The sequence below is a fragment of the Rhinolophus sinicus genome, linkage group LG12 (genome assembly GCF_036562045.2).
Source record: "Rhinolophus sinicus isolate RSC01 linkage group LG12, ASM3656204v1, whole genome shotgun sequence".
Classification (NCBI taxonomy): domain Eukaryota; kingdom Metazoa; phylum Chordata; class Mammalia; order Chiroptera; family Rhinolophidae; genus Rhinolophus; species Rhinolophus sinicus.
The window spans coordinates 54402721-54473661 of NC_133761.1; the positions used below are offsets into that span (position 1 = coordinate 54402721).

A 70941-nucleotide genomic window follows, 5' to 3' on the forward strand; every position below is an offset into this window, starting at 1 on the left:
AACGTTGGCTCCTCCTGGGCCTCCAGCCTGAGAACCACCTTGCAAATGTTGGACTTGTCAGCCTCCATAATTACATGAGCCAATTCCTTAAAATATATCTTTCTTTGTACACACACATCCTGTTGGTTCTGTTTCTCTGGAGAACCTGATTAATAAATGGTCGGAGTTGTGACTGTGCGAAGGGTTAAAGTTAAGGTTAGGGTTAGGGCAGGGGTTACAGTTAGGCCTGAAATGAGGGTTAAGATTAGAGGAAGGGCAAACATTCGGGTTAGAATCGAGGTTTGAGTTGGGGTTGATTTGGGAGTTGAGGTAGGTGTTAGGGATAGCATGAAGGCTAAGGTTAGGGCTCGGGTTAGAGTCGGGGTGAGAATTAGGGCTGGGTGGAAGTTAGGGTTAGAGTTAGGGTTAGGGTTAGGGTTAGGGTTAGGATAATGCTCAAGTGGATTTAAGGTTAAGATTAGTATTAGTATAAAATTAGGGCTGGTGTTAGGGTTAGTGTTAGGGACGGGACACTTGGATGGGGTGTTAACTTGGTCCGGGTTTGAGGCTCTATGGGGAAAAACAATTTCTAAAGGTGAGTTGGAAAAGTATATTGGCCGCTGAAAGCTGCCTTCCTGACAACGTAAACAGCCGACTAACACACATTGTGTATCTGTACTATATACTGTATTCTTACAGTAAGTAAACTAAATGAACAAACATTATTTAGAAAATCATAAGGGAGAGAGAATACATGTACAGTATTTCTTGAAAACCATCCGCATATAAGTGGACCCATGTAGTCCAAACCCGTATTGTTCACGGGTCAACTGTAGTTCCAGTTATGAAGCATTTCAAAAACAAGACCAAACAGTGGATGGTGTAGGATTCATATTTGGCAAAACTGTAGAGAAAACAAGAGAATGATAAACATGAAATCCACGAGCATGGCTACCTCTGGGGCAGAAAGGACAAGATGCGGTCATGGAGGGAGGCACAGCCTTCAACGGTGTCAGGAATTATTGTTTCTTCAGCAAGGCGCTGGATCCTGGGTGTTTAACAACTCTGACATCAGACTGGCCTTACAATTGCTGTCAGCAGGCGGAAGTGATAAGGTAGTTGTCATTGCCTGAAAAACACCTCCACCAATTTTTTTCACTTATGTGTCCCTTTTGATGTATGCACAAGATGCCACAGGACATGAATCTAAGTCTGAAAGACTTCTCTCAAGTATAAAAGGAAAAATTCTAAGTGAAAAAGAGAGGAGAGGAGGGCTACAAAAGCCAGCTGGGCCAGGCAAGAGGTTGGGGAGGGGGCAATGAATGTGCTCGAGAATCCCAGGGATGGAATGACGGGCAGAAAAGGAGTGACTAGAGCTACAGCGGGGATTTATAAATTGGACCCTCCTCAATGCTCTTCGGGGATTCGAGCACACGGTGCAATTACTCTTCAATTATTTTCTTCCTGTTTCGTTTTTTCTTAAGTGCTTCTTCAGATGTGACCCAGCTCCAGGTCAGAACTGTGGGGGTCCAGGCTTCTACAGGGTTGCCTTGGGCAACTGGCTTTTATTAAGTATTGATTAATTTATAGCGGCCTCTTTGAAAGGGAAACAAAAAAAGACCTGCGGTGAAGTCAGTCCATTTAATCTCTCTGAATCTTACGGTCTTCATCTGACAAATTGGACTCCTGATGTCAAGTGTTCAGGTGACCCACCAGGTGTGAGGCTGTGACAATGAAATGAGAACCCAGGTGGAGTGCCAGCACAGCTTCTGGGACCCAGTCAAGCTCCAGCCATAGCTGCGGGTTCCCTTTCCCGTAAATCCTGTTTAGTGCAATGGTATGATTTTAAAATGAGATAATAGGGGTAGTGCTGCCCTGAAAGCAAAAACCCTCTGTAAGCACTCGTGGTTATTGCTGTCTGTGTTATTACTTTAACGTGCTTTGCAGACATGAAGTTGACAGAATAACAACTTGTAATAAGAGCTTGTCCAAGAAATTTCAGGTATTTTATGCCTTTCCCAAAGCTCTAAAGTCTGGGAGAAAAGAAAGGTGGGCAGGGAGGCATTTTCAGTCCCTGTCCCTGTGTGGGCAGGAGAGGGAGGGATGATTTAATGTTCTCTATCTCGACCTGAATGGCCCAGGCTCAGAGAGGAGGGCCCAGCGGGGTGGGGGGTGGGGGGGCGTGGGCTGGGGGGGCAGCCTGCTGTTTGGACTTCCGAGTGAGTGCTCTTTGTGACGCTCAGTACAGCCTGACAATCAGGACACCAGAGCTGTATATACCAGGGTGTATTGTTAATAGTAAGATGAGCTCACGGTCAGGTCTGCCAGGGAGTCTGTCCCTCCACCTGCGGGGGCTGCTCTGTTTAGTGGGGATCCAGAACAGAACCTGGATGGGGCCCTCACCGTTGACCCAACAATGAAATTTTCTGGAAAAACTTCTCAACCCAGGTGACAGCCCAGTTGCACGTCATGGAGCTAGTTGCAGAAACCACTAGAGACCCCTGGAGAGATAGAGGTAACTGCCATCCCTTAGCTGCCTTCTCTTTAAAACCGCAGGGTCAGAGACACATGTAAAATGAGGTCTCAAGTTCATCTGTCCCTGATTTGCATATGACTGGCATGTTTCTGCACAGGCTTTGAGAGTCACCTCTGTTTCTTCCCACCTACCCTCAAATCTTGCGCTTCTTCCAACCCAGGAAAAGCAGGCTTTTGGCCCCGTGCCTGACAGCTTCTTTTGTGATTCCCCGAGCACACATTCTCAACTGTCACCTGGGGTGAATGCAGCCTTATTTGAACCTGTCGCTGTTTCCTGCTCAATCTCCTCCCTAGCCACCTACAGTTCCTGCTTTTAAAAATGCACTTAAAGAATGTCTCGTTTTCTCCATCGATTTCCTCTGCTCCTTCTCACTGAACTTATTTGACGTTTTCTTAAGAGTCTGATGGGCCTGGACGGAGTCAGGGCCTGGCCCAGGCCTGGCTCATCCGTGTTCCAACTTGTTGCTTCTCTGCCCACCAGTGTCCACGCGTTGCCCATGTCTGTAGCGGAGAATGATGGTAAGTGGCCGTGGGCAGCCCTGCCCTGACCCCTCACCCTCTCTTGCCTACCAGCCAGGGGATCCCCGCTGACACAATCCCAGTGAGCACTGCACAACCAGCCTCTCATGCTAATAGGCACCCAGCCCCCAGAATAGATACATCATCTAATGAAATGTGAAGCAGAAACCGCCCAATCCTTCCCCTGAAGGAGTTCAGGGCATAAGAAAAAAGATACATCTCGGCTTGTTAAGCTGCCATCAGCCAGAAGGGCCTGCACTGGGCAGAAGTTGGGAGGTCCAGGGAAGATTCTGCCCTTGGCCAGTTACACTTCCCCACTCCACACCCCCGCTTCCAGGTTTCTGGACCTCAAAGTGCCACATAAATATGGGCTCCCATCCCTGGTGAGGCTTCCAAAAGGATAACCAGGATTGTTGAAAAGAGATGATGGATGTGAGGCTGTTGAAAAGAAAAGCACCTCACAAAGGCAAGCTGCTGACATTGGGATAATTATTACTATTATTAAGGCGAAATGCTCTGCAGGTCTAAAAGCTAACAAGGGAGAAGTGAAAACAGCCAGTGAGAGAAGCCCTAAAGTGTACTGCCTTCTTCTTGAAGTCCTAATACCGTCAGAAACAGAAAAGGCGATTCTACAGAGCTGGAATCTATATCCCTTTCTGTCTGCAATTTGCTGTCTGCATTTCACGCTGTATGAGACAGTGTGAGCGAAGGGGGTCCAGTGCTGCTAATGGGCTCAAGCAGGTGACCAGCCTGGGTCCCTATGCTGAGGGCAGGGCACAGCAAAGGCCAGAAAGCTACTTTCTGCTTGTCAGAATCTTCTCTTAGCTCCTAAGATCCTTCAAAGCAGGCAGCAAAAGGCTGCCTGTTGCAGACAAAATTTCTTTCTCCCTCTTTGTTGGGCCTTTGGATGGCTCAGTGACCCCTGTCAGGTAACGCCACCTGATGAGGGACGGTGGCCCAGTCCCCACCCTCAGTGCCGCAGATCTGAAATGACAGCCTCTCCGCCCTCCTCTAAGACCTGCCTTGAAGACAAACAGGACAAGTGTTCTAAATGCCTCCAGCTCTTCTGAGTAACATCTGCAAAGAGTCATAAAAACTGTTAGATTTATAGCCTGTCCTCAACTAGTTGTGTAGAAACAGGTGTGGGAGTCGGAGCTCTGCCTCAGCCCCAGGAAAACTGGAGGAGGTGACCCTGGTCTTTGTGTCACTGTGCCTCCTGGTAGGGCAGTGTCCTTTGCTCTTTCCAGGGACTGCTGATTAAGTTCAAAGACCCTCCTCTTCACTCCCTGACTCAGCATAGCGGATGTGATTGTGGGGCCCCAACTGAGTCAAAGCAGGGTGGGCCTACAGGAACCCTCATTAGTCTAATTAGTGGAAACCGACCAGAAACTGCCTTTTCAAATTACGTATATTTACCACAAAATTGTTCAACACAACGAAGATTATCCAGTACTCAATCATCTCAACTAACTTGTTTTTTGTTTAAAACACACACCTTTCTTTGGAGTCAGGGTAAAAGGCCACACACACGTACCTTAACCTCTAGGTGGGTGCCTGGGACAGTTCCTTAGCCACCTTACTAAACGGTTATTTTCTCCCCCTGTGGATTGGATCCAGTAGGAAGACTCATCAGAGACTGTGAATTATATACAAAATAGCACACTCAGCTACAGTGATCCAAATTTGATAGCTGAATATGCTGGCTCTGTCACTCCCACCCATCTGGTTGAAGGTTTTGTGGACATGCAAATTAGCCAGCCAAATATGCAAATAGGATGAGGTGGCTTTCATTAGGCTGCAAGGCAGCCCTCACGGGTTGGTTTTGAGTCATAATTCAGACTCTACCCAAATACACTCTAGTCTCCCTGAGAGCAGAATCAAAATTCTAAGGGCAGTTCCATTTCTCTTAGTTCTTCTCAAACCGCCCTTCCCAACAAGCCCCTTAGTGAGTAGGAAAGGAAACCAGACCCTAATCATTTTTATTTTTCCCCAGCCAAAGACAGAGCTCATAAACATCTGGCATGCAGGGGTCACATCTGTCTGGCTCTTACATTCCTAGCATGACATCCCCTGCAATCAACTGCACAGGGACACAAAATGGATTTGGATGAAAACATCAGAACATGTCCTCTACCAGATGCCATAGGGTCGGGGTACAGCTGGCCAGAATGGGCCAATCACTGTGCTTTGTCCTCCTGCCATAGCGATTGGTTTACAAAAGGACATGTGACCTAATTGGGGGCGAAACATAGCCTTCCCAGATATTAATGTGTGAACACTGGGAGAGACTCTCCTTTCTGTGGAGTGGCCAAGCCAGGAGGATGTGAGTCCAGGGCCACCAGCAGCCCCAGTGCTTGCATGCAGATAAGGTGAGCAGGGCTGAGCTAGGCCAGCGGGAGAGAGACCCTGAGAACCTTGTCTGAACAATTGGATCTAGCTGTGCCTAAAGTGACAGCAACCCTGTTACATAAGCAAATCTAACTTCTATTTACAAGACAGTTTGGTTTTTCTGTCCGACTCAGAAGTTCTGATAATGTGATAATTGTGTATTCATGCTATTATTTTCATATCTCCTTATGGTGTTCACAGAGGCAGTGATTAATAAGTGTTCATTGACTTGCTAATTAAGGATGATATATATTAGCTAAAGTTTTTCTATACCCACGTTACCCTCACAAGGCAGCTAAGCTAATTGCTGGACAGAGTTCCATGGACTGTAGTTTACCACAGCTCCCACCCCACTCTTTTGAAACATGTACCTAGAAAATGTCCAAATGTCTCCTGGACAGTCTTATTACCTGTTCACTTATCAATTGCCACCTTGGCCAACCAGGTTTGTGCAGTCAGATTGAAAAGAGGAAATTGTTTTTAGAATGAGTCCAACCAGCTCTTTATCACTGTGTTACTGTCACCTAGAATCTAACACCAACAGTCACAACCATGACCATGACAACATTACACATTTACACCTATCTAGGTATTTTAACATATGGTCTGGTATTCAGTTCAGAAGGTTCGAACGTCCTTAATTCACCAGGGGTAATCAGGCCTTGACAGATTGTTTTAACTGAAATTCCAAAGAAATTACTCGAGAAACCAGAATGACTATTCATTAATTTAGAATGAGACATATGGCCTTTAATATTTAATTGACAAGAAGAGCAGAGAACTTACGTTGTCCACTCTGAACATTGTCTTCTTGGTGAAAAAAAAAATCTACTTTAGAAATTGAATTAAGAAGACCATTGGGTACATATGAAATGAGATTAATGGTCTTGGATGGTCACGTTGTTTATTTTCATCAAGCTGGAATAACCAACCAGATGACTCGTGTTTGTCCAGTGGTCAGATGGTCATTTCTGAAGGTCAAAGCACCCTCTCCAATGGACAGAGCCACAGATTACTTAAGACATCCTTGCATATTCACATAACAGTTCCCTTCTCCACTTCCTTCTCTGTGTATTCAAGTTGTTCTCATCATTCAAAGCCAATTTCAACAAAATTCAACCATCAGAAGAGGGTAACCAAGAATGAGAAGGATCTGGAACCCATCTCTGATGGACAATACTGGTTGCCTGCACAAGACCCATTTCCCATCCCTCCTGATGGAACTCCAATTTAGTTCAGGTGTCGCTCACCCTTGCAACCCATGTGCTTCAGGGGAAATCAAACTTCCACGAGCACTAGGAGTAGGTCTGATTAGTCTCAGGGTACTCTCATATCCTTTGAAGTGATTGGTTCCAGGAAGGGAACCAATCAAGCCAATGAGGTACACAGCTTCAGAGAAGTTCACCCCACATGCTTCCTGTGAACATTCTCCTACTTGACCACAAAGCTAAATTTGGGCTGCCATCTTGCACCAGCCTGAAGAGGCAGCCAGCACACAGAGGAGGGCTGAGTGAGAGAAAGAGCCAGAGGCTCTGGATTTTGTCCACCCAGATATCCACCCCACCCTAGGCCTTGAGCATGCAGGAAGATAGCTGTCTTTATGGTTTAAGTGAGTCAAGCTGTGCTTTTTATTGCTTGTAGCCACAGGCAACCTGGCTGAAACATTCCCTCATTTGAGGAACATTTGGAAAGACAAGCATCTTTAGTATCCTAGGGCAGAACATAGGTAATACACTGGTCTTCAGCAAAGTTGTTTCATTAGACTCCTAACCAATGCAGGTTGAACCGGGACCCTCGCAACCAAATCCCTAATTAGCTAACTCATAAACTTTATTTCCTTCTGTTTCTTTGAAGAAAGAGAAGGGGAAGGGTTTTCATCATGCGGATTGCCTCTTCTTTCTATGGCGGATGGAGAGGGCCCGTGTGACCGATTACCTTCCTGAGGTTTGACCACAGAATTCCAGACAGGTTGATTAAGATTATGTTTCTGGGAGAGGTTGAAACTGTAATTAGATCAAGTATTAAAATCTAGGTTTGGTATCATGGGCTTTTAGCACAAGTGATGCCATTTGGGGCCTATGGTTTTCTGTTTAACACCTCAGACCCCTCTGAGCAGCTAAAGGAGAGGGAGGAGGAAAGAACAAGAATGGGGGCTTCCCCAGAGGACACTTTGCTGCCCAGTAAATTAATTTTTCTCAGCAGCTGTCTCTTTGAGTTTTATGAAAATCTGTTTGCGACTGATAGAATAGGGCAAATCAATAAGGGAGGCGGATACTCCCCGGAGGGCTTTGTCTCTGAGGAAGGCAGTGTGGGTGGCTCCCCACAGCTCCCTAACTGCCCTGGAGCATGTTGCCAGCATTCAGTGTTCTGACTGGAGAGACGGGAGTTCCCAGCCCCTCCTTTCTCAGTTCTGTCTACAGAGCTTCGGCCTGAGGCTCTGTCAGACTTCCATCATGGAGTCCGGGCTGCCTCCATTACTCAGAAGGGCCAGTCATTCCTAACTGCCCCGTCTACATGAGGGTGGACGATGCAGACCCCTGTTCAGGGTCCTCCCAGGCTTTGGCACCACACTGTTCTTCCCTCCTACAAGCCCAAAGTGACAGAAAACCCGTCCGCTCTGTCCTCAGCTCCTGTTTGCCCCTCTGGAAGGAAGATCCAGAGCTGCGAGACTCAGCTCCATGGGTAAAAAAAAAATCTCCCACTCCCAGCACCCTGGCCCAGAGGAAGATGTTGGGCAGAGTTCATCCCCTGAGCCCAAAGAAATGCCCAGCCCTCCCAGAAGTAAGCCAACAGCTCCAACCCAAAGCCTGGATGTCCCTCTAGAGGGATAACCTAATTTGACTTCCATTCTGGTTCAGCACTGTCTCCAGCAAAGACAGTGCCTTCATTAATATGGTGGCGTCTGGAGCCCACAGCTGCCTGCCAAGCCTCCAGCTAATTGGAAATTGATGACGGCCTCTGGATGAGGGATACATAAGCTTTGCAAGCAGCCCGAGGACCTTGGGTCCTCACCCCAGACTGTGTTCCCATGGATCTCCTAGGACAGACACCATCCATGTTTATCGTTCCAGCCACCTTTCAGATGGACACATTGGTACTCCTTCCTCGGGGGGTCCAGGTGCCTGAATGGGGAGCAACCCCAACTCCACCCACCAGGACCCCCCCATCCCCTGTGCAATCCCAGTATGTGCAGGGCAGCATGAAATTCTTTTTTTTTTTAACTTTTATTTATTTTAAGTGTGTTTTTCCAGGACCAGTCAGCTCCAAGTCAAGTAGTTGTTTCAATCTAGTGTGGAGGGCGCAGCTCACAGTGGCCCATGTGGGGATTGAACCGGCGACCTTGTTAAGAGCACCATGCTCTAACCAACTGAGCTAACTGGCCACTCTACGAAATTCTTAACCAGAGGACATGGACAGCCTCCTTCTTTATTTATAGGTGGATCTTTTTTTTTTTTTTAACTCTCACTTATTTAAACAAATAAATTTCAATATGACCCCATCAGCTTAGTGACTCAATTTAACAATTAGCCAATCCAAACTTCGGCATGTGTGCTGTGAAGTTTTTTAAGTGCCAAGCAAGGGCTATCTATCTAACCAAAGGTTTCTTCTATTAGGGGCATCACGGAACCCCCCCCCCCAAAGGTGACTTCTGTTCATGTTGAGATGACCTCTACCTTCTCAGGGCCATTTAAAACCAGAACTGGGGACCCCAGAAGGGATTGCCCCTGGGGTGTCAGGATCATGATCCTAGCTCGAGGGCCTCTGTTTGGGCATCTCACTGTCTGGTAAGTGGGAAAGGCCTGGCTGAGGCCCTGGCCTAGGGCACAGGTGACGAACTGCCCCCCAAGGCACCATCCGTGATGGAGGAACAAAGTCAAGCATACCCACAGCACCAGTCCCCAGGCCTAGCTCACTGTCACCATGCCTAACCAGCTCCCCCACTACACTGCTTCAGATCCCACAGGCAGGATGACCATGTGGGAGGAATCTGGGGCCCTAGCTCATGTCCCCACTGGCGGTTCCTGAATAAAGGCCCAGATACCTGTTCATGGAGAAAGAGCCATCTTGAGGTTGAGAGCTTCCAGGAGCCCCTGCCTGTAAAAGTTCCCACTGTCATTGTCCTCAGGGCTGGGAGACCAGGTCCTTGTTCCTCAGGAAGGAAATACTGGCTCAAGCCCCGAAGGGCTGCTACAGGAAGTGGCACTTAAACACCCCCTTTTATCTGACTAAGACACACTGCCCACCCTGAGAAGACTTCACACCTATCAGCCCAACCCCCAAGCCGTAGCCTCTGGGAGCTGCCTGCCTGTGGCTTCCCTACACCCCTCCAGCCTCCACATCTCAGACAGGGGTCTTCTGTCCCAGCCTTCCAAAGAGGGGATTCAAGGGAGGGTGGCACATGCCCCCTGTACACTTCCTTCCTCCCTCCCTCTGCCCCAGAGGCTGCTCTCAGAGAGACAGCCCTTGCAAGCTTGCTTTCCCTTCTCTGTGTTGGTCTCTCCATCTCTCCCCGACCCTGTGCTCACTCAGCCTCTGTCTTTCTCCCCAGGGGCTGCGTGTGTCTCTGCCTTGGCTCTTGGCGGAATGATTGAACGCTCTAATTTATTTGCCGGGAGATGTCTTTACAGCTCTGGCCTCAGTAACTCACGGCAGCAATCTACTGAGATGCGTGTCATTCTGTGTTGAGAGGGCTCCGGGATGTGCTGCTTGAGATAACACTGCTGTGAAGGACTTGGAGGAGATCAAAGCAGGCTGGGAAGAAGCGCTGAGGGAAGGAGGGCTCTGCTCCAGCTGGGAGCTAGCTTGTGCTTGCTATGGGTTGGAATAGGAACTTTTCCCCAGCCCCAGGCCAGACCAATTAAATAAAGCATCGGGATTTTTCAAAAGCTTCCCTGGTGATTCTAAAGATCACCCAGATGAGATCAGTAGAGTCCGCTCTGGCTGCTGGGGAGGGAAAGGATGAGCGTGCCCCTGGGCCAAGGCGTGTCAGAATCACCACACACTCCTGTTTAAAGCCATGCAAATGTCTGACACCAGAGGACGAGGGGACAGTAAGTGCACCTGGCTGTAAAGGTAACCCTGCAAACCTTGGTGTTTCTGGAGGGGTGGGGGTGGTCTGCTGTTCAGATGCCCGAGAGAGGACCCCGAGAGGGGCACTGAAGTAGTCTGGGCCTCTTGCCTTTGCTTCCTTTCTTCCTGATTGCATCTCCCCTTCCCTGTGCCTGCACCACCACCCTCACCCTCTAAATCCTCTCTATTCACCTTCTAAATCCTCCCAGCTCAAATGGCATGGCCTATTCATTTAACAAGTGGATACGGAGCATATACTGTGTGCCAAGCTCTGGTTTCTGGCGTGGAAAGTGGAGACACAGTTCCTGTCTGAAGCTGCTTACTGGCAGAGGGACCCTGGGAATCACAGACAGTGTGGGAAGTGCCTTGAGGGGGGCTGGCAGGCTCTGAAATCAACCAGGGTTCTGCCCAAGGGGGCTTGAGGTTTTCTGGGAGGTCATGACATTTGAGCCAAGTTTCAAGGGGCACTAGAGTTACCTGAATGTTTTCTCAGACTCTCATGACCTCGACTACTAGCTCTCTTTTCCCTGTGACTAATGCATGCTGCATCTTTTCTCTACCTGGAATCGTGTAGTGATGTTTACTGGCTGCATCTGCAAACAGAGGTGAGGCCCTTAGGTGGGAGGAGGGTGTGTTATTCATCTGGGTAACCCCAGGGTGTAGCACAGTGCCTGGTGCACAGTTGGCACCCAGTGAATGGTTGCTGAACTAAATACAAGTATGGTTGTCCCTTTTGTTGGGGAGGGAGCAGCAAAACCAGGGCCTTTCTCATAGCCACATACTTAGGCCTCCCTGGGCCCAGGCCCCACACCTCTCTACTGTCTGGACTTGTGTGTGCTCCAAGCACTGGTGGGGGGAAGACACAGTAGCTAAGATGAGGCAGGGGAGGGTACCTTCAGGGGAGATTTCTGAGGCCGGGGCTGCCGTGAGGCCCAGAAGAAGGCCTGCAGCCAGAAGGAGTGAGGAGGGGTGGGACCTGCCGCTGAGGGCCTGAGGCTTGCGTGTGAGGTGAGGTAGAGTCCAAATGCTGGCACCGTAAGGAGCCGAGGAGCCAGGAGCCTGGAAGGACAGCCTCTCTGGAGGGTACCTAGTGGACAGGGCTTCTTGCACGAGTGGGCCCGGGCCAACCCCACAGATGTGCTCCAGGGCTGTGCACAATTCACAGGAGGGCTAAGGAGGAAGGAGAGCGACTGAGCAGAGCCTGGAGTGTTCTGTGAAGAAAGGGAGGAAGAGGGAAAGACAGCAGCAACCTGCGTGGTATGTGGCAGATTGAAGTGATGAGAAGGCCAAAGTGGAAGAGAGAAACATGGCCCAAGGCTCCCGGGAGACATGACACTGGCCAGCAGGAGGCCCAGGTCTCCCTCACAGGACAAGCCTGCCTGCACCTCAATGCTTCTCCCAACAGGGCAGGAAGTATTTAAGGATCACTTGGGATTTAAAAAAAAATAAAAAAAAAATTCACAAGCTCAGGTCCATGTGTCCCAGAGAATTGATCTCGGTAGGGAGGGGACCAGGCTGTGTATTTTGGGGGGAATAAAGGAAACGAATACATGTAAAGAGCTTAGGAGGCCTCACATACACATTCAATAAATGTTAGCTACTTTATTCATTACTATCCAAAAGATATATACTGAGTATCTACTCTGTGCAGCACTGAAAATAATAACACTGATAAGCCAACACCTCTGCCCTCTTTTACAATTTATAGAGGGAGAGATTAAAACTAGTGGATATAAAGGGTGTTATATGAAAACGGTCATCAAGGCCTATCTTTCCTAAATCCATCCACTTCTCTCCACCCTCACTGTCCACGGCTGTGGTCCAGGCCTGCCTCTCCGCTGAGCAGGAAGACTCCCACAGCCGCCGGTTTTCTCTGTCTCCAGTCTGGCAACAGTGCAACACGGGGATTGTCTAAAGGCACACCTTGCTCCTCTCCTGCCCAAATCTCTCCTAGAGCGTGCTGCCTGCAAACAAAACAAGACGACCACATTGGCTGGATTAGATCTCATGACTTTCTTTCATCGACATCACGCCTAGCTGTGCGTTTCCCGTGATGTGCGTGCAGGGTGTGTGTGTGTGTGTGTGTGTGTGTGTGTGTGTGTGTGTGTATTGGACACCATCTAGTGGACAGTAGGGCAACTTATTTCTAGGCTATGGAATGAACTCCCCAAGCCCTAGACAAACTTTCTAATATCCCAGATTTGGTACCGAGGCAGATTTTAACAGCAAAGATTGCACTTGACCTCACCATAAGGTCAATGAGGTGATGGTGACTTACAGCCTGCAGCCACCCTGCCAATCACTGTGCTCGGTATAGAGTTTCAAAAATGAGCCATATAATTGCCTTTGACCTCAAAGATTTCCAGGTTAGATGGGAAAGCCAGCTGTGTGAGCAGATTATTATAAAATAGGATTTGGCGTATGGCTGACGAGAGTCCGTAAGTTTGGACTAGGCTCTGTGCAGCTTTGAGAGAAGCCCTCTCTGGTCATGTCACAAGGGTGTAGTTCTCAGTTCTGGAGAGGGGCCTTGCCCCCCCCCCCCGTGCCCTATCTGTGATATAATCCAGGTGACCAAGCCTGTCTTGGGTACACCTGGCTTCCTGAGTCTAAATCATCAAGGGCTTGCTCACTGCCTCTTCCTTGTATCCCTGTCTGCACTTTCAATCAGAGTGCCTCTTTCCAGAACACTAGCCTTGGACTCATAATGGCCATGATTGCCCCAAAGACTCCAGGCCTCAGACTGCTGGGGGAGGGGTACGGTTCCAGCACAACTGTGGCCTCCATTTTGAACTAAACAAGTAGAATCTCCTTGTCATTCCCTGTCTTCCACCCTGGGTCCCATGATGGCTTCATTCTCAAGGTGCTCCTTCAGCGCCAACCGCACATCTTCCTTTTGCACAAGGCTTAGGAGGCAGTCTTCCAGGTGAGGGGGGAGCCCTTTAGTCATCCACGTAGCCACACTTAAGGCAGGCACTGCTCCAGGCATCAGGGACGCAGCCCTGCCCGCGGGCCGCCTGCTTTCTGGGGTTGTCACATGTTAACAGAATAAGACTGCAGCATCTTACATTCGTCCTCATCCTCGAAGTAATGTGGTTTGGTTTTGTGGTCACGGGCTGCAGGTATTATGTAATCAGAAAAGAACAGGCTGCTGTTCATATTGTGTGTTTTTTTAAAAAGAAAAACAAGAAAAGGAGGGCAAGGCAATGTGTGGTGGAGGCAGCCATGGAAACTGAGCCTTCTCTGCCTCTCACCTGCACAGACCCCTGACTTCAACCGCCCACCACAGTCTCCATCACGCAAGCGCATTTTTCTCTCTAGTCTCACTCTGGTAATAAACCAGGCAACATAATGTACAGTAAAGAGCATTTGGAAGTTAAGAGCAAAGAGAGAAGCAAAGTAAGATATGTTTACAACATTTTTTTTAAAAAACCTACAAAGCTTAGAGTAAATATGGTGGGGAATATTTTTAAATGGGCAAAAGGGTAGAACAGGAAATTCACAGAAGGACTTGAAATAGCCAGTGAAATATAAAAACAAACAAAGTATAATATACATACAAAATCTGAAGACTATGGCCAAAACTTAACTCAGGATAAAGTATATAGCTTTAAACTCACATTGGGAAAAAATAAAAAATAAATGACAACTTAGGGATGGAAGTGGAGGTAGATGATGAAGTAGAACTTTCATCTTTTATTCTGTTTGCTTTTGTCTTATCTAAAACATCTCTGCCCAAAAGAAATATAATGCAAGATACATACGTAACTTTGCATTTTTATTAGCTACATTTAAAAAGTAAAAAGAGATCAAATATATGGTGATGGAAGGAGAACTGACTATGGGTGGTGAACACGCAATGGGATTTATGGATGATGTGGTGCAGAATTGTACACCTGAAATCTATGTAATTTTACTAACAATTGTCACCCCAATAAATTTAAAAAATAAATTTAAAAAAAATTGCAAAAAAAAAGTAAAAAGAAGCATAAAATTAATTTAAATAATATATTTGATTTTTTCTTTCTTGTCTGTCAAGCATTCAACCTCCTTAGGCAAAATCATTCCTTTTAAAGAAAAAAAGTGAAATATAAAGCTGTATATGATTTGTTTTTAAACTTTTTTGGGAGGGATGGGAGGAGTATTGTTACCAAGTAATTCTTTAGACAACTCTGTCCTGGTGGTATTCTCAATAGCTGTCAACCTCACCTGGTACACTATGTGGATTGTAAACTGGTGTGGGAATTCAAAGCAGGTTTTTGTTGGTGCATAGTACAAATTAGTTATATATGGGCACGGTATCTTTTTCATCTTCAGTTGTCTCTCATGCAGCTTATATGAAATAATTGTTGTTCTTTTAATTGAATATCACTCTGTAATTGGGACGGGGAGGGGATTGCAGCTGTGATGTGGACAGTCTGCTTCTAAGTAATTATAATCCTTTATTACTTTTTTTAAAAATCTATTTTATAGCATTGTAATGAGGAGCAAACAAATATTTATGAAAGCCCTTTGTAAAATATGAAAATCTATTTAAGTGTGAAGTAACATTATTATTAAAGAGTTGAGCTGTGTAGAGGAAATGCCAACTGTGGGATTTATTCATTCATTCAAAGAAGTATTTTTGAGAGCTTGGCACTACTCATATTCTAAGCTCTGAGGATATTACAATGAGCAAAACAGACAAAAACCGCAGTTCTGCTAGAGGGAGTCTGACAATCAACATATACATATGTATAAAATATGCTGTGAGGAGTAATAAGTACAAAGAATAATATAAAACAGAGCAAGAAGATAGAGGTGGCGTGCATACACTAAGCATATTAGCTGGGGTGGTCACACTAATACTATGTGAGCAGAAACTAAATGAAGAGAGGAAGTGAGCCATGTGCTTGCTAGGTGAAGATTGCTCCAGAAAAGTAAATACAAAGGCTCTGAGGTGGGACTGGGTTTGGGGTGTTTGAGGAACAGCCAGGAAGCCAGTGTGGCTGGAGCAGTGGGTGCTTTGGGGTGAGGATGACCGTGAAGTCAGAGAAGTGGCCAGAGCTCCCATTCAGCCACAGGGAGAACTTTGGATTTTATTCTAAGTGTGATGAGAAGCCTTTGGAGGGTTTTCAATATGGTAACGCAGGTTGAGATCTAAAGCAACCTCACGTGTTTATGGAGAGGGAAGACTAGGAGGGCTGGCATGGAAGGAGGCCACAGGATACTATCTCAGAACCACAAAAGATGATGGCGGCATTGACAGCCGTGCTGACGGGAAGGTGGTAAGACACTATGGAAGTCAGGATTCAGAGATGGATTGGATGTTGGACAGAAGAGAAAAGGAGTCAAGTTGATTCCAGGAGTTTGACCTAAGCAATGCAGGGAACCATGAACCATTCCTTGAGATGAGAAGCAGTGGAGGAGGTTTTGGACATCATTGGAGAAGAATATAAGACATCCAAACAAAAATATTGAGAAGGCGGTTGGGTATCGCTCGCTCGCCTTAGGGGTTCTAGGGCAGGAATCCTCAACCTTGGTGTGTGTGCTCAGGATCCCCTTGTCTGTCCAATGAAGTCTATGGTCCTCTAATGCAATGGTAGCTTCCAGATACAGTATCAGGCAAACTGTATCAGAAGTCACAAAACAGAAAGCCTCCCAGACCAAATTAAGATGCTTGAATTACACGGATTATTAAATCAGTTTGAAACACCTGATTTAAACCTCCTGCAGCAAGGGGAATAACATGGGGCAGAAAACACACATAGGACAGGACAGAGGCAAGGTGGAAGGACCACACCATCTAAACACCAGGTTATGCAATGTTCATGAGTTTTCTCTCTGCTGCATCAGCCAGCCCCACTGACGGTAGGGTTACAAAGACCAGAGATAAGGATGCTCAAGGCTACTCAACAGAGGACTGAAGCCAACTCACAGTCACCTGTCAGGAGACACAAGGACAAGTGTGCCTGGCCACAGATGTAGCTCACCAATCAGCTTGCAGAACACACATGGGTTTTATCTGCAGTTTTGGGGCAGAGCATATGGGAACCAGAATCAGATCATAATATTACCACCAAGGAGTGGCCCAGAAGTCAAATGATCATGCCTTTTGATTGGGTCATCCTCTAAGTAAAATTCTTTTATTTGTTCCATCCTATATTCCCCTTATTGCATTTACCTTCAACATATCTAACAGGTCATTTACCATATTTAGGGTTCTTGCCTATGTCTCACAACACTATTGCCTACTCAACATCATGTCTCTTAAGCTACTAACTTTCTTCTTCTCTGTGCTTAACATGTCTTACAAGTTTCATTCATCCTGTTTTTTCTTGTGCTCTACAGCAGATCTGTAGTCTTAATACAGCACACCCCGTTACGTTTTAAATGAATAGAATAAAATGTATAGGATTAAAAAAGAACGCAGTTATATAATATAGTTCTACATTAAATAACAAAATCTAGTAGCAGCAGATCTTCTGACAATAGCAATTTCAAGCAGTGATGAGCTTAACAAAGCTGGGTTGTCTGCAACAACTGTAAAGTGACGCGCTCATTGAAAGGGAATGCAGGTAGAATTAGTTGGGAGAGTATGTAAGCCTTCCAGGGGACAAAATGGTTAATGAGGTGGCGTCCGGTCCTTCCCATAGGTGCAGAGGCGGTACCAGCCCAGGCTCTGCCCGCAGCAGCAGCCCGCTGAGCTCGCGCAGCCGCAGGCGCGGGGCAAGAAGCGCCCGCCGCGGTCGGCAGAGGGCGCGCGTGCCGGCGGCCCCGCCCCTTGAGCGCGTGCGCCGGGGGCGTTCCCGCCACCAGGCATCAGCAATCTATCCGCGAGCGGCGGGTGGTCGGCGCGGCGTGTTCGGCGACGGCTCTGGGTGCTCGGGCTCCTGCAGGGAGCAGACTGACGGACGGACGCACGCACGCACGCGCGGGGTGGAGAGGCGGTGGCAGCGGTACAGGGGGCGGCGTCGGGCTCCCGGAGCTGCAGCAGCACGAGGAGCACGATGGCGGAGTCCTCGGACAAGCTCTACCGGGTCGAGTATGCGAAGAGCGGGCGCGCCTCCTGCAAGAAATGCAGCGAGAGCATCCCCAAGGATTCGCTCCGTATGGCCATCATGGTGCAGGTGCGGGCGGGAGGGCCGCTTTGTGCGCGGCGGGGCTTCCGTCTCCGGGAGGAGTGGGGGAGGGCTTCCCCGGAGGAGCGGGCCGGGCCGGCCCCTCGAACCCATTGCGAGGCCTGTAGGCGCTGCTGCTGCGCGTCCAGCGTGTGGCCCACGGGGCGGACCCTCCGGAAGGTTTTGCTGATCTTGCACGAAAAGCCCGGGAAATACAGTCTGGACCTGATGGTGCCTTTTGTTTTGTAAAAATAAGGAACCGCTTCTATTACCGTTAGTCTCTGGCGGAAAAAAATGTGTGCGTGGTCTTTCGAGGCTCTTCTGATTTTGACCTACCTTGTTCTGGAAGATTTTTGCCCTGCATTGATGGCGGCCACTGACATGGGAGAATTTTTTTTTTTTAAACGCCTATTTTGGGCTATCATTTCAACAGTCGCTCACCCTCATCTTTAAGTTATGCAAAACTATGCAATTCTGTGTCATATTTGTACAGTGCATTCACTTTCTGCCCGATTTGTGGTTTAAAATAACATTTCCCCCAACTTTCTTGCTTCATAGTTGCATCTCTTGATGCATTTGCAGCTTATCGGGTTTGAGTAAGTGGCTTGGTGGGGGGGAGGGATTCCTCTTCGGGACTTACTTACAGATTGGGGATCCCCGCCCGGGGTGCCCGGGGTTTCGTAAGGCTTGGGAGATGCCCGTGGGTTGCTGGGAGTCCTCTATGAGATGGCGTGTTTGTAGGCCCTTGCCAAGGGGGTGCCTGCCTCCTCCAGCTTCCAGTTGGCTCCTGTTTGCTTGGGTGGTCTTGGTTCTCACCTGCCCTGTCTCCCCATCTCCAACATGAAGTTGTCTGTTGTCCCACCTTAGTGTTCATGGTCAAGGTAACTTGACTTTTCCACCCTGTGGCGAGGCAGAAATGTGTTTTAGGAATGAGGGGAGAGCCTTCACTGGATTTTCAATACTTAAAAATTGAAGGGGTGGAGGGGAGTGGGTGCCAAGGTTATCTCATTTCCTGATGTGGCAGGAATTGGGGCTGTCGTCTTGTTATCCTCGGCACCTGGCATATAGTACTTATTCAATAAACACTCGCTGAGCACCTAGTAGGTTCCAGGCTCTATGTGGGGTACTAGGGGCTCTCCATCCCAGGGACCTTCCTGTTTGGTTAAAGGGAAGGTGACTGGTAAACATTGCTCTCCAGGGGTGGATGTCACCTGATGGAGCTGTGCCCTAGGCATTGTTTGCCCATCTTGGGAGCTTGATTAGAAGTCTTTATTCCCAGAAGCGGCAGGAAATCAAAGTTGGAATAGCAGACAAGGCCTGCCAACTGAATTGCCACATCTCCCACTAAGCGTCTTTGAGCCTTACTACTGCCTTTGAGCCTGCTGGGGTCTGGGATGTGAATAGAAGAAGGTCCAGTGAGTTTAGAGGAGAACAAATTTACATCTCAATCATCACTAACCTCTAAATAAAAGTCATTATTACCCCCATTATGAGTGTAAGCCACAAAGGCATATTAGTAGTACTTGTGGTTTTTGTCACCAATGGTAATTACAGATATTTTCATATCACTTTACATTGGTTGGGGGATTTCTCTTCGTATCATTTACCGTTTACGCTCATCACTGCTTCAAAATTACAGTAGCTATGAGAGTGAGTGTTAGATCTTGTTACTTAATGCTTTGAAGCTCATGGGTTACTGTATCACTATAAACCTTTAAGAAACTGTTTTGGTAATGATTTCAATATAATTGGTTTTCTTTGTGAACCTGTGTCTTTTGTCACGTATTTTTAAATGTTGTTCTGAGAAAGGGACATCCATAGTCTTCCCCTGGCAGCCACAGAGGACCCTGTTCTGTGGAGGATGGACAGAGACCTAAGTAGCCAGTGTGACGAGGTAGGGACACAGAGCAGGGAGAACTCTGTCTGGGGGAGGCTGGGGTGGCTCCATTGAGGAATCAACTTCTGAACCTAATGAAGTTTAACTGGGGCCTCTCTCAGCATACTTTGACAGTGAAGGAAATTATTGTGACAAGTAAGTTTGGTTTTCTGTAATTGTAATTAGGAAGTGGAGTTTTCATTCTGAAGGTAAAGTTGGTCTTGTGGACTGAGCTGGTGGGGGCCAAAAAGAAAGAAGCTTTTCTTCTACCACTTGGATTTAAAAACCTTGTTTTACATTTGTATGGGAGGATTGTTCTCCGCGTAGTATCGAATACCTGAAACTTTAGCTGGTGTGCCCTGGGGCAGCCTTGAGGGGATGAACTGGGAGGAGGGTGTGGGGGGCCATTGTGTTCTGTCTTGGGAGGGTTTGAGACACACAGCGTGGTCACTTTTGTGGCCACACTTGGTGTGGTAACTGAGGGTCATTCTGTGCTCTCCCTGGGATGGGCGGGCAGTGGAGAGTGGCGACTGCGGACCCTGGGAGGGGGTAGCTGCTCAGTGTGTGGCGTACACAAAGATTCTGCCGCTGGCTCCTGCCACGCAGCTGCCAAGCGGAAACCATCCTCTTGTGACCTTGGTCTAGTTCACTTCCTGCCATACCATTTGCAGTTCTGAGTGCTAGGGTCAAGCCTTGCTTTGGCCAAGGGTTCTTCCCTCTTTGAGGGAGACAGGGGCCCTTACAGCCCGCCCCCCCCCCCAAGTTTGTGCTATGAGTATGCTCTTGGGCAGCCCCTCTCACGTGCCTAGCACTGCATGGGTAGTTGGGAACAGCACCCAGACCGAGGTTGAAGGGGCAGGTTGAGCCAGGAAGAAATGGCACCGCCACAAGTTCCAGCGTGGGGCAAAGCCACTGAGTCACGGGCCCTTTTTTGCATGAGCATAACCTGAACGTTGCAGACAAGGGCTAGACGAGGGGCACCGAAGCAGGAAAAGCCAGGTGGAAGCCACTGCAGATGTTGTAACAAGATGGCCAGATTCTAAAGAGCGTGTCTGCTGCCTTGGTGAAAGTTTGAGAGCCAGAACTCAAGTCCACTCTGAAATGCCATTTGTTGCCTGGTTTGGGGGGGGGGCTCTTTTCCACAGCTGGAATGCCCCATCCTTCCTTTCTTTCTTCCCTCCAGACTTAGGCATTCCACAAATACCCTGAGTGCCCTCTGTGAGCAGGTGTTGCCAGATGCTAGCAAGACAGTGATTGTGCCTTTCAGGGAGCTTCTGACCCCGTGCAGGACAGACATTGATCAAATAATCACCCATATGGGTCATTCTTCACTGTGGGGATCTGTGGGAAGGGCCTTGGGGGACCTGAGGGTTTGCTCTGAGTCGGGCTAGGGAGCGTTTTGCTCCGAGGGTCTGTACCCAGGCTTCCTGGGGCTGAGGAGTCCTTGAAGGACCCCGGGCTTGACCTTAGATTGTAATCTATTAAATATAGAAAGAGGCCACTCACACAGCGGGAGAGTGCTGGTTGGGAGACCTTGTCGCTGCTTTTTTCCAGAACATTTCCCCTGTCCTCACAACTCCATCCTAAAAGTTCTGTGTGGTGTTTCCTTTTAATGCTGTTGTAATATTTTTATTCCATTTGCATAACACCTGGCTTTATGGTCTATAAAATCAGCTGTTTGGGGCCTCCCCTGCTTCAGTCAGAACATAGGTGTCTTTCAGTAGCTCTTCCTGCTCAGCAGTGTAGTGGAAAGAACTGGGGTATAGGATTCAACTTGGAACTGGGTCACTTGCTGCCAGCATGGATACCCCACCTCCAGGCATCTGCGAAATGGGGGTGCTGGTTCCCACCCAGAAACAGTTTTGGGTGCCAGCGACTGAGTAAATGCCAGTGTTCATCCTGCTCAGTCAGTCACCTCCACTCTGTAATGCCTGGGAGCGCCTGGCACTGTCACTGTGAAACGCCCGATACTGTCCAGTCAGTACCAACCCTCGTGTGATGCTTCAAAGGACAGAAAACCACTGAAAGGGGAACCACCTTTCACAGATGGCCCGACTTCCCAGTTCCTGCTCGGGGAAATGGCACTTCCTGAAGGTCCGTGAGCAAGCTGCCAGTCCAGAAGCAGGCCTAGGAGGCTGTCGTCTGCCCCGCTGGCCTGCCTCACTGATCCGTTCTCTTTCATTCTCCCTCAGAGAAGTTAACTCAATGTGAGCCTGCCGCTTGTTTCTGACACATTTTCTCCGCCTTGCTCGTTATCTGGGGCTTGTTCCTCATTATATTAAGTGCAGAGGCACTTCCAGGGCCCTTTCTGGGCCACCCGGGCCCTTGGTGTCCAGGCCTGACTCCCAGACAGAAACAGTGCGGTGGGGACACAGAACAGGCATCTTGTGTCCACTGAAACGTAGTGGCGTGTGGTTAAAAGGTACATAGACAGCCCTGTTCAAAAATGTCGTCATTCCCGTGGGTGTTCCGTGTCCTGAGAGCGTGGGCTCACTCAGCTCTAACAGACAGCAGCATTCTTACTAGCTGTGGGCAAGATCCTGAGGAAAAATGTAGAACGGGGGTGCTGTTTTCATCTGTAACTTTTCACGGGACCATGTGAGGACATAGGCAAGGTGTTGTTTTCCAGATAAAACAAGGGCTTGGTATGTTTCCCCGCTGAGGGCTGGGCTTGAGGCCAGGTAGGAGGTGAACTGCTCATTTACCTCTCTGATTCCGATTTTCTAGTCACCGATGTTTGATGGCAAAGTCCCACACTGGTACCACTTCTCCTGCTTCTGGAAGGTTGGCCACACCATCTGGCATCCTGAGGTCGAGGTGGATGGGTTCTCTGAACTCCGATGGGATGACCAGCAGAAAGTGAAGAAGACTGCAGAGGCTGGAGGGGTGACAGGTGCGTACACACCAGGGAAGGCAGCAGGTGTTACCCCAACCCCAGCGCTGCCAGGGGGCTTTTTCCAAGAGTAAGAAAAAACCCTTTGGCTTGTTCCCTCTCTGTTGCACATGTGCATACAGAGAATATTTTTTCAGATGCCTGAAATGTTCCCTTTAAATTTGTTGCTATTGTTGTGTTTTAATAGACTTTCTTTTTTAGAACAGTTCTATGTTCACAGCAAAAGTTCCCATATACCCTGAGCCCCTACAGGCATGACCTTGCCCACCATCAACCTGCCCACCAGAGTGGGACATGTGTGACAATCGATGAACCTGCACTGACACATCAGTCACCCAAAGGCAGGAGTTCACATTCACGTTCACTCTCGGTGTTGTACATTTTGTGGCTTTGGACAAATAATGACATGTGTCCATCATTATAATGTATTTTCACTGCCCTAAAATTCTCTGTTCCATGTAGTCATCCTTCCTCTTCCCCTAACCTCTGGCCACCCCGGATCTTTTTACTGACTCCACAGTCTCACCTGTTCCAGAAGATCATATAGTTAGAATCACACATTATGTAGCCTTTCCAGGTTGGCTTATTTCACTTAGTAATATATATTTAGGTTCCTGTGTATCTTCGTGGTGTCATAACTCCTTGTTTTTCTCTGCTGAATAATATTCCATTGTCTGGCTATCCCGAGTTTGTTGATTCATTCACCTACTGAGGGGCTTCTTGCTTGTTTTCAAGTTTTGGCAATTATGAATAAAGCTGAACTAAACATCCATGTGCGGCTTTTGTGTGGAAATAAGTTTTCAGCTCCTTTGGGTAAGTACCAAGGAGCACGATTGCTGGATCTTATGGTAAGAGTATGGTTAGTTTTCTAAGAAACTGCCAAGCTGTCTTCCAAAGTAGCTCTGCCATTTTGCATTCCCACCAGCCATGAGTGAGAGTTCTGTACTCCGCATTCTTGCCAGCATTTGTTATCAGTGTTTGGGATTTTGGCCATTGTAATAGGTGTATAGTGGTATCTTATTTTAATTTGTAGTTCACTGATGCCATATGATGTGGGGCATCTTTTCGGGTGTTTATCTGCCATCTCTTTTCTTTGGTAAGGCGGCTATTCAGATATTTTCCCCATTTTTTTAATCAGGTCGTTTCATTGAGTTTTAAATGTTCTTTGTATATTTTGGATAACAGTCTTTTATCAGATATGTTTTTTGCAGATATTTTGTCCCCAGTCTGTGGCTCGTCTTTCTCATTCTCTTGACATTGTCTTTTCATGGTGCAGAAGTTTTCAATTTTAATGAAGTCCAGTTTATCAATTTCTTTCATGGATTGTGTATGGTGTTGGGTCTAAAAAGTCATCACCATGTCCAAGCTCATCTAGATTTTCTTGTGTTATCTTCTGGGAGTTGTAGTTTTGGGTTTTACATTTAAGTCTGTGATCCATTTTGAGTTAATTTTTGTGACAGATGAATTCTGTGTTTTGTTTGTTTGTTTTTGCATGTGGCTGTTCATTTTTTCCAGCACCACCTGTTGAAAAGGTGTGTTCTCCAATTGTCCTTTGCTCCTTTGTGAAACCTCAATTGACTATATTTGTGTGGGTATATTTCTGGGCTCTATTCTGGTCTATATACTATCAATTTGTGTATTTTGTCAATACAACGCTGTCTCAATGACTGGAGTTTTATAGTAAGTGTTAAAAGTCAGGTAGCGTCAGTCTTCAGCCTCTGTTCTCCTTCAATATTGTGTTGGCTCTTCTGGGTCTTTTGTTTGCCTTTACCTAAAAACTTGAGTCAGTTTTTTGATATCCACAAACTTAACTTGCTGGGATGCCTTTTAAATTTTGAAGAAGCAATTCTTTTTCATCACTTTTTAAAGAGATGACCTGAGTCTGCCTTCTCATTTCTCTACCTTCCTAGATGACCCTGCTTAACCTGTTGTGACTCCAGGCTATTGATGGGAACAAAGCTATTTGTGCCTGTGCTAAACTGTGTTCTCTGTCTGCCTGTCCTTGAAACTGTCAGTGTGTTTGTCTCCAGCTGCTTCTGATCTGCTGGAAACTGAGAGATCAGAAACACAGATCAGAATTGTGAATAAAAATAACAGTAAATTTGCCAACAAAGGGTCTGGAGAGTGTCTGTTGTAGCAGTGGACAATGTAATAATTTTTCTTGTTTTGTGGTCTTTTCCCCTTTTCTGTTCAGGATAGTGGGATTATCTCTTTAGGGACCTAGATATGTTATATTTAGTTATAATTTATCTGTATTAAATTATAATATGAAAAGACACAGTAATTTTGCTGTAAATGTGTTTTCTTTTGTGAAACCATCATAAGTCATAAAGTTAAGATACTACCTACTGATTATCCAGAGATTTTTTTAATCCAAAGAGCCTAACTTAGTATATTTAGATACACAAAAAGTTAAAATCATCCCAGATCCTGTAATTCAGAGATAACATTGTAGGGCATCTCTTAGAAAATTGTTTTGTATTCAAATATTGATTTGTATATGTGTGTTCTCTTTCCTGAAGAAATAGGATTCTACCATGTTACTTTTTAAAAAAGGTCCAATTTCTTTTTTTTGTGGTAAAATAATGCATAACACAATATTTACAATCTTCACCATTTTTAAGTGTACAGTTCAGTGACTTTAAGTGCAGTCACATTGCAGTGTAACCATCATCACTGTCCATCTCCATAACTTTTTCGTCTCCCCAAAATCAAACTCCATACCCATTAAACAGTAACATCCCATTTCTCCTCCCTCTAGTCCCTGGTAACCACTTTATTTCTTGAATTTGACCACTTTGGGTACCGTATGTAGGTGGAATCATACCATATTTGTCCTTTTGTATCTGGCTGTTTCACTCAGAAGAACTTTTGGGTTGTTTCTCCCTTTTGGCCATTTTATTTATAAATAATGCTGCTCTGAACATTGGTATACAAATATCTGTTCCAAACCCTGCTTTCTATTCTCTTATGTATACAGAAGTAGAATTGCTGGATCATATAGTAGTTCTGTGTTGAGCAATTTTTGTGTAACTGCTGTACTGTTTTCCACAGTGGCTGTCCCATTTTTCATCCCACCAGCAATGCGCAGGGTTCCGCTTTCTTTGTGTCTTTATCAACACTTTTGTTTTCTGGTTTGTTTGTTTGTTTGTTTTTAAATAATACCCATCCAAACGGTTTGAAGTGGTATTTCATTGTGGTTTTGATCTGTTTTATTTCCCCAGTGATTGGTGATGTTGACCTACATATTACATTTTACAACTTAGTATTTATACTCTTTTTCTCATTGAAAGTTTCCATTATTTTCATCATTTTTAAAAAGATACATAGTATTTATTGAGGTCTTAGTAAATTTTGTGGCATCATTCAAGCACTTGACATGTATTTCGCCAAATCCTTGCACCAGCCCTGTATCAGTTTTTACTGCTGAGGAGCTGAGACACTGAGAGATTAGAACTGGGCCAAGGTTACGCTGCTGCTAAATGCCTGCGCCAGGATTCAGATGCAGACTGTCTTGCTTTTGCGACTAGCCCTTTAAGCATTAGCTCTATTACAAATGGAGCTGCTGCAAACTTCTTGTCCGTCCTGGGCACCTGTCCAGTTATTTCTTTAATTCCAAGAAGTAGAATTACTGCTCAAACTGATGAACCATTTAAGGCCTCTGTGTATGTGCCAAATTGCCTTTCAGAAAGGTTGCATCGATTACACGTGTACCAACCATATATAACACACCCATTTCTCCACTTCCACACCATCCCTAACTATTTTCATTCCTTTACATTTTGCTTCTAGTAAGGTGGAACATTTTGCCATGTGTTTAGTACTCATTTGTATTGCTTTGATATTTGTATGTGTCCTTGCCTCATTTTTCTTTGAGTATTTATCTTTTTCTTAATGAAATGTAAACGATATTAAGTCTTTGCCATGTTTTGCAAATATTTTTCCTAGTTTGACATTTTTCTTTTAGGTTTTTCTGATGTATGTTTTGTCACATTGAAGCCTCATCTTTTTTTTTTAATTGAGGAAGGGGAACAGGACTTTACTGGGGAACAGTGTGTACTTCCGGGAGTTTTCCAAGTCAAGTTGTCTTTTCAGTCTTAGTTGTGGAGGGCGCAGCTCGGCTCCAGGTCCAGTTGCCATTGTTAGTTGCAGGGGGCGCAGCCCACCATCCCTTGTGGGAGTCGAACTGGCAACCTGTGGTTGAGAGGACGTGCTCCAACCAAATGAGCCACCCGGGAGCCGAGCGGCAACTCATTGACTTCACCCTAGTTGCGGAGGGTACAGCTCGCTGGCCCATGTGGGAATCGAACCGGCAGCCCTGTTGCCCAGAGCTTGCTAACCAACTGAGCCACCCGTCCGCCGCGAAGCTTCATCTTTGACTAAATGTTCTTGTAGTTACGTACGTATCTTCTCATTTATGGTATCTGGTTTTGGTATTTTAAAATCTGTCAACTGTCATTTTAAAAATAATGTACATACAGTTACATGCACAAACTTAACAGCCCAGTGAGTTTTGTTAAATACATACACACCTCATCAAGTTATAGAACATTTGCCTGTCTCCGCACCCCCCTCCCCCGAAAGTTCCCTTAAGCTCTTTCCCAGTCATCCTTCCCCACCAACAAGGTAACCACTGTCCTGATTTCTAAGCCCGTGGATAAATCTTGTATGGTTTAGAATTTTAGAAAAAAACAAATACTGTGTATTTTTCTTGTAAGCTGCTTTCACTCAGCATAATGTCTGTGAGACTCATCCAGGTTGTCTCATGTGTCATCAGTTAAGTTCTTTTTTAGGCCAAGGAGTAATCCTTTGAGTATATATCACAATTTGTCCATTCTCCTGTTGGTGACTTTAGGTTGTTGCCAGTTTGGGGCTATTACAAATACAGCGACTATTAACAGTTGTGTACAAGTCTCTCTATATACATGTGCTTTCATTTCGCTTGGGTAAGTACCTTAGATTGGAATGGCAGATCATATGGCAGAGGTGTGTTCAGCTTTTTAAAGAAACTGCCAAACTTTTCCAAAGTGTTTGCGCCATTTTACGTTCCCACCAGGAATATATGGGAGTGATGATTCCTCTACATGCATCCTAACCTTCACTTGGTATGGTCACACTTTTTTTGTATTAGCCATGCTAATAGGTGTGTAATGATACCTTGCTGTGGTTTTAAATTGCATTTGCCTTTTTTTTATTGAGTTGTAAGAGTTCTTAGAATATTCTAGATGCAAGTTCCAAGTTCTTATTAGATATAAATAATGTGAATACCTTCTCCCAATCAGAGGCTTGCCTTTTTCTTTACTGACATTTTTTTGAAGAGCTATAGTTTTTCATTTTGATGAAGTCCAATTTGTTAATTTTTTCCCCCTTTGTTGGTTAATTATTTCTGTCTCCTAAAAAGTCTTTGTCTACTCTAAGATCATGAAGAAAATACTCCTTGTTTCTTCTAGAAGTTTTGTAGTTTTAGCTTTTATGTTTAGGTTTGTGATTTATCTTTAACTTTGTGTTAAGTGTGAGGAAGGAGTTGTTTTCTGTTTTGTTTTCATACGGATGTCCTTTTGTCCCAGCACCATTTATTGAAAAGACTGGCTTCTACGTCAAAACCAGTTGACTGCATAACTGTAGGTCTATATCTGGTCTCCATTTGGTTCCACTGGTTTGTCTACCAATTACCCCCCCCCCGTCTTATTTCTTATAACTTTATAGTAAGTTATGAGATTATGTAGTGTAGTTCTTCCAACTTTGTTCTTTTCAACATTGTTTTGACCTTTTTAGGTCCTTTGTAATTCCTTAGAAATAAATTTTGTAGTAAACTTGTAAACTTTTGGGGGGGGGAATTTCTTCCCCCCCAAAAAAAAAAAATTGCTAGGATTTTGATTGGCATTGCATTGAATCTGTGGATATTGGGGAAAATTGACATCTTAATAAATTGAGTCTTCTAATCTGTAAATGTATCTCCATTTATTTAGTTCTTTAATTTTAGCAGAGTTTTGTAGATTCAGTGTAGAGGTCTTACATGCTTATTAAATTTATCTCTAGGTGTTCTATGTATTTTAATGATACTTAAATAGTAGTGTACTTTAATTTTTTTTTCTAGTATATTTATTGCTAGTGTATTGACCTTGTGCTCTGCAAATTGCCTAAATTCACTGGCTGGTACTTGTAGCTTTAACCCTACACATCTTGTTTCTTTTTCTTGCCTTAATGCACTTAGTAGAACCTCCAATACAATGTTGAATAGAAGTAGTAAGAAAAGACAGCTTTGTCTTATTCCTGATTTTTGGAGAGAAACACTGAGCATTGGGATTTATTTTTTATATAAGAAAAGCATCTAGCTTTTGTGCCAAGTGTTTGGCCGTTTATCCCCAAGATTCTGTTGAATAATTCAGCCTTTCCCCACTAACTAGGAATGCCACCTTTACCACATATTTAATCTTACATATACTTGTGTCTATGTCTCTGTCAAGATATTCCCTTTAATTTAGCATATAACTTTGAGAAATAAAAGTGTAATGGAAATTAGAAGGTGGGGTTAGAATTTAGGCTTTCGTAGTAAGCCCTTAGTAAGTACTTTCCAAAGAGGGGGGGGGGGCTCCACAGGAAGTAGACAGAGGTGGAAGGTGAGACAACCACTAACTAACATGGTGCGGTTTCCAAGAGGCTGTCAGAGAGGTTTTTATTTTAGTGCCAAAAAAGAAGCTCTGTTAACCAACCACAGTGGTTTGAAATAGGCGTAGATGAGATGGACCCAGCATAGTCGCCCCAAACCCAAGGTGTCCTAGTGGAAGAGGATGGGGACTCCGGAGCCACGCTGAGGCTGTTGACATGAGCATTGCTGTGTTTGATCCTTCAGGCAAAGGCCAAGATGGAGTTGGCAGCAAGACAGAGAAGACGCTGGGTGACTTTGCAGCAGAGTATGCCAAGTCCAACAGGAGCACTTGCAAAGGCTGTATGGAGAAGATAGAAAAGGTGAGAGCTTGTTAGGAGCCCAAATATCTGACTTGCTGGATTTCTTACATTGGCTGCATTGGATATCTCAAAAGCAAAGAAAAAACAGGCTTTAAGTGCTAGCTCAATGCTAGTGGTTAAAAATAGAGACAGGAGGTGACAATGGTTTTTCTTCCGGACAAGTCTGGCCCTAATTACTCACAGTCCACTCGTGTATGTAGCTGCATCCACTCTTAGGAGACGGGTAAAGGAGCAGTTCGGAAAGCACTTACAGGAGGGGTTGGTTTCTTCTTGGCTCAGCAGTGGCTGAGAGAAGGCTGTTGGTCTGTGTTTTATGATAGGTTTGTGTAAGGAAAGTGTCCCCCAATAAGAGACTCCAGGTTTCTTCTTCATCAGAGGAACCCTTTCCCACCCGTTCTCGTCCCTGAAGAACAATAGCCCGTTGGGTGGCAGGGACAGCTGTCTGAGTAGCAGGGGAAAGGTGGCAGGGCGGGCTGCGCCCTCTAGCCTCATCACCCTGCTCTGATCTTACACAGACATTCTGTTTGATTAATTGAAGGAATCGATTGAAGGTTCCTGCCTTCTCCAGGGTGAGCCAGTGGGGTTTCGAAAGGAAAACCATGACATTGCTAGATCTTCTCCACCTACCTTAACCACTGCAAATTTGAGGTGAATGTTAAGCTTCCGAGGGGAGTGTCAGAAGCCGTGTGCTGGCCTGAAGTGGAGTTTCACGCGGCGTCAGCACCCCTCGTGCTGAGTTGTCCAGATCCAAGGCTCACAGATGGGCATGGAACTCTCCTCCTGGGAGTGTCAGGCCTGGAACTGTGAACCTGGGCAGGATGGCAGGACTAGGTTCTAGCCTGTGGGTTTATGAGGGGGCCTTCATCTATGCAAATAGACCAAAGAATGGCGGGAATGCAGGCAATGCCTGCTGGGAATGGGAGCCTGCTCTGGTTCCTGGGTCTGCGCTGTAGCACCCCAGCTCCGCCCCGCATGCTGTTTTAGGTGTTTTTATGCCTGCTGCAGGTCAGCAGAACATTCTCAGGGAACTGTTACCATTTCCTCAACTCGCCCAGGCAGATACGTAGATAGCTAGTTGGAATTGACGCCATTTAAAATGAGGGTGCTGGGATTGGAAGATAACACATAATCCCTGGTGGCATCAAAGAACCAAAACCTCCCAGCAGCCGCCTTGATGCCCCTGGCGTGGACCTGAGGCCCCTTGCTGGCTGGAGCACAGACTGGTTCGCTTGCCCCTGGGCCTCCGTGTCTTTTGGTACCACATGTGGCTTTTCCTACAGGGCCAGGTGCGCCTGTCCAAGAAGATGCTGGACCCGGAGAAGCCCCAGCTGGGCATGATCGACCGCTGGTACCACCCGAACTGCTTTGTTCAGAAAAGGGAGGAACTGGGCTTCCGGCCCGAGTACAGTGCAAGCCAGCTCAAGGGCTTCAGCCTGCTCTCTGCCGAGGATAAGGAGGAGCTGAAGAAGCAGCTTCCGGGAGTCAAGCACGAAGGGTCGGTGGGGACACGGGGGCGGCAGTGAGGGGCTTGGTGGCAGCCAGAGACCCCGCAGTTTCCATACCAGCCCCGTGTTTCCCCTTGCTGACCCTGAGAAAGCTAGGGATGCAGACCGAGGGACGGTGACAGCTGAGCTCTGCCCCTTCCCCAGCTGTGGTAACGCAGGACTGCAGGGCGTTCCTGGTGGGCTGTTCCCACTTCCACGCCAGATCTCACGGGCAGGTGGGCCGAGCTAGTCCCACCACAGCCCTTTGGACATTTATAGACACGGCTCTCCTACCCTGTCTGAGTGTTCTCCCTTCCCACCCGGCTCAACCACCACATCTCTCACGTCCCCACGGCCTCTTCCTGTGTGGATGTGTTCCTTTGTGTCTGGGTCTCTCTGAGAATGGTGCTGGGAGAACCATGACTGTTTTTAAGTGGGGGTGGGGGGAGCAGTTGATAAGATTGTCCCTGTTTTAGAGTTGAGAATGGTGTGGGTTTCATAGGGTGCTAACATTGAGTAACATTGAGGACTGGAAGACCTGTCAATGAGCTCACAGGCACTTCTCATTCTTGCCTGCTTCCCCTCTGCTGGTCCTTCGCCCCGGTCTAGCATAGCCTGGTAACAGACATGCTGAGGCAGACATGGCAGGGCCATGGTATGCACCGTGATCCTGGGACGATGGCAGTACCCTGCTAGGATCAGGGTGACTGTGGTAGCACCAGGCAGCTGTCATGCATTGTTTCGGTTCATAGCTGATTGCATAGCACATGTGGCTCTGGAATGAAGACAAAAGCTGGGAAACCGGGCCCATGGATTAAATACTCCTTCGGGGCGTTGCAGCCCACAATGTAGGTGTAGGAATGCATACGCTCGCGTGTGTGCCGTAACCGCCAGACTGGATGGGGCACTTTTGGTGAGCCGGGCAGCACGTCGTGTGGGGTATGTCGTTTAACCATCAGCACAGTCCTATAAGGCGGGTGGTGTGCTTCTCCCTGCTTTTATGGATGAGGGAAAATACGAGGTTTGAACTCACGTCTGTGTGACGGCTGAAGCAGTCTTACCCACGGTGGCTGTCCTGTCCTGTTTTAGTTAAAGGGCTGCTGGTGACCCTCAGTGCGTTCCTCAAGTCAGGGATGACACTGCTGAGCTTGGTCTGCAGTGTTTGCTGAGGCAGCAGACTGGTGAGCAGTGCGCAGACTGTCATTTCTCATTTGGCCTTTAAATGGCAGTGCAGCCTCACTTCTGAGAACTGCCTCTTGGCCTGAGGAGCAGCCCTGGGTTATAGCTTGAAAGGCTCAGCCCTGACACTGGTGTGTCTTTCTGCCCCTCAGCTACAGGCTTACTTCTGGCATTGTCTCTCCTAGAACCTTGCAGGCCATCTCACTTGTGCCAAGAGATCCATAGAGTTTTTCACGGCACCTGGAGCCTGAGCCCTGGACCCTGCACTGGCTCGTTCCAAGGCTCCGGAGCAGCCGCTGTGCCCCCTCCTTGGCAGCAGAGTATGTTTCTGACGTGGACGAAGTCAGTGCCAACACTGCCTGAGCAGCGGGCAACTCCCTAGAGGCCTGAGTGCAAAGCAGGTGTGAGCAGGGCCTGGCAGAGAGGAGCTGGATCACGTTCAGATACTGTGTCACCAGAGTCTGGGTCTCAGAGTTTTGGTGGCTCTGCTGCTTTCTCTTATATCCTGCTTCTCTCTTTCAGAAAGAGGAAAGGCGATGAGGTGGATGGAATGGACCAAGTGGTCAAGAAGAAATCTAAAAAAGAAAAGGACAAGGATAGTAAGCTGGAAAAGGCCCTCAAGGTGAGTCCTGAGCTGTGTGTCTCCTTTCGCCATCTGTCTCAGTTCTCTTTCCTCATTCTGGACAAAAAGTTCAAGGAGGTGTGCACGTCCCACACAGCTAGACCTGTAAGAATTCCCAGATTGACAGCTGTTAAATAGCATGGTGGTTTTCTTCCCTCCTCCCTCCTCCCAAAGAAACAGTTCTTATTTGAAGCAGAACCCACATTAGGCCCCAGGTCCCAGACCAGCAGCCAGGCTCAGGCAGGAGCTGAGCGATCTTTCCCATCCCTGAGCCTCCCTGAGACGGTAGATCGATTCATGCTTCAGCCACACGATGCACCATTGTGCAGTCTGGACCTGTAGGGTCGCTTGCCAACATTGGAAACCGAATATAAAATTCAGGGAGGCCAAAGGTTCTTAGCACAGACAAGTGCCTTGAAGAGACAAAGTTTCATGTTTTTTTTAATGAAGATCTCTTGTTTTTAAAAAAAAAAAAAATAGAGGACATATAGTGGAAGACGAGAAAACTACCTGTTAAGTCAGAGAGATTCATCACTGTGTTGATTACACATGCATTGAAGCAAAGTAAAAATTATTAATGAGAAAACTGTAGGTATTTGGGGAGCTAGGGGAGAACAGTCAGTCTCTTCTGGGAACACGATTTTCCATGAGCCATCTGCTTGGCTCTTATGTGAGTATTCAGTTTTTGCCAGTGGTATGAAAATTAGAAGCGATTTCTAATCTGGTTCCAGTTGCCTGATAAGAATGACAAATTTGGTGTGGTTGCCCTTTGGAAAGATGTGTCTGTTACGCGCCAGATCTGGCTGCAGTAGAGCTGTGATGGGACTTTGCATTTGCCCTTCATGGGGTTTGGTGTTCTCTCTCCAGTTCTCTCTCTTATCGTCAGAGATAAAAAGAAAGTCAGAAACTGAAGAGCTCCCAGTCTCCCCACCCTTGCGCCTCTGTTTCTGCTGGCTTCCCCTTCGTCAATTCTGCTTTCATCTGACCTGCCATTAGACTTTTTCCTCATGCTCCCTGGTCTCCTAACTGGTGGCCCAGCACATGGTGCTACAGGGAGAGGATATTCCTGAGAGAGCCCTTACAGTAAAGCTGGGAAACTGTCACGAATGTGTGTGATGCAGCTTTGTTGTCAAGTTCAAATCCTCTTCGCTTGGTGCTGAGAGCAACCCCGTGGGGTCTGTAGGGACGGGTTTTCATCTGTCTTGCAGAGGTGGGGTCTGAGGCTGAGGTGTGAATAACATGCCCCCTACCCTAGAAAGGGTGGAGACTCTAACATGGGGAAGCTAGCGCCATCTTTGCTAGGTGATTGTGAGAATGAAAGGCATGAAAAATGGCCCACAAAGAGCAGGCACTGTGTAAATACTACCAGAGATTTAAAATCCCATTTCAGAAGAGCTTACATCTGGTCCCGTGTGATACTGAGTATAATACACATGGGAAATCGGGGTGTTTGGGCATGATCCTGGCCCGCTTTCAGATTGGTGGAGAGCCACGTCCCACCTCCCTTAGGTACCAGATTTTGGGTTGATAAACCTGGGGCTTCCAGGCTCCTTTCCTTTGTCTCCTGGGCTTGGTTTCTGAGGGGTTGATTCCAGGGACCGTGCTGCCTGGGCTGCAGCCTTCCCCACACCCCTTAGTGGTTTCCCCACCTTCCACAGTGTTCACTGGGAGACCGCACTGGGGTTTACTTTGACATCCACAGGAGTGCGACGGATGGAGCACATTTCCCTGTCAATGAGATCAACTTTGGAGGGCAGCTCAGCTAACACACAGGATGTGGCTGGAGACGAAGCAAGACCGGGTGGGATCCCCTCCCTTTGTCGGGTTTCTTTCTTTGAAAAGAGCTAGTCTGTCAGCAACTGTGTCTTATCTATAGGCCCAGAATGACCTGATTTGGAACATCAAGGACAAGCTAAAGAAAGTGTGTTCGACGAACGACCTGAAAGAGCTGCTCATCTTCAATCAGCAGCAAGTGCCCTCTGGGGAGTCGGCGGTGAGCTGCCTTTGTGTTAAATGAGATGCGCGTGTGAGGCGGCCAGGTCGTTCGAGTGACTGTCCTCACGGACCGGGGAGCGATGGTCCTCACGACTGTGGGAGCGACGGTCCTCACGGACCGGGGAGCGATGGTCCTCATGGACCGGGGAGCGATGGTCCTCACGACTGTGGGAGGCCCTCCGATTGAACACCTGCTGGTATTAATTGGGAGGAGTGACAATTCCATAGTTACGGTGCATGGCCATCACCATCGTGGTCACCGTTTCCTAGAGGCAGGAAGGGGCTGGCTCTCCCAGGCCCTTGCAGACTTCTTCCACTGGTTAGCCCTTGGTTGAGAATTTTGGTGAGGAATCAGGTGGGCCCTGTTTGCCTTGTATATTCACGCCACATTGGCCCGAGTTGCTCTCACTGTGCTCCCTTCTCCCAAACTCCCTCATGAGACCAGCTTCCCCAGCAGGCCTTGCCCTGCCGTTTCTCTCTGGAGCAGTGGTTGACCCTGTGCTTGTGCAGAAATGGTGGGTGCTGTGGCTCTCCCTTTATTTCTAAATCACTGAGGGAAGGGGGAGCTGCAGGAACATGTGTGGCATCAAAAGTACGGAAATCTAAGCTCCGACTGGAAACCAGCTGCTGGGGGGTGTTAGAGAGCCTCAGGGCAAGCCCTCGCTTCTGTGTCAGTGAGCAAAGTCCGCAGAGGCTTCAGCCCCCATTGGTAACGTCCTTCCCTGCAGCCGCGCCCTCCTCTGATGTGTTTCTTCACTGGCTTCAGATCTTGGACCGTGTAGCTGATGGCATAGTGTTCGGCGCCCTTCAGCCTTGTGAGGAATGCTCTGGCCAGCTGGTCTTCAAGAGTGATGCTTATTACTGTACTGGGGACGTCACTGCCTGGACCAAGTGTATGGTCAAGACACAGACCCCCAACCGGAAGGAGTGGGTGACCCCAAAGGTAAGGGGGGAGGGTCCTCATCATCAGAATGTAAAATTGTATTATTTTGGCTGCATATGTTTGCAAACTAGGTGTAGAACCAACGCATTTCTAACTGGAGTTATAGGTTTGTCCAATTGGTGTAAAATCTCTTGCTGCAAAGACCATGAGTTATTTTTATTTCTGTTTATCTGCGTACTCTGTGCCAGGCACTGTTCTAAGCATAGGGACGTACTAGTGCATAAATGGGTAATTCCTGCCTTTACGATGGAGTTCTTCTTACAGATATTTCCTTGCCTTAGTGCACCCTGGGTCCAGAGTTTAAGTCTTTCCTATCATTGGTCTCTTTTGTAATGGAACCGTGCTGGTGGGGGCTGGCAGTGCCTTTGGGCAGCTGGCTGGTAGAGGGACTCCACCTGTGCCCTCAGACTCAGCTTGAGCTGGTACCCAGCGGCCTGGGGTGGAGTCGTGGCTGCCACTGACTAGGATTGGGGGTTTGATTTCCATCAAGTTCTCTTTCCCTGTGTTTACTCCTGGGGGTGAGCATTTGGAACAGTGGCATGTGGGAATAAGCATTCAGTAATTATTAGTTGAGTGTCCCATTGCCACTGCTAAACTCGGCATCTAGATCTGAGCTCCATTCCACTGCTGGCCCTCCTGCCCTGTTCATTCAATTGCTGCCTCCTCTGTTCACTACCACAATTACTATCCTTCCAGTCTTTTCTCCATTTTTTTTTTTTTTGAGTGATTGCTCTAAAACAAATTTGGCCTTGTCACTTCCTCCATCCTTAAAATCTTACAGTAATTTTTTCCCTCATTTTCTATAGGAGTGCTTTCCCAGTTTTTCTGCACATGCAAATGTTACAGACCCTTTTGTGGTATTTGTTTCCCTTCTATCTTTGATTAAGAAAATAATAAGGTAGTAGGTAATATGAACTATTTTGTACTTCATACAAAATAGTTTGCACAGCATCTATCTGTGTTTTTAAAGGAGCATTTGAAAGGGGTACCTGCATTTGCAAGACATTTTTTTCAGGTCAACTGCGGGCTTGCTACCCATGCAAACTTATGGATTTGCAGACCTCATGCAGTGACCGCTGCCCCCCAGGGGTTTGGCCCACAGAGTCAAGGTCAGCTCCTTAGCTGGAAAACTTCCCCACCCCACTTAAAGCCCTCCATGATCTGGCTGTGTTGGCCTTCTGTGGCCTATCTGCCACCCGTTTTCTCGTCACCAGTCTCACCACACACGCACACGCGTGCACACATTCCTTACACTCCCAGCAACAGGGAACTAACTTCCTGGGATTCCCAGCAAACCATGATATGTAAGTCAAATGTCTTTGCCTAGACAACCCCCTGCTTTTTCGGCTCCTACCCGACTTAGGTCACTGCCTCCAAGGAGCCCTCCCGGTGTTCCCAGTCTTGCATCACCTTAGCACGCCTCTGGGTTAGAACTTAGCTCCTGAACTAAAGTTTGCCTTTCTACGGCTGGCTTTCAGTCAAGGTTGAATTTCTTTTTCAAGGGCGAAACGGTCATTTTTAACCTCACTGATGTGTGGCACAGGTTAGGTGCTCAGCATATGTTGGCACAGTCTGTTGCCTCTTTTACCCAATGGGTACTCACTGAATATGGATATAGTAGGGGAGGGCTGTTTCGTGATTGGATGAAGACTTGGGTGCATAGGAGCCATGGTAATCCCTGGATTTCGTGTACAGTAGTCCCCTCTTATCCGCAGGAGATACCCTAGCGGATGTCTGAAATCGTCTCGCACTGAACCCTGTACGTAGCAATTGAAGTAGAGTTGCTTAAGCAAAGGCACTGCAATCCCATGCATTCTGCCTGAGAACTGAGTAGGCTGCTCATTGCCTGGTGGGCAGGTAGCACAGACGGCATGGGGACACTGCACAAAGGGATGGTTCGCGTCCTTGACGGGACGGCGAGGAATTTCATCACACTACTCAGAATGGCGTGCAATTTGCAAATTACGAATTGTTTAATCTTGAATTGTCCTCATCTTTTTGGACCGAGGTTGACCGTGAGTAAATGAAAGCTTAGAAAGCAAAACCGCAGAGGGGGGTGGGGGCAGTCTACTGTATTTGGCATTTATTGAGTGACCGCTTAGAGCACAGGCCATTGTAAATCACCTGGGATGAAGATGAACTGTGCTGACGGCAGGCAGACTTCTTATTGAGTACTGACTGTGGTTGGGCCCTCTGCATCCATGTTCCCGTCTACGAAGGAATGGCCCTGATTTCCTTTTGGGTAATAATCTGTCTCCCAGTGTGTACAGTCTTGGGGGGGGGCCTTTTGGTCGTGGAATGGGCATGGGACCCCAGAAAGGCCTATTGACTGTTGAGGGGAACGACTCGAGAATGAGGCCCAGAGGTGGTAGTCAGGGTCCAGCAGTGGCTTCCTGACCAGATGGTCAACTGATGTTTTTTTTAAAGAATATGTTTTTCTTAAAGCGTCCACAGTATGAGCTTTATTATAAATGTAGAAGTGCTAGAAGTACTATATCCACAATAATACTATATTTCACAGTAGAAGCCTCACATTTTGTTATGTTATTCTTTATTGTAAGAAGTAAAAAGATACTGTAATTTGGTTAAGAGAAATTCTCTTTGCTCTATCAGGTGGTTATATTTCAAGAGAGAAGTGGTTTCTTAACTGAAACTTAAATTCTTTAGGAATTCCGAGAAATCTCTTACCTCAAGAAATTGAAGGTCAAAAAGCAGGATCGTATATTCCCCCCCGAGACCAGCACCCCAGCGCCGGCAGCACCACCGCCCTCCACAGCCTCTGTGCCCGCTGCTGTGAACTCCTCTGCCCCACCAGGTAGAGCTCCCGGGCCGGGGTGGGCGGGGGCCCTGTTCTTAGGGGGAACAGGGTATCCTTCTGAGTTCTCTGTTGCTGATCCTGTGGGGAAGCCCTGCCCCAGTGCCCCCAGGAGGTTGGGAGGGGGCTCCAAAGAAAGGCCAGGTGTAGGCAGCCTTCTCCTCGACTGGCATTCAGTGTATCCTGCTCCACTGCCCCGAGCATCTGTCAGGGCTCAGCTTCCTGCCTCTGGGCAGCTGTGCACCCATCAGTCATCCTGAGCCTGATGGGATGCTGGGGTCTCTCGCATGCAGAGACCTGCTATATATATCGCCAGCAGAGGAAGTTACTGATCAGTATTAGTGAGAAATACTCCACACCAGAAAAGACAATGAGATCAATTTGTGTTTGTCTGTCAGGAGAAGAGACCCCATGCCTTTGTTTCCTCAGAGACACGGGGAGGGCTTACAGGACTCCTCCCTACAGCATCTGTTGTTCCAGGAATGTGTCATCAGCACCCATTCCCATCAGCCACAAACAGAAGGCGTACCCCTGCTCCAGCACTTTCTGGCCTGGGATCAGTGCTGGACACGACACCTCCAATGCCAGGCTCTTCTCTTGACCTAGAGTCAGTTGTCTCAGCTCATTGTGATCAAAGCTTTGAGTAACTGTCTGTGGACAAGTCTAATCTGTTCAGTGGGGTTAATGAACAAGTATTGAGTAAGAAATTGCAGCTTGTTTTTAGATGTGAGATGGGAGGAGGAGGAGGAGAAGAAAAGTAGTGGGGAGTTCACGTGACCAGCCCCTTTGCTTCCCATCCCACCGCCATCCTTGCGGGTCCCTCATCCCCAAATACAGCCTCTCCATGACGGGATGAGTACAGTTGCAGGTTCTTAGGTGGCAGTGTGCTGTCATGTCCTCTTCGTTCCCACTAGGCTTTTACTTCTGTTTTCATGGACTTCCCCCAGGAGAAGCTGAGGAAAGGGGTGCTGAGGCTGGCCAGTGGCCCTGCAGCCTACTCTGGCTTTGCCCTGGGAGCTTGCCGCTGGGCTCCCTGACCTCCCTCCCCCTGCCTGGCGATCAGCCCTGCCTCACGGTTCTGTTCTCCCATCCCAGATAAGCCTCTGTCCAACATGAAGATCCTGACTCTTGGGAAGCTGTCCCGGAACAAGGACGAAGTAAAGGCCACGATCGAGAAACTCGGGGGGAAGTTGACAGGGACGGTCACCAAGGCCTCCCTGTGCATCAGTACCAGAAGTGAGTCTAATCGGATCTGTACTCCGAGGGGACGCTCGGTCTCTTGCTGTTGTGAGGAGGATTAAATGAGGTGAAGCGCGTACCACAGTGACACACAGATGGCACTCAGAACACGTGCCTCTTGTCAGCAGCATCGCTCTGTTCTGTATGAAGGGAAGCCAGATTGGTGCCTTGTGTTGCCGCCCTGTTGTGTAGTGTACAGATGCACGTGTCTTCTGTTCCCCGCCAAAGACTAGGCTGCCACTCTCAGCACCTAGTGCTCTCCCATAAGATGTCAGTGGGTTTGCTGCCAAAACAAAAGTTCACAGCTTAAGTATGTTTGGAAAATGCAGTTAAACAAAGGGAAATTGGTTTCTTTGCAGGTTTATTATGCTGACGACCAATATACTAAGTCTCCAAGACCAGAGAAATAGTATATAGCACTTCCCACATGTACTTGATTTCAGGGCCCTTTTCTGTGGAATGCCTTTTGGCATCTCATTCTGTAGAATGATCTGGAGAAGGTGGCCCTAACTCATCGTACCTTTGAGAAAGGGGAGTGTTGCTGATCAGACAATTGCTGAAATACTCTGAGGACACTAGATTTGAAAGGAAAGGAGAGCCGTGGGTGCTGAAGGTTTGGGAAGTGCTTAGTACATACGACTCTAGTAATTTGAGATTTGACTTTAGTTTTAAGCTTATTTAGCTGTTCTTCTTTTCTTCCTGATTTGAACAGAGGAGTTAGAAAAGATGAACAAAAAGATGGAAGAAGTAAAAGAGAGCAACATTCGAGTTGTGTCTGAGGATTTCATCCAGGATGTCACCGCCTCAACCAAGAGCCTTCAGGAATTGCTTTCGGCCCATATCTTGTCCCCTTGGGGTGCCGAAGTGAAGGCGGAGCCTGTGGAAGTCGTGGCCCCAAAAGGAAAGTCGGGGGCTGTGGTCTCCAAGAAGAGCAAGGGCCCAGTCAGGGAGGAAGGTGAGGTCCTGAGCTGTCCGTCCCTGGGGTTCAAGAGCCAGCACGCCAGCAGCCCCGTTCTGCCATAGGCTGCGGCCTGTCCCAGGCAGCTGCGTTGGCCTGTGCAGAGCCTCGCCTCTTGTGCCCCTGAAATGGTCTGTTGAATGCTGCCCAGACCAATTTTCTCATCTTGTTTCCCTGGGCACAGAATGGCAGGTGCTTCGGGCTGGTGGGAGGCAGCACACAGGTGCCACGCTCACATATGATGCAAATACATGACCCACTTGCCATGCCTTCTGCCTGCCACTTTCTAATTTATTTTAATTTAATGCTCACATTTCTCTGTTCCCATCCAAGGAATCAACAAATCTGAAAAGAGAATGAAGTTAACTCTTAAAGGAGGAGCTGCAGTTGATCCCGACTGTGGTAAGCAAAGTGGGAGAATGTGAGCCGAGTGGGGCCGCGCTCACTCCAGCTAATTAGGAAATCGTGTGGGAGTGGGGCCCACCTTAGCTCTCGTGTCTCCTCTCAGGCTCCCCGTCCTCAGGACACACGTGTCTGGTGGGGAACTTCCTGAAGGTGGTGTTAGGGTAGCCAAGCAGGTGTGGGCAGTGGGCCGGCAGACTCCCTTCCCCGAGCACACTGGCCCCTTTATGGGAGAGGAAACTGTAGGACCCCTACCCCTCGCCCCCCGTGACAGGTCTGGAACACTCTGCACACGTCCTGGAAAAAGGCGGGAAGGTCTTCAGCGCCACCCTCGGCCTGGTGGACATCGTTAAAGGAACCAACTCTTACTACAAGCTGCAGCTCCTGGAGGATGACAAAGAAAGCAGGTGTGTTCTTGCACGGGAGTGATCAAAGAAAGGATTTGTGTTCCGTGAAGGGTGCAGACCTGTTTGTGCCATGCTGTCAGCCTCATGAAACCCATGTTTTCCCAGTACCTGGGGCATTCGGTCTCCTCAAAAGAACACAAGGTATAACAAGGCGATTCGTGAGAGAGGGAAGACACCATCACCACCAGACAGGCCTTCCTCCTACTGTGTCACATAATCTCCCAACTCGTGTGTAGCCACTTGAAGATTATAGGTTATCTGATAACCTTTGCGTGTTTTTAAACTCGTGAAGCAAATAGTTTGGCAAGAACTGAATTTACTCTTTAATGTTACTTCAAACTCCCTAGTTACTCCAGATGTTTGGGTTTGCTTTTGGCTGAGTCGGTGGAAAGGTGTGTGGAAGGAACTCTTACTGAATTCTAGTGGTGAAAACACTTTTTTTTTTTCAATTACTTTCATATGTTAAACTCTACCTTTTCATTTTTAGTACATGAAGTCAATTACCCTTTGGAACAACAGGGCTTCCAAAGAGCTTTATTGGTTGAAAGGCAAACCCCTGTGATAATGGTAGCCCCAGGGCACTAAAGTCAACACCTGGTAAATCAAAGCTAGCCTCAGTTTAGAGCGTGGTCATGACGGCTCTTCCATCTCTTCATCTTCTCACCAAACCATTCATTTAAAAAGTGAGCATCAGTGGTGACCCTAAAAGACTACCAAGTATCTGGTTGGCTACTTAAAATTTCTGAAGAAATAAATTTTAGCTGTCATTTTGTTTATTAGCTACTTTTGTCAGAGATTTGAAAGTCAGAAGATGGTTTCTTGTAAAATATACCTTTCCAAAGCTAGATGTATATTATACTGCAGGTGAAGGAATAGTTTTGTAGAAGTATACAGCGGCACAGTCTGGTAAATGACAGGCAATAAGAATAAACATTTTCCACCACCATTAAAAAAGATATTTTACTGATGATTGTAGATATGTGCGTTTTTCTGATGGCCTAGATTTATTGGTTTTTAAAGTGAAAGGATAGTGTGGGCTATTAGGATCAGAAAATTTTTTTCAAGATAGGTCTGTGTGGTGTCTTCCAAACATTTCCAGGGAGAAAGCCCAGCAGAGAATGATACTGTATGCCCCTGTGCAACAGACCAAGAAGATAGCAGGACGCCCCAAATTTTCTTTGAACTCTGGTTTTGCATACAAGTCTTGTAGTTGGGTTTCTGATATATGTATACTTACTGTGATGTACAATTTAACTTATCCATTACTTCCACTAAGGAAAATTAATTTACTCAAAGCCAGGCAGCACAGTAATTAGGGTACCCATCATGTGTACCCTAAATTGAGATGGAAACAAATGATAGCCTGGGTCTAAAGGTGGCTAACCCTGCATGTCACTGTCCCACCCCCTCCTATTTCATCGCATCTCACCTTCTGATCCGAACCAAAAACTATTATCTTTAGGGTATGTCATTAATGGTTGCAACTCCTTAAACACATGACTTCCAAATGATACTACTTGCTGTATTTTTTTGAGGAGCGGAATGAGGTGTTTTTATGTAAAGGTCTATAGGCCCCAGGATTTGCTCCTCAAGCTTAATTCCCAAGTCCAAACTTCAGCTGTTCTTTGGCACTTTTTGTAGTCCATTTGCCAATACGGTTCGAAAGACATTCTTTAATTACTTTAAAGTAATAATTGTAATTGTAATATCAATTCCTTTTGTTCCTCTGTGTCAGTCACCATCATTTTGCGTTGTTTGAAATTTTTTCTCACCCAAATGGAATGGCAAGGAAGGGAAACTCATCCTGAAATGGGGCCAGCTGACCCACAAATTTATATCTGATGTTCCTCCCCCCGCCAATAGGTATTGGATATTCAGGTCCTGGGGTCGCGTGGGCACGGTGATTGGTGGTAACAAACTGGAGCAGATGCCGTCTAAGGAGGATGCCATTGAGCACTTTATGAAGTTATATGAAGAGAAAACTGGGAACGCCTGGCACTCCGAAAACTTCACAAAGTATCCCAAGAAGTTCTACCCCCTGGAGATTGACTACGGCCAGGTAGTCACTTAATGCTCTTACACCATCTAGTTGTAGTAAAAGGAAGGGACACCATATTCTTTAAAAAACATGCCGTGGATCAGATGGCATCACTGGTGAATGTTGCCAAATGTTTAAAAATGATGCAAGTCCTTCACAGACTCTTCCAAAAAAAATAGAAGAAGTAACACTTCCCGACTCTTATGAGACCAGTATCACCCTGATACCAAAACCAGACAAAGACATCACAGGAAAACTAAAGACCAATATCCTTATGAATATAAATACAAAATACTAACAAACTGAGTCTATCCACACACATGGACTATACATCACAACTGAGCAGGCGATTTCTTCAAGGAATGCAAGGTTGGTTTAACATTCAAAAATCAATCAGTGTAATATATGAATAGAATAAAGGTCAAAAGCCACACGATCATCCTACTAGACACAGAAAAGGCATTTAATAAAATCCAGCACCCTTCACAAGTAAGATCCACACCATGAAGTAGGAGAGGGAGCCTTGATGTATTAGCATTTTTAAGACTCAAGGAGGAACAGTTTTTGAAGTTGCTCCTTAAATCCAACAGGAAGTAATTCATAGAATCCAGATAAGGCTTCTTATCTGAACCTATGTTTCATCATGGCTCAGTGTGACCTGGTTTATTATCAAGATGGAATCACATGACTTGACATGTTCTGCTAGGTCACAGTTTTGTTCGTTTTTATTGAGGTCTAATTGATAACATGCCATTTTACTATAAGTATACAATGTAATCATTCGATATTTGTACATATGGCAAAATCATCACATTAAGTCAAGTAACATCCATCACCGCACATAGTTACAGAAATTTGTTTTCTTGTGATGAAAATTTTTAAGATCTCAACAACTTTCAGATATATAATATGGTGCTATTAACTAGTCAGCATGCTGTACATACATCCTCATGGCTTGCTTATTTCATAACTGGATGTTTTGTTTGTTTTTATCGAGCTGCTTCACTCGTTTTGCCCATCTCACCCCCTACTTCCCACCTTTGGCAACCACCAGTCTCTGCTGTGTCTGTGGGCTTGTTTTAGGGTTATAGGGCTTTTTTTCTTGGTATCTTTTGGTTTTTGTGGGTTTTTTAGATTCCATGTATAAGTGAGAGTATGCAGTAGTTGTCTTTCTCTGAGTTATTTCACTTAGCATAATGCCCTCAAGGTCCGTTTATGTTGTTGAAAATGGCAAGAATTCATTCTTCATGGCTGAATAATATTTCTGTATGTGTATCACATTTTCTTTACCCATTCATCCATCAGTGGGCACTTAACGTTGTTTCCATGTCTTGGCTATTGAATATAATGCTGCAGTGAACATGGGGGTGTCTATATCTTTTTGAATTAGTGTTTCCATTTTCTTCAGATCAAGACCCAGAAGTGGAATTGCAGGGATATAAGGTAGTTCTAATTTTGAGGAACCTCCCCATACTGTTTTCCATAGTGGCTGCTGCACTAATTTACGTTCCTACCAATGCTCACGGGTTCCCTTTTCTCCAAATCCTCACCAACACTTGTTATCACTTATCTTTTTGATAATAGCCATTCTAACAGGTGTGAGGTGATACTTCATTGTGGTTTTGATTTGTATTTCCCTAATGATTCGTGATGTTGATCATTTTTTCATGTACCTACCCTGTTTCCCCAAAAATAAGACCTAGCCGGACAGTCAGCTCTAATGCGTCTTTTGGAGCAAAAAGTAATATAAGACCTGGTCTTACATTACATTATATTATATAAGACCCGGTCTTATTTTACTATAAGTTATATGTAAGTCTTATTTTACTATAAGACCAGGTCTTATATTAATTTTTCCTCCAAAAGATGGGTCAAATATATATAATACAGATTTTAGGAAATAATTTGGGACTAAAATCTGTGCCCTGTCTGCACAGGAAAGGAAGCCATTAACAAAAAGAAAAAGTAATGTCCCAAATGGAAAAAAACATCTCTCTATATATATTACCAGACAGTCTTCAGTTGTCTTTGGCTGATATTTTTGTGGCCATTTGTTTTGACAAAATGTTTGCCTTATTCTTACATGAAAACCCATTACCTTTATAGTCGGGGTAAAACATTCAGTTTCCAGAAGGAAGGAAACTTGTAGTTCAGTACAGGTTTTAATTCCACATCTTTGAGGGCTAGCATGTCTTAAAGGGAGAATTCTCTAGTTATAGAGAGTGTCATAAGCTCTCGCCATGAAAAACAGTTTTACTCTCGTGTAATGTTGAGGTTGAGACTTTGGACTTCAGGGTTAGACAGACTGGTCTGATGTAGCAGTGCCCCCTCCTCAGTTCTCCCATTTTCAAAATGTTTGAGAAAATTTTGAGAAAAACGGAGGCTCAAAAAATAAAAATTGCCCAGAATTAATCCAGTTAAAATCATGGTATATGCCTTTCCCAGTTTTCTTGCACTTTGCAGGTACTTTTTCCCGCTATAAAGTTAGAGTCTTTCTTTCCATACTGTGTTGTGACCACCTGCCTGCGTTTTGCCTTAATGTACAAGGAGCAATGCTGTCCAATCAAAATACGCAACCACTACACGCCGTTTAAAATATTTTAGTAGCTGCATTTTAAAAAGCAAAAGAAACAATAACATGAATACTAGTAATGTATTTAACCCGGTATATCCAAAATATTAGCATTTCAACATGTGGTCCATATCAACAAAATTACTGAGATATTTTACTTTTTCTTTTTTTAACTAAATCTTTGAAATCTGGTGTATTTTTAACCCTTCCAGCACATCTCCATTTAGACTGACCACATTTCAAAACCAGTGGCTGCTATACTAAACTGCAGGAGAGCACCATTTCTTAAGGCTGTGGGGTGGCCATAATTTGTAATTTACCAAACAATACACAACGCCCCGCCCCTCCCCCCCAATTAGGGATTTAGATGACTTCCAGGTATTTGACATAACAATGCTGGTATACATATAAATATATCTCTGATTATTACCATTAGAGGTGGAGTTACAGAGTCACAGCATGTGTGCATTTAAATATAAGGTTTTTGGACACATGAGTAGTTTGCCCTCGGGTGACATTATCACCAGCTAAGGATAAAAATGCATTTCAGACACAGTGTTTCACTGTTACGAGTAGATCCACTGTGCCGTTGGGAACAGCAGCCGTGAGCACTGACGCAGCACACGTTCCTTCTGCAGCTTGGCTAAGCCCGGCAGGCCCCAGGGTCAACGCCCACTGCCAGTTACCTTCACTAGAAGCAAACACCAAACACTACTGGTTACAAAGGACACTGTGATAGAGCACAGTCCCTGCCCTCGGGTTCAAAAGTGGCAAGAGTTAAGGCATTTCCAGACCAGGGTAGTCTTGACTTAGCCTGGCTATTGTCCATATAGCAGGGGTCGAGTCTTGTGCTATTAATTAGGATTTACAATCCCAGGGAGTGCGGCTGAGGTGGGGGGTGTTAAGAAGCAGATGGATGGTTAATGCTGGGCTACGCTTTAATGCTGTCAGGTGCCTGATCCTTTGGGATTGTCGAGAAGGCTTCATGAACTTAGTCGTTCATCGAATTGGCCCTGGGGTGAGGCAGTGCAAGAGAAGGGGACAGAATTTGTCCAGGGTACCCTCAGTCCAAGGTTTGCCCTCATAGCTGCCTAGCACTTCCCATGTGGGCACGAATAGTCACTGGGTAGATTCCCAGGAGGGCACCTACAACCCCAGGGTAGGGAGCGATGGGTAGGAAGTGAGGGCCTAAGGGATTGTGATGGCTGGAGGTCAGCCTTTGCGGAGCTGGGTGCTGCGGTGGCAGCTGGAATAAGAGTCTTGGGGGCACAGGAAGTGTGTGATCCCGCTGCAAACTCACATGCTCCTCTGGCAGCCGCCGCCCATGGTTTGTTGATTGATCTCAGCCTTTGCGCTGGTGGCACTCCATCCTCTGTCCTTTATCTGCAGCCCAAACCCCACCACCACTTTGGGTTGCTTAGTTGGGTCTCTGACTGACTGTCTTTTTGCCTACAGGATGAAGAGGCGGTCAAGAAGCTGACGGTAAACCCTGGCACCAAGTCCAGGCTCCCCAAGCCGGTGCAGAACCTCATCAAGATGATCTTTGATGTGGAAAGTATGAAGAAAGCCATGGTGGAGTATGAGGTCATTGCACGTGATTGTTCTCTGTGTGGGCACTCGCTGGGCTTGACGGTGGGAGTGCTGAGCTGGGGTCCAGCTCGGCGGCTGCTCTTGCTGGGTGTCGGCGTGTGCACGTGTTCGGCAGCCTGAGACAGATGCAGACGTGCTGGGGCCTGGGGTGCTCGCTCTTCTGCGAAGGTCAGTGGACTTGCTGTGAAGTGTAGGGTGTGTGGTAGAGCTCGGGCCCTTGGGCCCCCAGTCCTCCTTGCACTTTTCCCTCTGTTGCCATGGTAGGGTCTGTATGCGTGCTGCTTTTGTGGCCCTGCCGAACGGGCCAGCCAGAGTTGTCCTGGGAAGTCTAGGACATACCCCACTTCCATTAAGAACAGCAAACAGCACTGACAGAAGTGCAGAGAACGTCTGGCACTTGCTTCATCACGTGAACTTCATGCCAGCTGTTTTTAAGAAGACGTTGGGCACAGGGCTGGGTGGGGGGGGGGTGACGGTGGTGGGGCTCGTGCCGCTTGTCCTGCCCAGGGCAGAATGGTGGGGGCTGCGGCCCGGCGGTCCCTGTGTGTTCTGCAGCTGTCTCCCCTCTTCCTGTGGACGATGAGTGCAGAAGGGCCCTGTTCTTGCAGCCCCTGGCGTCAGGCTCTTGACTGCTGACCAAGGGCCTTTGGAGCAGACGTGGTCCAGACTGCTGGTGTCTGGTGGGCAGACACACCCTCCCTTCTTCCCCAGCCCCGCTGCCCAGAAGCTTCCGGCTGCTCTGACCAGCAGGGACCGAGAGAGGGCAAGAGTCGTGGAGGGCGCTTGGCCATTCCGCCCTCTCTGAGGGTTTTCTCCCTCCCTGTTGCTTCCCAGGTTCTTCCAGGAAGCTACTGGCCAGCCTTGGGGGGCGGGGGGCACCGGGACAAGCCTGGGTGGTATAAATCCCTGGCAGCCTCTTTCTCCTCCTCCCCGTGTCTCCATCTGGAGCTCAGCCTGGCGCCCAGCTGTTGGTACAGGGCCATGTTGAGGGACATCCCTTTTGAAAATGGCCTGGGCTTGTGCGTCTTCTTGTTCAAACAGATGCGAGTCTGACTTTTCTCGGGAGGATCTGACTAGTTTGAACAACTTATGGATGGGCTCACCAAGAATGTGGGCACAGGAGGAAGAGGGGAGAGAAATGTGCTGGAGAGGGGGGTTCCATTTTGTTCATGTTTTAAAAGAAGTGTCCCACGTGTCATTTCCAGTTTCTTACACTCTGGTTTTTCTATGGCTTTTAGTTCTCAGCTCTTACCAGACCCAAGTCTGTTTCTGTGAAATGACGTTTTGATGTCATTTTTTTTACTCAGACAAGTAACTAGTTTCATGGGAGGAAAGGATTGGGGCTCTGCTGCTGATTCCGGCTGGAAGGCAGCCTGTGGGGAGTGGGATGCCTGCTCCCAGGCTAACGGGGTCCACGTGGGGATGGGGGGGCAGGTGGCTAGTAACTATGGTGACCCCAGGAGCTTTATGCCCAGCGGGGGAACCTGGCACTCCCTGTGATGAGGTGAATCCTGAACCGAGAGCTAGCCTCGTGGTGCCGAGGGGAGGGGGGCTGCTGCGTCCAGACCTTGGGCAATGGCCCTGGAAGCTTCCCTTTGCTGCAGTGTGGCTTCCGGACTCCCAGGTATCTCTCCCACTTCTCACTTTCTCCCTAAACTAAGCTTCTGTGGATCTGCTGCCCTGGTCCCCAGTCAGGAGGGCTGTCTGTACCTGGAGTTTGTCTTCCGGGAGAGGGGGCGGCTCGTGTTGGTTCAGCGCTCTTGCTCTTGGGGCATGTGTGTGCATTTTGAGGGTGCAGGTTAGAGAGACCTGCTCTTTTTAAAGTAAATGCCAAATGACACAGCCCATAGCCTAGGGAACAGGAATAGTGCTCCCTGCAGAGTGCCAGCTCTCACTCTGGTCACGTTCGGTCAGAACGGCTTTTGGAGTGCCTGCTTTAGAATTGCTTTCAGAGCCAATGTATAATTCATACTCACAGTCTCTGTTCCCTTTTATCCTGCCTTGTTCTTGATTCGAACTAGATTATCCCTTCTTCCCCAGCGTTAGCTCCAACTGTGTAACTCCTCCCAGAAACCAGATCTCCTCTCAGGATGGACAGGACTGAGGAAACAGATGTGCGCGTGCCACGGCTTGTCGTTGTTACCAGATGCTGTTGCTCCTGAGCCCTGATTGGTGAACTGGGCTGAACTATGAGCGCTTTCCAGCTTATTTAATTTAATCACCAGGGTGGTCCCATTTCTCAAATGCCTGTTCAGCTCCATCTTTGTTCCAGGCGCTGCAGGTGCTGGGGATACAAAGATGGGTAAGGTGTAGGGGTAAGGGCCCGGAGCTCAGAACGGTCCACTGGGAATAGCCCTGCAGACAGTATCTCAGGCTGCAGAGCTTGGGGTCCGTGGTACATGGACAGGTGAGGGGGCCAAGCAAGCAGTACAGGCAGGGTCACTCACGAAGGGCCTCGTGCGTTCTGAGAAAGCTGGCCTCGTTTTACAGATGGGAACCCAAGGCTGAGAAGTGGATGCACCAGCATAAGTGATGAGCAGGCCTTCTTCCACAAACCTCATGCTTTTTTCCACTGCAGCTTATCACCTCTCTCGATGGTAGTTCCCAAGGTGTTGTGAGCGGTAGCAGTACTCCTGGAACAAATGTTTACCCTTTTGGAGTGACTGATTTGAAAGGGACGTTATTAACCTGGTGTAAATATGTATGTTCAGGAGCGTGTTCTTTTAAAGAAAAATTTCACCACTTCATGGTTCTTGTTTTCCATCTGGGAACTGCCTTGGCTGAGACCCCAGAAAAGGCCACCTGAGTTCAACCTCATTCTCACTTTGGAATTAGGTGGGGATTATGCTGTGTCTTCTTCCAGAAGTGCAGCGCTATTTCACACAGAACGCAGAGCTGGGAGGTCCCTGGTTGGCTTATCCCTGCCATGTATGAAGTGATCAAGAATCTTCTCTCACAGACTCGGCCCCTGCAGTGGGGGCGAGGCTGCAAAGTCTGTGGAGTTGGGTCACTGCATCTCCCCAGGAAGACCAGGCAGCTTTCTGGCTGCTCCCGTCAGGGGCCCAGCGTGCCAAGGGGGTCCTTGGTCCAACTCTCCTGTCGTCACACTGCACAGTGTCCGGCTTTCAAAGGGGAAACCCCCTGTCTCCTCAGATCGACCTCCAGAAGATGCCCTTGGGGAAGCTGAGCAAAAGGCAGATCCAGGCCGCGTACTCCATCCTCAGTGAGGTCCAGCAGGTAAGCGAGGGGCTGATCCTGCTCTGTCCCAGCTGGTGGGCCCTGAGCCGACCTCATCGTGGGGGTGTGGCAGTACATTTACTGAAGGTTAATGCAATAGACATATGAGCCACAGTTCATGATTTAGAGTTTTTTCAGTTTAATAAGTATGACAAGAGGAGGTGACAAGCCTCTTGCGAAAACATGGTCACAAAACTAATGAATTAGCATCGTTTTCAATGATCAGATATGTAATAAACTCCCTAAAAACTTGGTGAGGAATTTGGTTCTCCTGCCTCATAAAAATGCTCTGATTTTATTTTATGTTCCTTAAGAGGGAGGCTGAAATTATCTTTGCAGTTATTAGGAAGTCATCAAATAGAAAGCTAAGTAATGTCTGACTTCCATTCCTGTTCGTTCAACATCAGCTTACGGCCAAGGTCCCCCCATCCCCGGAGCCTTCAAGCTTTGCCCTGGAGGGTTCTTCTTGTACTTGGTGATGGGGTGCAGGCGTGGCTTGTGAAAGAAGAAAAGCACAAAGGAAACAAGTGGGGCTGGGGAAGTGGACATTCTAACTGATGCTGGAGAAGAGGCCCTGAAATGTAGCAGTTAATCCACTGAGAGCTGGTCCCAGCAGTGCCCTCTTTTCACATTACCTGCTGGCTGAGGCGTGAAGGGCTTTCCTCAGCCCAAGCTCTTTGCTGTTCCAGAATCCCCACGTGGAAGGGCTGGGACAGTGGCCTCATCCATTGCACAGAGCAGACTGTGGCAGACAGAACTTTTATGACTTGGGAGAAGCCAGTGCCCAGTGAGCAGCAGACTTGGGGCTTTGGGCCGCAGTGTGCCAACTCACTGCCCCTCAACCATCCTTGGTCACCTGGGATACCTGCCAAGTGTGCAGTATCCTGTGGCCCAGCTCCTTCATCTCTGCATTTGTTGAGCACGTTTTGCATATGGAGCACTGATTGGCCTTGTGGCAGGAAGGGGAGTGTCTGGCCACCTGGACCTCCACGTGCAATTAAGAGAGTTCTCTGCCTTAAAGATGGAGTTCAGTGGATGAACAGGGCTGAGCTGAATGTCATAGCAACTGGTTTGTTTCCCTTTTAACATTTTATTATGAAAAATTTTCAAACATACAAAAAGTTGGAAGAATTTTACAATTCCCATGAGCCCTCCATCTAAATGCTACAAATAACATCATGCATAGTGGTGGGGGTTTTATATCTTTGTAACCACACCTCTTGGTACAAATGAAATTGTATATGGGAAGCTGATTGTGTGCTGAGCCCTTCAGTTTGAGGGTTGAGATCCCGCCACTGCAGGGTGACATGACACCGATAGGAAGGTCGTCTTCTTGGAAATTCATCTGCATTTCCCGGCTCATGCACACACGCGGCTCCCTTGGGACTCTGCTGCACCACCCACCTTCTAGAGGAGAAAGCCCGGCCAAGTGCTGGGGGCTCCGAGTCGCTGCCTCAGCCTTGTTCCCTCTGTCCCCTCCCCTAAAGGCGGTGTCCCAGGGCAGCAGTGAGTCCCAGATCCTGGATCTCTCAAATCGCTTCTACACCCTGATCCCCCACGACTTTGGGATGAAGAAGCCTCCGCTCCTGAACAACACGGACAGTGTGCAGGTAGCGCGTGGACCCAGGAGGGAGCCTGGGTTTGCAGGGCTCAGGGGCCAGTTGGGCTGCTGCCCCTGTGACTGCCCCCTCCATGTCGTGGTCCCTGAGGGCCAGGACCAGTGCTGGGAGGGCCCCCTCCGTTCCCTCGTTTTGAAGGGTTTCTACCCACGTTGGTGGAGACAGACAGCGGCAGAACAGATGGATTTTCCTCCCTCGCTCGTACCATGTTGGTCTGGGGAAATGTGCCTCTCCTCGCAGTGTTTTCCTCCCCGGTTTCCCTCCCTGCCTCACAGGAGCCAGCGATAGGTCCCCACCTATCACTAGTGTGTGCGATAGGAAAGATGGGTCTTAACCACAGCCCCATGGCTTCCACCTCTCCCCTGCCCCAGGGAGCGAGCCCTCCTAGCATCCAAGAAATCCTCGGGAGTGCTCGCTCTGAACAGTGGACAATGGGCTGTCCCCAGTCAGCTGGGAGGTCCCCCCTTCACTGGCCGTTTGGGCCGTCATCTACATGGAGGTTTTCTGTGCCAACATGGTGAGTCTTTTCTCCTCACCTTGGTACCTAACTCAAGGTTTGTCTTTGTTCCTCAGGCCAAGGTGGAGATGCTGGACAACCTGCTGGACATCGAGGTGGCCTACAGTCTGCTTAGGGGTGGGTCTGATGACAGCACCAAGGACCCCATTGATGTCAACTATGAGAAACTCAAAACGGACATCAAGGTACGGCCGCCCTTTCCGAGCAGCCTAACCACGTGCCCCACGAGCGGGAGCCCCAGACTCGAGTGTGTGCCAGGGCCTCCTGGAGAGCTTCCAGAGACAGACTGCTGGGGCCCAGAATGGCCTTTCCGTCAAGTCCCAGACCTTGCTGCTGGTGGTCCTTTGAGAACCACAGAGCCTTTCACCTATAAATGAGCATCTCGTTTGCGAGGGGACTTCCAAGCCAGGGCCTCGGTTTGGTGTAGACAGCTGGTTTTTGAGGGGCATTACAGAAAGGTTTTTTCCTTAATTTCTGTTTTCATACACTGTTACGATATGAACCCTAGAAGGTCGCTCCTGGTATCCCATTTCAGGAGTGGACATGCCCGATGGCAGCTTTAATAAAAATACAATGCCTGAATTTGTATTCTCCCGTCAAAGTGGCCGTCTTGGCACACAATCCTTCAACTCGAGTATGTTGGAGACTCAGGCAGAAATCATCCAGCTTAAGCCAAACAGAGAAAGAATTTTTACCCCAGCTCCTAGCTTGCCTTGACCTTGAGCTTGGTCTCATCTCGCATGTGCCTCACCGTTGGGCCACTGTGTCCGTCCCTGCCAGGTTACAGGGCTCAGGTCCACTAGGGCCTGGCCACCCTGGGATGGTGGTGACATCACTAAAAAGAGCCCTTGCTCCTTACTCAGGAGGAAGCATAGATCTGAGGGTCCCAGCAGAGGAAGACATTTTGTGACTTGTTTGCCCCTGGGGCAGCTGAGATGGGAATGTTGTGGGACTGGTTCTTTGTAAAGAGGTTGCTATTCTCTGCATTTATAGTTCTGAAGCCTTTTCATGAAGAGGCTGTGAGGGAGAGCAGAATTCCTGGATTTTCTGAACTTTGGGTAAAAGGATGAAAATATGAGGTCACACACAGCCTTTCCCGTGACACACTCATGCTTGTTTAACAGCAGTTCCATTAACAGTTGACAGACAGGGCAGATGCTCTGAGCCACGTGAGAAGGAGCCTTCATCCCTACCCTCAACACGTCTACACCGACCTTTGTCGCTTTTGATTGCAAATCTTGGCTGTGGGGCGTCTCCTGGCCCACCCGTTCTAACTCCATTGGACTGTTACCTGGAGGCCAGCTCCTTGTTCTGGAGGCCCCCCCATTCACAGTGAGCCCCAGATTTCTAGCTTTCCTCATATCCCAAGGAAGTGGGACTGCTGGCCTGAGATCTCCCCAGCTATGGGGTGTGGGACCCAGGTTCTTGGTCCCACCGAAGCTTCTGCGAGGGCCGTGGTGTGATCTGTACGTCAGCTGAGCCTGTGCCTGTTCTTCCCACCTCTGTGTGGCTCTCCTGGGGGCTTCCTTGCTCTGATGCCCAGATACCCTTCTCCTAGGTGGTGGACAGAGATTCCGAGGAAGCTGAGATCATCAGGAAATATGTTAAGAATACTCACGCGTCCACACACAATGCATATGACTTGAAAGTCATCGAGGTAAGAGTCTCGTCTCCCTCTGTCCCCTTATATCCTGCCGCCTCTTCCTGCCATTCCTCCAACCTGGGTAGAAACCACCAATTTACTTTGCTTGAAATAGCCAGTGGAAGTGAGTCGTTTCTTTATTGAGCAGACAAATGAGTAGTTTCATGATTTGGGGGGTACCTTTTTATTCTGTTTTATAGGAAATTTCCTACCCTAAAACCTGGTTTTACAATCAGAAAATATTATCAGAGATCCCAAACGGAATGCCTCAGGGGTGCATTTGCTGCACGGAGTATTCATTTTAGACGCTAGTCTTTGCTAGATGGGCCCTTGAGTAGTCAGGTTGCTCCATCCCTGATTGAAACACCTCACATGCTCGTACATCTGTTAAGTTTCCTAGCTCTGGGGACAAGTGGTCAGTTCTCCTGTGTCTTAACTAGAATAACAAGTGGCTTCTTTCGTCTCTCCTTGACTCAACACTCCGACCAGATCTTTAAGATAGAGCGTGAAGGGGAGAGCCAGCGCTACAAGCCGTTCAAGCAGCTGCATAACCGAAGGTTGCTGTGGCATGGCTCCAGGACCACCAACTTTGCTGGAATCCTGTCCCAGGGCCTCCGGATTGCTCCCCCTGAAGCTCCTGTGGTAGGTGCCTGGCCTGGGGAGTGCAGGGCGGGCGATACCTGTCTCTGCACTTGGCTCCATTACGAGCTTCAGACACTTAGGTGAGAAGGGCATGTGCTGCAGTGAATGAGGGGCCTTGTTTAAAGACATAGGTGTGGGCTCGGCAATGGCTGACAGGTGGCTGTAGCCGCACATTCCTCTCCAGGCCCTCGACACAGCCTCCAGCTGGTGTTCTCACCCTCATTCGCCTGACCCAACTGTCAGTGGTGCAGGTGGTGTGGCTGCACATGTATCGAGCGTAGTTTCTGGAAAAAAAGAAGTCAAATGACTAGACGGTTCCATGAATGCTAATTAGGGTGTTGACAGGCAAAGAATAGACTTGGGCCATGGGCCAAGCTGAGTTCCCACCTGCCTCTACCACTTCCCAGATGGGTGAGCTCGTATCTCCCTCAGGAAAATATGGTCATAAATGAGTAAAGCCCTGTCCAGACACGACAGGTGACACGATGGGTTGTTACGTCACCTGCTGGACTCCAGAAGTGACCAGGGGACAGGAACTTAGAGGTGGTCTTCCAAGTTTCTCATGTTATGATTGTGAAAAGTGGGAGGGAAGAGGTTTCACGAGCGGCAAGTGCTGTGCAGTAGTAGCACACGACTCGGCAAGTGATCTAACCTTTCTGAAGCTCGTGTTTCATTTACAAAAGGGAATAAAAACAATAGCCCACATTTATTGGGTGTTTACGTGTGCCAGGAATTAGTTTAAGTAGCGTTTGTGAATTCAGTTAATTTTTGCAGCGTCCCCATAAGGTTCTTTTCCCCAGTTCAGCGAAGGAGAAAGGGGGGTCCAGAGAGTACCCCCTGGGTACCCAGCAGACCTGAAATCTGAACAGCCTGGCTGGGAGCTCAGGCCTCAGTGGCCCTGCCAGGGGTGTTGTGAGAATTGGAAGTGGCTGTTGCAGCACTTAGCTTGGTGCCTGGCTCACCGTCGGCCCTCGGTAAGCAGGTGGTGCTACTAACTTCCCGTTAGAAGGTTTCCAACTGTCCCTTTTCCAACCCTCCAGACAGGCTACATGTTTGGTAAAGGGATCTATTTCGCTGACATGGTTTCCAAGAGTGCCAACTACTGCCACACATCTCAGGGAGACCCAGTAGGCTTACTCCTGTTGGGAGAAGTTGCCCTCGGGAACATGTGAGTGCGCCTGGTTTCGGGGCTGGTGGCATTTGGTGGGGATGGAAGGGGTAAGCTGTAGGAAGGAGGACTCTCCTTGGCTGGGAAGGGACCCCGGAAATTCCCCCCCACAATTACAGGACCCATCAGTTAGGTGGTGGGTAGCAGAAACCGATTCAAGTTAAGTGAATGAGGAAGACACAGGGCCACCTCACCAAACCCAAGGATGGGGACTTGCAGCCCGTTGTTTCTGGGGACTGGGAAGCAGAGAGGTTGACTTGCATAGAGGATAGCGCCCCTCCCCTGCTGATGTTTAGATTGTCTGTTTGAGACCAAGTCATATCGAACTGTAGTCTTAATGCCAGTTCCAAGTACCCCACAGAGAAAATCTGATTGGTCAGCTTTGATTGGGTCCACGTTGGTCCTATCAACTGCAACCCAAAATGCAGGGTTGGTAATAGACCCTCTGGGGTCCGGGGGTCATGGACCAGACAGAAACGTCCAGAGCAGCCAGCCACAGCTCTTAAACAGGACCTTTCCTTGAAAGCGGCCCCAGAGCAGCGATCGTTGACACACTCTGTGCAGAAAGAACCGCGCCTTCAGTGTCCGCAGCCAGAATGGGAGGGAACTCCCAGCAGTGACAATGGGCTCGTCCTCTCACTTGACCTTGTTACGAGAATCGGGCTGTTGGCTTGAGAGCCCCGTGTCCCTGGAGGCCCTTCTGAGACTGTCCTCTCTTGAATAGGTATGAACTGAAGCACGCCTCACACATCAGCAAGTTACCCAAGGGCAAGCACAGTGTCAAAGGTAACGCGTGCCAGAGCTGCTGCCACAGCCCGAGACACCCTGATAGCATAGGGGGTAGGGGGCCCTCTCTGTCCCCAAAAGGCTGTATTCCTGCAGCCAGCTGTTCAACCGCACGGGAGGTCTATTTAAAAACCACTTTATCTCTGGCTGCAGCTAGTGTCACAAATGCCGTGGGAGAGTCTCGGTTTGGGTACCAGTAACCAGGTGCATTGGCTTTGGGTTTTAACCTGACTCTCAGCTCTAGCACTGAGGGACCTCTCGGGACGCAATGGCACCCGGAGCAGCTTGCATTGCTGGAGCTCATAGCACCTGATGAGTTAGCCCGCTTTGAACGTCTGCTCAGCAGAAATGTGATCCTGGGGTGGGGGTCCTACTGTTCTTATTAAAATCAGTTAAGGCTGGTGCCCTGGGAATTTGATTTACAGCCTAGTTTTATATCTGGAAGAAGGGTAGAGTGTGGAACTCATACGTCTTTCAAATGAACACACAGACCTAACATAAGTGGATCTCATCACCCGAACACTTTCAACGTCTGTTCTCAAAGCTCATCTCACTCGTGCCTTCGCTTTTGCAGGTTTGGGCAAAACCACTCCTGACCCTTCAGCTAGTGTTACTCTGGATGGTGTAGAGGTTCCTCTCGGGACTGGGATTTCTTCTGGTATAAACGACACTTGTCTGCTGTATAACGAGTATCCTTTCACGAATGGGCTGTGTGAGCTGGGGGGACATTCTGGGGCTGTAGAGTCACCTCTGTGCAGCCAGTGACCTGGGGCAGACTGGTGAGAGACTGTCCTGTACTGGGACTCACAGAGAGTGTTTCCCTTTACGGGGTGAGAGAGCGGATGCCCCACCTGAAGACGCCCACTTGGGGGTGGCCCACGCACTCCGTCGTGAAAGCATTGGCTCCTTAACACACTTCCCTTCCAGGTACATTGTCTACGATGTTGCTCAGGTAAATCTGAAGTATCTGCTGAAGCTGAAATTCAACTTCAAGACGTCCCTGTGGTGAACTGAGTCATGGCTGAGGCGTGGTCCAGTGACTGCTATGAATCTGCCTGGTGTGCTTTTCACTGACTGACCAGGCAGAGACCTCAGCTGGGTTGCCGAGGGATAGTACCTTCACTGACTCTCTAGAAAGATTTGAACACTTAGTCACACGTTAAACAAGTTTTCCCGACTTTTCAAATCCTGTTTTTATTGATTTGGGGGTGGGGGTTATTCAGGGATTTTGTTTCCTGCCAGCCCTAACCCTGGTAGGTATTATACAACTGACAATAGAAGAAATGTTGGGAAGCGATGGGTTTGTTTTGTTTTGTTTTGTTTTGTTTTGTTTAGACTAGTCCTATGAAAAGAACCAAGCCATGTTAGAACTTCTGCCTTACTGGTTTCCCCAGGGAAGGAAAAAATAATCTTCTACCCTTATTTCTAAGTGTTCATCTTTAGTTTTGGTTTTGGAAAAATGTTAAGCATTTATTTTAAGGTGAAATAAAGACTAATTTCATACTATTTAGATTTTCTTTTTCATTTTGCCTTTGTCACCCTTTTAGCTTTTTTTTCTTTTGTTTTTTTTTGGCGAGGGGTATGGGGAAACCAGAAAGAGGAGGCACATGAAAAATTCTTCATACTTAACAAAAGGCACTTACCCTTTCTAGAGAGACTTGAATGTGGAAACTCAGAATATGTAGTATAGTAAATTAAAAGTTGCATTTGAAATTCTCAACTTTCCTATGAGCAATTTTGTCTTCCAAATTAAAACTATATCACTGATATACCTAAGAGCTAACAGTAATTCTCAGTGAATATGGCTTCTGTATTTGTGTGCTTGGTCTCATTCTGATTACAGATCTGGTTCATGTTCATGGTGCAGGGTCCACAGAGACTACAGGGGGTTGGTAGTGCACGTATCTATGAAACCCCAGAATGTGCCAGGCCGCAAACAGGGCATTGTCTCCTCTGAGGGGCAGGAAACCAAACACCAAACATAGGAAGGCACTCCACTTCAGCTTTTCACATACACTGTGGTGTGAAACTCATGGCAGCGTATTGTTCTGTTCAACACTAGTAGTTCACATACAGCACCTTGGCTCGTAGCACTGCCGTGTTTTTGAGAAGGATGCTTACATGCTTCCATTTAAATTCCCTGAAAGCTGGGTGGTGTCTTAGGGCATTTCTGGCCTTTTATAGAAGGAGATTAGAAAGTATGGACCAGAAGGTAGGGTCACAAGCAAGAGAAGGCAGCAACGTGAGCTGTGATCTCAAACCCAAAAGTTCTCCTGAGTTGTTTGGTGAGGAGACAAGGGACAGGCATCATTCAAGACCGGAAAGAAGAAAACACGTAGGTTCCCTCCGACTTGAGCTACACTTAAGTGATTATAGCAACAGGTGCAATTTCTGAACTGTGGCTCTGTCCTCCTGGAGCTGTTGTGACTTCATGCTGTTAATAAACTGAGGGCCATACAAACCCAAGTGAAGGGTTAGATTTCAGGTAAAGAAACTCAGCAGATCAACTTGATCACAGTGGCGTCCTCGTCTTTCAGTGTCCTTGATGAGAATCCGTAGCCTCTAAGCTGAGATCCCCTTTCCTGATCAGCCATTCATTCAGTATGGTTCTTGGGATCCTGAATATTCTGTGTTCTTTGCCTTTTTTATCGGCACTGAGAAAGGCAATTACCCTCACAGTACCTGATGAAACCAAGTATTTTTAGGTTGGAGTGATTGCTTAATGGGTTCCCTGTAATCAAAACTGATTTCTGTCTTAAAGAGAGCTTCATATTTCTGACTCCATATTTTCCTTTTAAAAGAGGGACGCTACCCTATCACGTTTCAGTTGTCATGGTTTGGTTTTCTTCACTTGGGGAAAATTCAAGTCCTATGTCAGGGTGCTGCTGAAATGCGTGCCGTTAATTTTAAAATTTAAAAACCACTTAGCTCAGAAACTGTGCTGCACGAGAAGAGGTGCTGCCCTCCGTGTCCTGGTGAGCTGCCTCCCTCCTGCCTCTGTGTGCCTGGAAGTGCCCTTGGACGCAATAGCCCGGCTCACATTTCAGACCACAGTGTTCTGCGTGGTGGCCGTGCACCTGGTTTTACGCGCTCCGCGGAGAAGCACCACGCGTGCCTCCAGTGCTAACCGATGCATTTCGCACTGGCGGTTCGCTTGCTGCACTTGTGGTGTGGTCCTCTTGCAGAGGTGGAAAGCAGCTCCTTCAACATCCCAGAGCATTCTGCGAAGCTACCCCAGAGAGATTTGTCTGGAACTTCCCCTTGGGGTGCACCTCAGAACACTGCTTTTAGACAGGCCCCCGAATGGAGTCCCGCAGCAGCCTGGCCCCTGGTGCGTACGTAGTGCGTGCTCTATGTGTCCGGTAGTCACACCTAAAGCCTGTGAGATGCATTGTCTCACCCTCCAGAAACCGTGTCTTCTCACTGCTGAGATCTGAATATCAGAAATGATGTGTCTTCCCCTGTTGGGCTGGTTTTATTACACTCCAATGTCAGCAGGTACCTTAATAAGGATTTCGTGTTTCCCCAAGTGCTGTCATTGCCCTGTTTGAACTCAAAAGATTTGGAATTGAGCTTGTTTTGTTAAGGAATGGTGTTCTCACCACTTCTTCAGGCAGGGCCTTTCCCATTGTGAGTCATTTGGTGGTAATAGCTGGTGTAGTGAGGTCTGGCCCAGGGATAGCACCCCACTCGCCCCCTCACTTCTGCCATTTAACCACTGCCTGGAAGATGAGACAGCAGCCTCTATTTGCCCGTTTTTCTGGCTTAAAGAGAGCAGGGCGTTTTCTCATTGTTTACTAGTCTCTAATCTAGGTTACAAGAAGAGATTACTCATTTGGAAAAGTTAACCAAGAAGTGTGGCCTGTCAGCATTTTCCTCTTTGGTGACTTGGCTCTTGTGTAGAAAAGGTTGCCCCCCACCAGATGCGTGGGCAGTGCTGGTCACAGGGACCCTGGAGGTCAGCCTTGTGTGCTAGGGGGCCTCCGAGTGCCACCATCATGGCCTGGACAGTCCTACTTCTGATCAAAGGACTCATTGCCCAGCAAAGGAAGTCAGCAGTGGGCTCATGCCTGTGACTTAACTGGTTTTGCCACACCTCCTACCACCCAGATGTGACCTAATTGAAAGGTGGAGTGGCTGCTAATGGCGCATACCTTGCAGGGATGCCGTTTGATCTTACAGGGTCCAGCATATGCCTTAAATCAGTGTAGGTATGTCACCCTCCCCAGAGCCCCAGTGTGTGTGGGGGGCCCCTTTCGCTCCCACCACATCTAATACCCACTCAGAACCTTTGCTGCCCATCCCCGAGTTCTGCTGGTTTGGGGGTCTGAGGCGCTGAGGGAGAGATGTTTCCCCTAGGGGACAACGGTTCCACTGCATCGGAAGATGAGGCCACTACCTTCCTTAAAGGCCACTCTGTCCCCCACAAGCAGAGGAGGTGGCTACTGTACCAGCCGGAGAGACGTTACCGAGGGAGATTGGAGCACTGCCAGGGAGGCGAGGAGGACGAAGCCAGTCACCAGGGGAGTCTCGGGAGCGCCTCGCATCCACAGCAGAGGTTAGTGGGTATCCGCAGCCACAGCAGGGCCAGGACTGGTGAGGATTCAGACCCTCAGGAAGGGAGGCTTGGAGCGCTTCACCAGTGAAGAACCACAGCCGCTCAAGTTCTGAGTAAGCGCAGGAGAAATACGGAGTGGGGGTGAAGAAGGCAGTTACGGGAACGACTATGGTTTTGTCACCATCTGTGGAAACAGGACTGAAGCAACCAGTTAGCGGGTCAAGTCTAGGGTTTGTGATGATGGGTTAGGACGGTTATAAACATAAAACTGGACTCTTGTCATGGAGTGTATAAATATGTAGATGACATTTGAACCCCAAATTCTTCACTGCATATAGGGCAATGGATTCTGAACTCAGGGATACTGTTGCACCCCCCTGGAGAACCAGCGACGGGCTCAGCTTGGGGGAAGCCGAGGTCAGGCCCTGTATTCCCGGGGTATTTGACCTGGGGTTCCCACCTGGCCGGCCCTCTCAGCCAAGCCTCTTTCACTGCAGAAAGATGACTCAAGCCGCATAAATCCCTGAAATCTTTTGGTACTTACCTCTGAGTTCTGAGAACGAGTGCTCATCCCTGAAAAGTACTTAGCACAGTTCCTGACCTTGATGTGTGCTCGTTGTTCAGCCGGAGTCCAAACAGGAAGCTGCAGGTAACAAAGGAGCAACCAGGTACCAGGACAAAGAAAACCCTGTGCTTGGGGAGCTGTTGGACAGTCGGGAGGAAGCGCCCATGGCCATACAGGTGACCTTCGGCCTTGTCACCCTGTGAAACCTGACCACGACACTTGCCTTCCCGCTGGGTGGCTTCACCCTCACATTCTTCCCCGTCATCCTTACCTTGATGAGAATCCTTAGCCTTCACGGAAGGGAACCAGACTCTCCAATACTGTTGCCCCCCCCCCCCCCCAAGGCCCAGCCCCACTTCCAAGCAGGCCCGCTGAGGCTCAGAATAGCCCAGCTGCTGTCTCAGCAGATGGCCAGGCTAATTTTAGCCGTGTGGTGCTCACCCAGGGACCAGGCTGGGCTTTTTCGTTTTGAATAAGCCAGTGTGCAGTTTGGGTTTGGAGCCAATAATAAAGCTTTTGCGTTGTGATCTACATGTCTGCCTAGCCCTTCACAGGCATTCCAGGAATACAATTTTTAAAGAATTTTGTTGGAACCAACAAGACCCCACACTGTAGGGCCGGCAGGCAGTAAGGCCAGTGGGGTGCTGGGAACGAGCCAGGAGACAGTGTTGATGGAGGGCCATGAGAAGCAGGTGGTGACACTAGCTCCTTCCTTCCTCTCCCTGATAACAGGCAGGTGGCCGGTCCTCAGGATTCTGGGTACTCTAACCTCCCATTGCCCTTTGTCAACATGAATGAAGAAAGCCAGCCCCTTAGCTTCCCACTTCACCCTCTGAACCACTTCTGGTGGGTGGGCTGCCAGTTGATCCTGTAGAGGGACCAATCAGGAAGGACTTCACCACAGGTGCCGGCAAGAAGTTCCTGACATCCTGGTATGAAGTAGGCAGATGTGGAAACTGAGGCGCAGACAAGTACGAGACTGTCCACAGTCCCAACACAAGTTGGAATCGGGCAGGTTGATCACCTGTGCTTTCCAGCGTGATGTGGCTTACTCATCACCCTGCTCCATGTGGGAAGATTGCCCTTCATCCAAATGATCTCAAAGTGGAGAGACAGCCTATTAGGGCTTGGAGACCTGTGTTCCAGCCTGCTTTTCCCTCTCTCTAGGCTGATGGTGAGTCACTGAAGGAGGTGGAGGACCAGAGAAGACATCAGTAGACTGAGGAGATCAGACTCTCGTTCCCGGCTTTCTAAGCTGGGTCCTTGACCTCTTAGAAGAGGCTTGATGGTCCTCAAGGAATCTTTCAACTACAAGAAAAGGAAAACCCGATTAGTAACAGCTCCAACAATAAGAACACATGTGATCTCCTGTCAAGAAGTGGACAGTGGAGGATTGGTTAATTCAGCTCGATATTTCTCTTGGCCTTCCCTTCAAGTTGGGAGCTGGACTCATAAGGCAAGAAAGGAGGAGAGACTTGCCCCTCATCCTTCTCTTTGTCCCAGAAAGAAACACTTTTCTCCATCGTTCCTGGTAGACCAATCTCATTGGCCAGGGGACACGTGCTGGTGCCCCAGCTGCAAGGTTAGACATGGAATAACTGGTATTTTAGCCTGTTTAGGGAGAGGTGGGCTCTACCAACAAGGACCGAGGGTGGTGGCTGCATGCATAGCACTCCCTGGGAAGCATATGCAGAAGTTCAGGCACAGGCACACTGTTTTCTGGGCAGTGGGTCCACAGAAGCCATCAGATTCCCAGCGGTCCCTCAGTGCAAGGACTTTCAGAACCACAGCTGTAGAGAATCACTAAAGTTCCCTCAGCTCCTCTATCGTGATTTTTGTGAATACCGTGTTTCCCCAAAAATAAGTCCTAGCCGAACAATCAGCTGTAATGTGTCTTTTGGAGCAAAAATTAATATAAGACCCTATATTACATTATATAAGGCGTGGTCTTACAGTAAAATAAGACCAGGTCTTATAATAATTTTTGCTCCAAAAGACGCATTAGAGCTGATGGTCCGGTAGGTCTTATTTTCAGGGAAACATGGGAAAGATATGAACCATCACGGAAATAGAAAATTCCCAGAATAGTTTCGATGGTGGTGCTTAGTGCGAATGTCGCACAGGCTTCAATGACACCCCTGAGGTCGTTGTCAGACAGCCCTGGAACCGCCAAGCTCTTCTTTTCCTCCTCAGCTTGGCTTTTGCTGTGAACCCGTGTCCTTGCCCTGCTTGTCTGGAGTTGAAATCCTTTGCCTGATGGGTTACCACATTCCAGTCATACTGGTGCTGCTTCCATTCCTTCTTGGGGTGGTGCCCAGAACAGCTCCAGCTGGCTGTGACAATCTCTAAGGAGATCTCCCAGCGCTACAGCCTGCTCTCAGGCACCTCCCACATTATCCCCCGTGCAGGGACCATCTCCAGACAAGCCCTGGCTTGTGGTAACAACTGAGGAAACACATCTAACATCCCCGCCAAACGAATGTATGCTTGACAAAACACCTCTTAATGACATTACGTTAAACAAGCACAACTGGTGATCAAAACCATTTATGTTTCTTCCCCCTGCCCTTTTAAGATTGTTCAGTGAGGGCATCTGTCTCCTGCCACGGGAAGAAAATGCTACAGGCAGGCCCTGTGATTCCTCCTCTATAAAAGACACACATGGTCGCACCCTACAGTGACTAAGATTTGAACAGAGTTTCAACTCAGCAATTGGAATGCCCCGTGCAAGATAACAGTCAAATCTCTGAACTTGATTTTCCATTACCATATCTCCCTCCCTGCCTGCTTCCCTCCCTCCCTCGGCTCAGTTGGGGCTGCTTTAGGCTGGAGACCTGCAGTCGGCAAGGGACACAGTTGCTATTTCTCAGCCTCTGCTCTTCCTGTCTGAGTTTCTAGCCAATTTCAGGGCCCCAGAGAGGTGAAGGGGGGCAAAGGCTGGGGAATGGGAAGGATCTCCCTTGCTCTGGCACCTGATTAATCTGGCTCTGGCCAGTATGTGACACTGGCTCTTTCTTAGGGTGCTTTCATCAGCTTTTCAGGGTGTCCCTAGTAGACCCCTCAAACATGGCAGGTGTATGTCTGTTTTGATCACCTGTGCAGGTCTTAGCACTCAGGCATTCACCTCCAATTTGCTGCTGCCAAACTTCCCCACCCCACGGGCAATACCACGGCACAGGACCCAAGATGACCCCTCGCTGCACACCCCCTGGTCACCCACCTATCTCTTGCCCTGACCTCTCTAAGAGAGTGGCCAGTCCCAGTGCAGTCTCCTGCCAAGCAGTCAGTCCTGTGTCTTTCCCAGGTGTGGGACAGACCTCGGCCCTCCATGCCCCCAGCTGAGGGGTTACAAAGAAATCCTCCAAGGAGACAAGCCATCCACTGCCCCTTCATAGCTGAAGGGGATGGGCTCCTGGCACAGCTGTTTTCTGAGATAACCTCACAAAACACCCTCTTTCCACACACCGACCCCCTTTTCTACCCCCGAGCTGGCTGAGAGTTCTAAGGGTCAGAGAACGTGTCTCAGACTGTTTCGTTTCGGCACATTGTATTTTGAAGTGTCCATCAGACCCTGGGTACCCTCATCCCAAGCAAGACAGAAGGCACTATGACCGGGTACATGAGCACCTATGGATGGCTTTCTGCTGCCGCCTCCTCCCCAAGACCGTCATCTGCTGCCCACTCAGCCATTTTAGCAAAGGCAAAGGCTGGTCATCTCCCTCAGAGGGAAGAAGGCTGCGGGGCAGGCCTGACCAAGGGGCTCGGCCTGCACAGTGGGAAGCCCAGGATGGAGACCCCAGCAAAACCCCCTTTCACACTATAAATCCCAGGTCCTGAGTGAAGTCTGAGAAGGCTGACTTAACCTCCAGGACCGCCCCCTTTGGGGTGCTGCCTGTCCAGTTAATCCACCAGGCCCTCTTCTGTGCTTTCACGCTTGGTGACGAATGGTGTCCGCTGTTCAGGAGCAGTGGGTGACCTCCACTGTAAGGACACTGACGTTTGGTTTCCCACGTGTGAGAGACCAGTGAGTGGTGTGTGGTATCTGCTCCCTGAGGAGTTGGCTCATTGTTTGTTTTGCACAGTGCGTTCATGCCACAAACTGCCCACTTCCATCCTGAGAGGGCCTGAGAAGGGAGGCCCCACTGCCAGACAGATGCCATTTGGCCAGAACCTCCCATTAAAATCCAGATCTCTGAGGAAGTGGACGGCGGTTCCTGAGCCTGACTGTTCTCTTCACAGTCCTGCTTGTTCCAAAGGTGATCAAAGGGGCAGCAAGGAGTAAAATCGGCAGCATTTCCAGGCCAGGAAAAAAACCTGGACCCTGTTTTAAAAACCCTTCGCTGCGTTGGTATTTTGCCCCAAGTGCTCAGCTGAAGCATTTCAAGGGCAGCTAACCAAATATATTAATTTTTTCCCTTTGATCCATCAAAGCACTGGATTGAGAAAGCCGTTTTGTATCCAGATGCCTGTAAACACTTCCCTCTCCAGTTTGAAAACAAAATCATTACCAAGAAACGATTTTGTAGAAAGTCTTGAAAAATGTCCAGGTGAAAAGTTTAAATACATTCTGTTCTTTCTTATTCCAAGCAACCCTCTTGGAACCACCATCTTGGAAATTATTCATATTTAATAGAAAGCAAATAAATTAATGGACTGAATTAATTAAGGTGGCAGGGAATCGGTGAATGAATCTGAGCGCCTCGCTTACCTGGGCTGTCCTTTGTGATCTCTGTCTAGACACTAAGGACGACCTTGACTTGCAAGGTCAACCGTCCTACTTGGGTTATGTCTCCCAGTGAGGGAGGTCTCAGAACTGCAGCCAGTCTTCCTCTTGAAATGGAGTCTCAAACCCACAATCCGTAAATGGCAGTGGCACAGCACCTCCCTGTTGCTTGAGGATGAAATATAGTAACACAGTAAGTTGCAAAGACTTGGGGTTGAAAACCCAGAAGGAGGTAAGGAACGAGAGGGTGTGAAAGCAGGGGCTTGAACTATGACAAGGGTGGAATCCTGAGGGTTTGGTTTTGTGGTTTTGTCAGTTTTTCCGTGTCCTTGCAGATTTCCTTATCATAGTTTATTAGATTATACCTGTTGGAGCAGGAAGGGACTTTCGGTGTATTTAACATAGAGGTCGCATGGAGGGGCTCTGGAATCTGTGAAACCTCAATGTTTTTTATTACTAAATGTATTGGGGTGACAGTGTTAATACTGTATTTCCCTGAAAATAAGACCTAGCCGGACCATCAGCTCTAATGCGTCTTTTGGGGCAAAAATTAATATAAGACCTGGTATTATATTATTATACTATATTATATTATATTCACGGTCTTATATTATGTTAAAATAAGACCGGGTCTTATATTAATTTTTGCTCCAAAAGACACATTAGAGCTGATGGTCTGGCTAGGTCTTATTTTGGGGAAAATGCGGTATGTTATATAAGTTTCATGTGTACAATTCTATAATACATCCTCTGTATATTACATGTTCACCACCCAAAGTCCAGTCTTATTTGGTCACCATATATTTGACCCCTTTTATCCTCTCATCCTCCTCCATCTTCCCCTCTGGTAACCACCCTTCTGTTGTCAGTGTCTATGAGATTGTTTGTCTTGTTTGTTCATTTGTTGCTTTCTGTTTTATATCCCACAGATGAGTGAAATCATATGGCTCTTGTCCTTTTTCATGTGACTTATTTCACTTATCATGATACTCTCAGGATCCATCCACATTGTCACAAATGACAGTATTTTATCTTATGCCTGAGTAGTATTCCATTGTGTATATGTACCACATCTTCTTTATTCAATCATCCATTGAAAGACACTTAGGTTGTTTCCATGTCTTGACTACGGTGAATAATGCTGCAATGAACATTGGGGTACACATATCTTTACAAATAAATGTTTTCAAATTTTTCAGATAGCTACCCAGAAGAGGAATTGTTGGGTCATATGGTAGTTTTATTCTTAATTTTTTGAGGAACCTCCATACTGTTTTCCTTAGTAGCTGTACCAATTTATATTCCTACCAGGAGTGTCCATGTGAAACCTCAACTTTGATGTGTAAAATTGTGTTGTGTGTGGATGTGGTGGTTTTAAAATGTATCTACAAATTCTTTGCTAATTTTCCTCTTGAACAGTGGAAGCTGGTTCCTCTCCCTTTCGGTGTCGGCTGTATTTGAGCAAACAGGTCATAAAAAGCATTGTGCTCCCTCCTTGCCCTCTTTCTTAGACTGTTCGCTCTGGAAGAAATGTGAGGATATGAACAGCCCCCACCAAACGCGTGAGTGAGCCATCTCAGGAGGGGTTCCTCCAAACGCACTCAGGCCTTGGGATCAGGGGTTCTCACCCTCGGCACTAGTAACATTTGGGGCTGGATGATTTTTGTTGTGGGGGTCTATCTGCCCTATGCACTGTAGGAGATTTAACAGCATCTCTGGCCTCTGCTCACTAGATGCCAATAGCACATACACCCCTTAAATGACAATCAAAAATGTCTTCAGACATTGCTAAATGTCCCTGGGGGGCAGAGTCACCCCCAGTTGCATTAGATGACTGAAGCCCTGGTCGACATCTTGACTTTAACTTCATGAACCAGAATCACCCAGCTAAACTGCTTCTAAATTCCTGACCCACAGAAACTGAGATACACTAAGCTCTTTGGGGGCACGGGGTGGGGGGGAATTTATTATGTAGCAATACATAATCAATTCAATGGGCATGTGAACTTTTCAGAGGAAAAGAGGGCTCCTTACCTTTCTTCAGGTTCTCAGGGGACACCCCACCCTAAAAGGTTTAAGAACCCTGGATCTAGTCCAACCTCCCGACCAATGTCAAAATCCTTTCCACAGCATCCATGAGTGTTGGTCAGTTACTGGCAATATTCAGGCAGTGTTGGTTTGGCCATTTCCAGTAAATATACTTTGTAAGGTCACTGCTAAACAGAACAATTTGACATATACGGAGCCAAAATCTGCCTGAGCTCCACTTATGTGGCTGGTGACCTGTGTTTTTTTTTCAGATTTCTTTCCTAGCTCCTCAATCCCCGTCAAAGTTTATGACTGGTCCCTGCTGGTGGATCCTGTGTGTGTGCAAGGTGTCAGATACCGCCAATTGTTCGTCCTTTCTCTCCACATCCCCTGAGGTTATGGATGTGCTTCATCCATAATTTCTTCCTGTCCCTCAGTTCCCTTGACTGCAGTGATGTTTATGATTTCCTTCATCAAGTCAGAGGACTCCCATTAATCCTTACTTACCTGTTTATCCTCCTTTTCTGGACTGCTTCCTTGAAGGCTCCTTTAGTCTGTTGAAATCCAACATGATACTTTTCCTTTGCAACCTTGAAACAAGTCTAGCCCTATTACTTCTAAAGCAGGCCATTGTGGGTTAGAAGTACTTGCCAGAAACTAAATAGAGGCAGAAAGTAAGGCTGTAGAGGAATGAACCTCACCCTTGGCAGAACTTACCCAACCAAGGAGCATGCAAAGGATATTCACTGGCTGAGAGCTTATGCAGTAGAAGACTCGTGCTCATTGGCCAAGGTTACACAGCAGTCTGTCTCACTAGCTCTCATTGGCTGAGAGCTTATGCAGTAGAAGGCACTTGCTTATTGCCTTAGTCCCCTATTGGCTCAGGCTCCACAGCATGGCCTGCTCTCATAGGGTAAAAATGCATGCATAGTACTCTTAGAACAGAGGAAAGAAGTTATTAATAAAGTACTGTGAAGAATTGTGTTGGTTCTGTTTTTAAAGAAAAAGGTTTCTAGGGATAAATAATCTTATCACTGAATGAGTGCTATGCAGGATGGCATATAAGGGTATGCATGTGTATTCACCCTCCTAGTTAGAAAATGGACTAACTGAAAAGTATTTGTCTCCTCAAAAGGCATAAAAATTGATTCGAATAACAGAACTTTTATTTCTTTTTTTAATATTTCTATTAAAATATAGCCAACATACAATATTCTATTAGTTTCAGGTGTACACCATAGTTATTCAACATTCATATACCTAAAGAAGTGATCACCATGATAAGTCCAACAACCATCTGACACCGTACCATGCTGTCACAATATTATTGACTATATTCCCCATGCTTTGTTTTATACCTGGAAATTTAGACCTCTTATTCCCCTTCCCCTTCCCCCCCATTTTTAAATTTATCAATTACAGTTAACATTCAATATTATTTTATGTTAATTTCAGGTGTACAGCATAGTGGTTAGACATTTATCTAATTTAAGACGTGACCCCCCCCACCCCCGACTAGTCTAGTACCCACCTGGCACTATACATAGTTATTACCATATTATTGACTATATTCCCTATGCTTGACTTTACATCCCCATGACTATTTTGTAACTACCAATTTGTACTTTTTTTTTTAACTTTTATTTATTTTAAGTGTGTTTTTCCAGGACCCATCAGCTCTAAGTCAGGTAGTTGTTTCAATCTAGTTGAGGAGGACACAGCTCACAGTGGCCCATGTGGGGATCGAACCAGCAACCTTGTTGTTAAGAGCACCGTGCTCTAACCAATTGAGCTAACCAACGGCCCCCCCACCCCCAATTTGTACTTTTTAATCCCTTCATCTTTTCCACCCTGCCCCCAACCCCCCTCCATCACCCCAACAAATC

General features: G+C 47.6%; 1 protein-coding gene and 1 long non-coding RNA gene across 2 annotated transcripts; one reads left to right on the plus strand and one right to left on the minus strand.

Annotated features, from left to right (window-relative positions):
• Positions 1-17299: 17299 nt before the first annotated feature.
• On the plus strand, positions 17300-58687 carry PARP1 (poly(ADP-ribose) polymerase 1). Its single transcript, XM_019730906.2, has 23 exons — positions 17300-17597; positions 22192-22357; positions 29211-29326; positions 30607-30821; positions 32512-32611; positions 34488-34604; positions 35373-35549; positions 38217-38364; positions 39460-39600; positions 40316-40558; positions 40895-40963; positions 41238-41370; positions 43234-43429; positions 47436-47564; positions 50724-50807; positions 52295-52417; positions 53000-53128; positions 54502-54600; positions 55075-55227; positions 56268-56395; positions 57120-57181; positions 57756-57870; positions 58109-58687. The coding sequence occupies exons 1-23, from the start codon at positions 17478-17480 to the stop codon at positions 58188-58190; spliced, it is 3045 nt and encodes a 1014-aa protein (XP_019586465.2). The 5' UTR covers positions 17300-17477; the 3' UTR covers positions 58191-58687.
• A 4183-nt stretch (positions 58688-62870) lies between these two features.
• LOC141567886 (uncharacterized) lies at positions 62871-69799 on the minus strand. The gene is made up of 2 exons (XR_012490828.1): positions 69563-69799; positions 62871-63612 (listed from the first exon to the last, which is right to left on the minus strand). It is a non-coding gene; the product is annotated as an uncharacterized LOC141567886 (long non-coding RNA).
• Between the last annotated feature and the right edge of the window lie 1142 nt (positions 69800-70941).

What these genes read in the sequence shown, in the direction of transcription:
- PARP1 (XM_019730906.2), top strand. Translation starts at nt 17,478, where the DNA reads ATGGCGGAGTCCTCGGACAAGCTCTACCGGGTCGAGTATGCGAAGAGC. An exon ending in AGCTGGAAAAGGCCCTCAAG is followed by an intron (nt 32,612 to 34,487) that starts GTGAGTCCTGAG and finishes TCTTATCTATAG; the next exon opens with GCCCAGAATGACCTGATTTG. An exon ending in AACTCAAAACGGACATCAAG is followed by an intron (nt 53,129 to 54,501) that starts GTACGGCCGCCC and finishes CCCTTCTCCTAG; the next exon opens with GTGGTGGACAGAGATTCCGA.